Source organism: Lissotriton helveticus, chromosome 5_1 (genome assembly GCF_964261635.1).
Source record: "Lissotriton helveticus chromosome 5_1, aLisHel1.1, whole genome shotgun sequence".
Lineage (NCBI taxonomy): Eukaryota > Metazoa > Chordata > Amphibia > Caudata > Salamandridae > Lissotriton > Lissotriton helveticus.
In genome coordinates this window covers 472491576-472563664 of record NC_136065.1, presented here as the reverse complement: position 1 = coordinate 472563664, position 72089 = coordinate 472491576, and the positions used below count along the sequence as shown (strand labels likewise).

The 72089-nt window shown below is 42.6% G+C and overlaps 1 long non-coding RNA gene across 1 annotated transcript; it reads left to right on the top strand.

Annotated features, from left to right (window-relative positions):
• Nucleotides 1-27426: 27426 nt before the first annotated feature.
• Nucleotides 27427-42848, top strand: LOC144753229 (uncharacterized). The gene is made up of 5 exons (XR_013594252.1): nt 27427-27477; nt 40889-40950; nt 41041-41072; nt 41161-41219; nt 41312-42848. It is a non-coding gene; the product is annotated as an uncharacterized LOC144753229 (long non-coding RNA).
• Nucleotides 42849-72089: the final 29241 nt, after the last annotated feature.

Genomic DNA, 72089 nt, shown 5'->3' with positions numbered 1-72089 from the left:
ATACTAAAACCTCTTTAACAGTTTGGCATATACAAAACCATCTTCCTTTGGGCCAGCAGGGACAGGATGGGGCGTTATGGCCAGGGCTGGCCACTTTGGAACTGGTGAACCTGGGTTCAAGTCTCGACGTAGGATCAACATCCTGTGATTCTGAGCAATTCACTTAATATCTCCATGCCTAAAAACACAAAAGACTTATTTAGTCCTTGTGTAATGTAGCTGGTGCTAATGTAAAGAGCTTCAACACCTTCGGGTCGAATTTGTGCTACATAAAAACTGCCAACAGAAAAGTGTCTCCCACTGTATGGAGATCCGTCCATTCTTCAGTCTTGGAGCTAAAGAAGATGTGGGAAGGAGAATTTAGGTTACTTGTTATTGCCTAGCAAAGTGTGACAGCTGCATTGTGGGAGCATGATTTGCTTTATTCTGTTGATGGAGGCGTTTGCAGGGCTCTCTTCCTGGTTCATCTGCGGTTCACCCACAAATGAATGAAAAGCAAATCTGATGGTGGCCTGGCCATGTAATTTAGTTCTTCCTATTTTCCTTGAATGTATTAGTCCTCTGCAGTCTCAAGGCAAATATAATCCAATTATAATCATTTTGTCTCGAGTTTGTCTCATTTTGTTCATCAACATATATTGGATTGTTGCAAATTAAAAAATAAAAACGTACCCACTGTGGCAGATAAATACTGTCATCGGAAGTACTGGGTGCCCACTAAACATACTGTTCCTGAAAATAGCCCTTTGGAATACAGTGCTTCATTAACTGTACCACCCAACTGCTGATTCTCAGAAGATGGGCCAAGACCAAACACACGAAATATTGTGTCAGAGATTGATTCTAATTTATCAAGGTTTGTAGTGCATCCAATCTTTTGCTTTCTATCTAGGGTTGCCACATTCTGCATTGCTGACAGAACATTGTTGCCAATTGTGTACATGTTTGTGTCTGTTTTTACACTAATCCATATTATTGATTGGTAATTTGGCACTTATGTTTTCGATTTTCTATTGCTGCATTTCTTTCATTCGGGTAGCACATATTTTTTTGCTCATGTGCTTATTATATAATATATTATAGTGCTGCTTAGCAATTATGTTATTACAATGCAGATGGCAAGTGCACACACTTCAGGCGCCTCTGAGCCTTGCACAGCTATTAATGTATTTGACTGCACAAAAATATCGTTCAAGCACATTTTAACACAGATTAGCACTGGTGAACTTCTCTGTAGGATTGTGTACTAGGCTGTATGTAGCACATGACGTAAATTGAATGTTCGCTTATGTAGTGTTGCGCTCTAGTCTCCGACGCCCGACGTGATGACGCGGTGCGCCGGAGACTGGGCGGAAGACTAGCGCATGCGCAGCGAGAGTAGGGAAAGAGCGCGAAGCGAGCGAGAAGGAAGAAGCGACCGGAGACGGTGTTTGCTACACGCTCGGCGCTCTGTTATAGCGCGACCTGTAAAGCCTAATAAATACTGTTTGCTCACATCTTGCATCTGTCATCTGTGGAAAGGGGGAAGAAAAGGACAGCATTACATTGGCGACGAGGACTGGGATCACCCCACCCCCACACAGCACCACGAAAGAGCTGCTTCAGGACAGCAAGGAGCTACAGGTCAAGGAGATACAGGTCAGAGAGTTAGAACAGAACTATAAGCCTGAGAGCAGGCCCAGAAACCAGCGCTATTCACTACAGAGCGTGGCAGCAGCACTATACGCAAGCACCCAGCATAGCAAATTACCCAACCCTCCCTGAGCAGAACAAAGCCAGCGCAGTGCAGCATATCACACAGCTGGGACCCTGGCAGAAAAAAGTGACAGCGATAAAGAGGAAGGAGAAGTGCGCATCTCCAGCACCCCACAAGACAACCCAATAGACGCACCAGGCAGTCCCAACAGCCAAGGGAGCAACGCAGATAGGGGAAGCAATCCCAACGCTCCTGGCAGCCCAGGCAACAGGGACGGAGAGCCGGATACAGCGTCCAGAATGAGCAACCAAATGTCATCCCTCACAGCCCCGTCCCTTTCCTACCCAGACCAGGGGAACCCTTGATGAAATAAGAGGACTGGAGGGAGTATTTCAAGAACTACGTGGAGGCCTTAGAGGATGAAAATGGTGAACCGTTCTCCAATGCTAGGAAGAAAAGACTACTGCTGCACAACCTGGGCCCAGAAGGGGTGCGAGTATACACGAACATAGTGCCAGCAGAGAGGCCAGCAGCGGCAGATGATGACTTCAAGAATGCCTTAGAAGACCTAGACAACCATTTTCGCCCGGCAGTCTGCGTGTCGGTCGACCGATACAATTTCCAACAAAGGAAACAAGAGCAAGGGGAATCAATAGACGATTACGTGGCTGCTTTGAGACGACTAGCCATCACATGCAAATATGGGCAGCTGCAGGATGAATATATCAAGGACCAAATCGTCATGCATACCACGAACAGGTCGGTTCAGGACAAGTTGTGGGCACAAGGAGAGACATCGCTCAAGGAAGTCATCGCTATGGTGAAGAAGGCTGAACTTTCAAAGAGATGTGCAGACTCCGCAAAAAAGGACTGCATGCAGAGACAGATGGTGAACAAGATAGACGACGCGGCCTCATCCACGAGGTACAAGGGAGCGACAGGAGAAAGAAGGCAAGAGCCCAGATGGGCAGGAAAGCAAGCGGCACCGGGTAGACAACACACGGACAACAAATTTTCGTGCTACAGGTGTGGAAGTGCAGATCATTCAGCACAAGACAAAAGGTGTCCTGCGTTTCGTGCCAGGTGCTCGTTCTGTGGCATTGTTGGACATTTTGAGAAAGTGTGCCGCAAGAAAGGGAAAAGAAATGTGGTGAAATACATTGGGCAGTCCTCGTTGGAGGCCCCGGCTGACGACGACCTGGTGGAAGACGACATGGTCTTGTGCATTGAGGATCACGTGTTGGATGTAGCTGGCGGGCGCTCAGACAAGCCTCGCACAGACATGCTGATAGGGGGAGTGAAGGTTCACATCGCAATCGACTCAGGATCCCCGTACTCTATCGTCCAACGGTCAGTATGGGAAGAAGACTTCGTGCCCGACTACATCCCCCAGACATACGTCCTATTTCGTTCACCGAAAATGCGATCCCCATGGTTGGCTTCCGCACCTTGAAGTTCGAATTCAGAGGCAGATCGGCGAACTGCAAGCTGTACGTGGCAGAGAGGGGCCCCTCAGTACTCGGATGGAGAGACCAAGGCGACTTGGGCATCAAGCTAGATCCGGGAGGCAAAGAGCAAATCCTGCTAACAGAGGACTACCCATGGCCGTTGCAAGAGAAACTAAAGCAGGCTTTTCCCAAAGTATTTGGAGGGACGGTGGGCAAGCTGGACAAGTTTGTGCACAAAATACTCCTCAAGGAAGGTGCCCGTCCTGTGTCCCACAAAGTCAGGAACATTCCCATTGCCGTGAAGGAGGCAGTCCGGCTGGAACTCCAAAGGTTGGAAGAACAAGGGATAATAGAACCTATAGACAGCTCGGAATGGCTGGCCCCCCTAGTGGTGGCCAGGAAACCCAATGGCAAGGTACGCTTATGTGTGGACCTCCGCGAGCTCAACAAATGCTTGATTGTGGAAAAGTTTCCCCTGCCAAGGATTGAGGAGATGCTAGCCAGAACGAAAGGGGTGTCTTGGTTCTCCACAATAGACCTCATGTCGGCATATCATCAGATCGACTTGCACCCATCCAGCAGGAAACTAACCTCGTTCATCACACCTTTTGGGTGTTACCAATTTCGCCGCATGCCGTTTGGGCTGGCCTCGGCAGCGGCGGTGTTCCAAAAATTGATGCACCGTCTGTTTAAGGACTCACCAGGCGTCCAGTACTTTCAGGATGACATCCTGATCATGGGAACCAGTCAAGAAGATCATGATGAGAAACTAACGAAAGTACTCACGGTACTCCAGGAAAAAGGACTCACAGCTGAATGGAGTAAGTGCAAGCTGGGCATGTCATCAGTCACGTACTTCGGGCATGAAATTGGAAACGACGGAATTTATCCCAAACGACAAAATGTGAAAGCCATTTGTGATGCGAGAGCCCCGGCCAACAAGGAAGAAGTGAGGTCATTCCTTGGGATGGCGGAGTACTATAGTAAATTTGTGAGACACTTTGCCACCAAGACACACAAACTCCGCCAGCTCATCAGAGACAAGTCACAATTTGCATGGGATGAAGAAGCTCAAAGTGAATTTGAAAAGTTGAAACTTGACATCAGTGGCGCAGTACCTCTTCATGGCTTTGACCCCAAGAGCTATACCATCCTCACAACGGGTGCCAGTGAAAAAGGCTTGGGAGCAGTGTTAGCACAAGAAAGAACAGATGGCACTGTTGAGACACTCAGTTTTGCATCCAGAGCGTTGTCACCCACGGAGCAGAAATACAGCGTCATCGAGAAGGAGATGCTGGCGGTCTCATGGGCCATGGCAAAATTTAGACAATTTGTCTGGGGCACCCGCTTCAAACTGCAAACGGACCACAAACCCCTAGTCAAGGTGTTAACCTCAAGTGGACACGACACGGCCACCCCTCGCATCGTGAAGATGACACTCAAGCTTCTGGACTATACCTATGATGTGGAGTACCTGCCAGGGACGCGCAACAAGGTTGCGGATTACCTCAGCCGCGCCTCGGCCATGGAGGATGCACCGGCTGTCCCGCCGGACTATGACGAGATGGTGGCAGCAATGGAGGACGCGGAGAAGGCCATTAGCAGCCAGGAGTGGGCCCAGGCATATGAGGAAGATAGTGAGATGGAGGAGGTAAAGCTATACCTGATCTCAGGGTGGCCAGAGAAAAGACGCCTTAAAGAAGGCCTGAGGAAGTACTATGAAATACGGGAAGAATTGTCAATGAGTGACTCAGGCATCTTCATGTACACGGGGGACAAGGTAATTCCTCCAATGACTTTAATTCCCCTACTCCTGGAGCAACTCCACGAGGGACACCTTGGCATAGTCAAAACAAAGTTGAGAGCAAAACAAATGTATTGGTGGCCGGGGATGGACAGCCATATCGAAAGACATGTGAGGGAATGTAACCAGTGCCAGGGAGCTGACAAAATCCTAAGACCCCTGAGGCCAGCATTGGGTAAATTCGAACAACCCCAGAATCCATGGGAGGACTTAGCTATAGACATTTTAGGACCCATACTTGACAACAAGGGCATAGCCAAGTACGTTTGTGTAGTCATAGACAAGTACTCGAAATGGCCAGAGACTGAGATACAGGAAACCATGGACACGGACACGGTGCTGAGATTCCTCACCTCACTGTTCTTGAGAGAAGGGATACCGAGAACAATATTAAGTGACAATGGGCCGCAGTTTACTTCGGACAAATGGAACAAGTATATGGAAAGGAATGGAATACAGTCAAAGCACACAGCAGTGTATCACCCAGCTTGCAACGGTCAGGTGGAACGGTTTAACCGCGTACTGATGGGCTCCATACAGGCAGCCATAATGCAAGGGAAAGACTGGGAATTGGAAGTGCACAGCATGTTATGGGCTTACAGAATCACCCCCACGACCGTAGGGTACAGCCCCTTCCAAATCCTTAGAGGCAGGCTCCCCTTCACAAGAGACAATGTGGCATGGAGAGAAAAGACTGTGACGAGCAAATGGTCACCGGCGGTAGTCCAGCACAACATGGAAAGAGCTCAAAAAGTGTATGCAGCGCATTACGACAAAAGGCACAACACGAAAGACACAGCTCTGGAAAAAGGGGAGTGGGTTAGAGTCAAGCTGGCGACCCTCCAAAGAAAAGGCAAAAGTAAGTACAGCAAACCTCTACAAGTACAAGAGGTACACGGAAGAGCTGCCCTACTCAGTGATGGGAGAGTGTGGTCCCAAGACCGCATGGCAAAAGTCAACAGGATCATGCAGTGGCCTGCTGCCAAGGAAGAAGAGGAAGAAGGCCAGGAGTCAGCCTACTACGATGAAGAGAATGCGATAGGGAGTGAGGACTCGAAGGAGAGACCCATTCTAGGAAGCAGGGAGGAGAAGGAACAAGCACGGTCAGAAGAAACCAAGGTGAGCATGATCCCTGCTGGAGAGAAGGAAATGGACACATCCAAGAAAGAGAAGAGTCTTTCCTGTGACGTCAACAGAGAAGAGCTCGCACCGGTAAGACGAACCCGAGTAGGAAGGGTGGTCACCTTGCCCTCTCGGTTCAAAGACTATGAGATAAGTGACTATTGATGGTCGGACTTTGTTCGGTTCTGTTATTGGAAAAGAAGGAGATATGTAGTGTTGCGCTCTAGTCTCCGACGCCCGACGTGATGACGCGGTGCGCCGGAGACTGGGCGGAAGACTAGCGCATGCGCAGCGAGAGTAGGGAAAGAGCGCGAAGCGAGCGAGAAGGAAGAAGCGACCGGAGACGGTGTTTGCTACACGCTCGGCGCTCTGTTATAGCGCGACCTGTAAAGCCTAATAAATACTGTTTGCTCACATCTTGCATCTGTCATCTGTGGAAAGGGGGAAGAAAAGGACAACATTACAGCTTATGTTGGCAATGTGGTTTTGGTGGAGTCACACAAACTCGGATCAAGTACAGTTATTTCACTTCTGTAATTATGGTTTTATAATGTGTCCTGGTACACTCTCCATTTATGATTTTGCTCTTCCCAGTGTTAGTTTTGCACTTGTGCAGTTTCATTAACTTACTATCCCCACGCACACAGTATCTACATCTTTACTTGCAATTGGGGGCTGTTTATTAGTTGATATAGGGTCAGAAAGAGTTATTACTCAACCAAGTAACATACATCTTTGAAATAAATGTTGTAACTGTAAGTGTGTCCAGTTTGCCAATAGATATAGTAAGCTAATGAATTTGCACATGAGGAAAACAACTGTCCTGGGCACAGCATATTTTCATTAATAATTGCAAAAGTACAAACAGTGCACTTAAAGTGCTATCATCCTGCTGTCACAAATTTTGACTGTATAAGTTTATAGCGCTTTCCACGTGCACTGGCATGGAACCAGGGGGCATATTACCAACAACTAGCGATAATTATCGCTATGTTGGCTTAGCAGCAATATTTTTATCGCCGAGCTGCGGCGATTTTTATCACTTAGGAACCTTGCTATTATCAAGGTTTATCTCCTAAGCGATAAAAATCGTCCGAAATGCATGAATATCGCTGAAAAATCAGCAATATTCATGCATTACCGAGCTAATGCTCTTAGCCATGTTATCCACCTACCATTGGCTAGCATGGCTAAGAACTGCTCAGGGGCAGGTGTTAGCTTTTGGAGATATTCACGCTTAGCGCGAATATCTCCATAAGTTGGTAATAGGAGATAGCGATGTTAGCGACTGTTTCCAGTTGCTAACATCTTGGCACGCCCACTTTGCATGTCATTGGTGATAAATTTCACTGACATGCAAAGCGGGGCCCAAGATGGTCGTTATCTCCTACTAGCTGTCGCTAACTGGTGTTAGCGACAGCTAGGTACTAGGGAGATAATTTTATCTGCGCTTTCTTGGCTTTTAAAGCCAAAAAAGCAGAGATAAACCCCCTTGATAATATGCCCCCCTATTTTATGTGGATTAGAACTCCCCAACATAGATTTGATCTCTCATGTTTCTGCATGAATATGATTCATTATTTAGGGGCGTTCCTGACCGCAGGTTCACGATGCACGTCCTTGCCACCTTGTCATTGTGACCGGATTTCCTGGCCATCTACCAAGCACTTTATATTATTCTGCCCACTATAGGCAGTCTATAGCTCCCGATTATTACGGCCAATTTTTAAAGCGAGGTGTTTTAACAGGCATTTTGAAGGTTTGATTTTCTTACAGCACTTAGAGTCCCCATTGATCTGTATCACTGTTTTAAACTTTATTATTCAGGACTTGAGCCCGAGGAAAAGATACCCTTCATGAAGCTTAAGTGGAGAAGCAAGTTCACATGACTTGCTTTGTCCTGATATTTAATTACACTTTTTATGTACTTTTATTATATATTGCTGACTCAGAGTAATATGTATTATGAATTTAATCTGGCGATGTGAGATTTTATGATTTTATGCAATACATAATAGTACGTCTTATGGTTTTATAATCTGTTGTTTATAAATGGCCTTTTCTATGAGCTTTTATGGCCATATATCTGATCGAATAAAGTCTTATTAATCGTAATCGAGTGAATGCACAGTTTCAAAGAAACACAGGTTTCTGCACAAAGACAGCATTCACAAATTAAAAGTAAACCAGCGTTAAAGCACGTGATGCTTAGACATACTAATAATTGAAACAGAGGGAAAGGCAAATGGATCAAAAAATAATATAGCATAGAATACACTGAAACTTTGGAAGGTCTGAGATCACAAAAGTAAATTGCACATCAATGATTATTTAAAATATTAATGTTTGGTTCGGTAAATATTGTGAAAAACAGCCATCTCCCTGACGCCAGACGGATATTTGGAAAATAACTAGCACTACAAATGAGCCATGGTCTCCTTACCTATTGACTGCTGGCAGAGTCCTCTAAATTAACGCCTATATCGAAGAAGGAAAATAAATGGCATTATATGCAAATTATACATTGGATTTGTCTAATACATCACAAACTACAGTGATTTTTGGGTTTGCAATTTTATCGACTTAAAAAAAGTTGACAGATTTGAAAAGTACTGATGAAACAACAATTTAAATTTAAACTTGTATGCATCAAATGAAACCTAAGTTTTCTTGATTTGCCTGGACCCTATTAAAATATTTATTCTCTTCACACTTCATTCACAAAGTAAGACAAATCTGCCTCATTCGCGTTTCCCGTGCAACTTCTGCATCTGAATACTTGTAACGTTGATACTGAAAGGTAAGCACATGTTTTAACATACATGTACGTCAGCCTTTCACATCTAGGTGCTGCCACCTTTCACACTCGCGAATTACAAAGCAGGAGAGTCACTGAGATCAGATTCACAATTAAGTCAGAAAAGGGAAAGGAAACAGAAATCAGAGCTTAAGAAACGTTAGACACAATTCTGACATTTGACAGTCTGAGCCAGCAGCAAGTGCTCAGATGGATAAAACACATCAGAGAACATTTTATTGCCTATTTTTTATTTGATTGTAGACTACTTTCAAATTAAACTCCTTGAAAGTTAGCTGTGGGAGCTGAAGCCCCTCCCACACTCCACTTTCCAACGCAACTGCTCTAGGTTAAAAATTATTAGAAAAATAAGTGAGAACCAGTACCTGCCACCTGCAAACACCGGCACCAATTAAACACAATTCTGACAATAAAGCTAAGGAAACCAACAGGGAAGGAAGCTACACAGGATGGGATGCAGAGTGTCTACAACTGGAAAGGACGGCAGTTAGAGAGTTATATGGTGACCCAGTGGCAGCTGTGAAAAAAGGAAAAAATAAAATGATAAAAACGTACTGTTACTAACATTTCTAAGGGCCCAATTCCCATCTCATTCGGAAAACAAACTGAATGACTCTTGTCCGGAATGCTTTCCATATGACTCGTGGCAGGGGAGTCCAACCGAACAAGTACGATGCATTTGAATGCATCCGGATAGGATTCGGTTGAAATCCCATTGACTTCAATGGGAGCCTCTGTACCAAACATGTACACAGGATCACATTGACAAAAGGGGTAGTTGGGGATCATCGTGCACCCTGTGGCGGGCACCCCTTGGTGCCTGCCCCACTGTGCATGGGCTGAAAGGGGAGGCCAATGGGCGCACCCACAGGCACGATTCGGAGAGCCCTGGGTAAAGGGGGGTCTGCTACAGGCCCCGAATTACCAATTCCGGTAGCCTTTTTGATCCAGGCAAAAAAAATTGTAAAGGCTGTTTGAAGTGTTCATCGTACTTGCTCGCTTGGAAAACCTACTCCATAGAGCTGTACGATTCGGCTCTGGAGGGCTCTATCTCTCTGTATGCCTTCTGGAACCAATTCGGTCAGTGCTAAGGGTTTCCAGGCATAGTATTTGGTTGTTCAGAATTGGAAATGAGTCGGTCGGAAACAAGGGCTCCGGATAGGTTTAGGTAAAACCAAATCCGAATTTGAGACCTTCTGACAGAGATCGGAATCTGGCCCTAATAGCGCAATAACTGTTTGGTTGGCCCTCTCGGGCCGCCAAAACCAGCCATGCGCACTTTCCCCATTCTCATGGAGAACATACCCAGGCCTTTAGTTCCTGGCCGAGTGCCGAACTACGGCGCTCAGACGGCATTGCAGCGTTGTGATTGGTCGTGGAATCTGGCTGAGTTTCCTTGAGTCCGGAGAAGAGCAGGAGCGAATACTTGGGACTCGGTGTCACGAAAGTGAATTTGTTTTTTAAAATTAAATATTGTGCCCAGCGCCCTGTCTGCTATTCCCCCGCCTGACTACCTGTGAACCATGCCAGCCGCCACTACAAGTGCTTGGAGCTGAACAGAGATCAATCCTGGGCAGTCCACAATTTTGGAGCTGAACTAAGACAAAACAAGCACTGGCAAAAGGTCTGGGGTATGCCACAAGCAGGTTATTTTAAAATGTTATTGTTCGGGTAGAACCAGGTCCCCATCAATCTAAAAAAATGGCTAAAAGACAACTATTTATGGACTCAAAAAGCACATAACGCCATAGTAGTCCTAGGCACCGAAAGGGGGTAATTTGTTTGTGCATGTACTCCTTGTAAAAGGCCAGAATGGCATCACAGTAAAGTTAGCCAGTGACTGAATTTAGCTGCTCCACTGCCCCATACTGTATGCTCTGGTGAGCAGAAGAAAAATGTCAATGACATAATAGACCAATTAATGAAGAGGGCTAGCTGAAAGCCCTTTTAAGTTAGAATATTATACATATACATTTTGTAAAATCAAAGGGTCTAGGATTACGCCAGATATAGAAAGGTCACAGATGGTCTGGTTCAGACTTTGCATACATCTGCGGTGCTCACAAACTAGTCATGCAGCTTAGCTATATACAAGTATGTACTAAAACTAGTTTTGAGTTGAGGGCACGAATATCACATGTATCTCTTGCTTTGCTATCCGGTGGGCAGGGACAGAAGTGTCGTGGAACTATCTGGGCACATCTAGATGATTTAGTGCAGTGCTTGAGAGGCAATGCCCAGTGTATTGGCAAAGAATACAGATGCAAGTTGATGGCAGTGAAAGTGTAGTTTGAAAACATACATTGGCGTCAAATCTATTTTTGAAAAAAGGGGTTTGTTGCCCTTGAGGCGTTGGCACAGGCTGTGCAAAAAATGTGATGTGTGGTCACTGCAGCTGTCACCTCCATAGAAAACACACTTTGGCATAGAAATTGGCAACCATGCATTTTTTATTTATTAATTTCTTTAGCAAACATATGCAATATGCAAAAAAGCAAAGAAGCCAGAAAAACATTGAAATAAAGGAATTGCTAATGAGTACAAGAACTGAAGAGCACTCTTTTTCAGGCATTTGTGATCAAGTGAAACGCCATCACTCGCAGTACAAGACACCAATGGACGAAGTCCATTGACCCATGCTGTATGGTTTGTTGGGTGATGCAAAACATGAATGCACTTCAACAGGCCAAGGAAGAAGAGGGCCCACCGAAAGCCCAAGTATCTATATACATCTGTATGCATATTTATTATGAATTTTTGCAAAACATGAGCTTGTTGAGCACTTAAAACTGCCCCTAAGCTACACCTAGAAACAAACACACATTCAGCATTGCTTTGGAAGAATGTGGGCACACATGCAAAGCTACAAAATTGGGCACAGGCCCAGACCAGACGTACTGGGCATTAGCTGTTTTTCCAGTGGAATGGGATAGTGAGGGTTGGTTAGGCTGCTGGTAGATGGCATTTTTGTTGCTGGTGCTGGGCCGACCTCATTTCCTGCCTGCAGCTCTTCAAAGCTTTAGAGACAATGAACAAGCATTTGCAATGCGATAGCTGTTGCCTTTGGGACCTTATAAGTTTTTAGCTATGCAGCACATTATCCTGGATGCTATAACATCTAGAGGTCGATTACGATGTAGTACGGAAAGCCTCCGACCGACGGTCGGGTTCTGCTAGACCGTGTCGGAACCCATCAGCCCAACTCGGTCCAAAACAATTCCAACCGACCGATTACGATGCTCTTGGTCGGAAGGTAAACCGTTCGGTCATTTCGAATTGGTTCCGACCAGAAATCAGAGAATCCAAATCAGTCGGAGCGGATTCGTACAGCTCTATGGACAGCGTTTTCGACCAAACGATTATGATGTCGGATTCTGACAGTCTTTCCGAGTTGGTCTGTCCAACACAAAAAGGCTGGTGAAAACTGGCTTTCGGGCCCCTAACAGGCCCCCCCTTCATTCCTGAGGCCTCCGGTTGGGGGCCGAGGGGATTCCCAAGGGAACCCCCTGTAAAACGATGCACCGTGTGGCATGCAGCATGGGGTGCTCACGACAGGGTGCAAGGTTTTCCACAGACACCCCTTTTTAGGTCTCGCCTACGCATCGTGCATGCGCTGCTAAGGAAACCTTTAGCTGTCATGCAGCTCTTTTTCAAAGCACATACTCGTGCTTGTGGCGGCATACGATTTGCGGGAGTGTGCAGCGGTGCGCCACAAGCACAAGTATGTGCTTTGGAAAAGAGCAGACTGCTCTCCCCAGTGCGCGTGCACCACTCGCGGGTGCACCCCTCCGCCTCTCTCTCCCGCTGAAGCCTGAATACCTTTTTTTCAATTTTTTTAAGCTTGTTCTCTTTGGCTGGACTTCCTTTTTGATATCTTGATTTATGTAGGACCCTCCACTTTCTGAGGTGCGATTGATCGAGCCCTGACTTCTTTTCATGCACTCTGTTCTTCTTGAAAGCTTAAAATTGCTTTATCAGAAATAATTAGTTGGCTATATAACACAACCAAAGCGTGAGTTTCATCTTCTCATACTCACCTTGATGTACAAAATCCAAGACTTCTGCGTAAGGAGGTTGCTAAATATGAAACTATTTTTAAACATTTTACTCAGTAACAGTACTTTTAAGAATTGTATATTTTGGAACTTTGTGAATACCAGAGTACTAACTGTTGGGGCTGATGGCCTAGTTTGGCAGCTATTCATTTTGCTGTCTTAATAGAAGGATGTGATAGGGAGGGGGTGGTTACAAATCCAGAGATTTTGTTTTATTTTGCAGATTTCAACTTGCTGTCATTTGGTGCACAGCATACAATAAAAGATACAAGGTATGAAATAAATATGCTTAAAAGTTTGCAAATAGATGAATAATTGACATTTGGTGTATAACAATGGAGGAAAAATATTCAGAAGCTCATGGTAAGGGGATGGTGCTCAGGTATGGCGTCAAAACACTCGTTATTTTTAAGTTTCACTGATAAGCTTTTGATTGCTCACTCTTGGTTTGAAGATGAGTTAAGAATTATGTTAGGACTAGTGAGAGGGTACTCATTCTTCAGAGATTTGGGAAGCTGTCTCTTTCTACAGACAATATTTATTCCTTTGTGCGCTGGCTCCGGTTCTGTGTTCCAGATTATTTTTAGAACTTCTGATCATGGGAGTAGTGTTTCCTTGGCTCCATATTTTTCTTAAACCAACCAAGAATATTTACCCCACTTTCCAATTCTGTCTGCTAATTTTTTTGTTGTGGCCTTCGGACAAGGCGTTGTGCTCATGCCAGTAGCTTATGTGGTGCTGCTATGTGTCACATGGTTCCCACATTTGTAATGTGGGAACCCAGTGAAGATATTTTCTCTCACAGGGAGTACTATAGTGACCTGGACAACCTTATATACAGTATGTTTCCATTTTGTGTGTGGAATTTCTGCCCTGTCATGATACATTTCAGGTTTTGCAAACTCATAAGTACAGTGGTGGGATCACACAACAAACATTATTCCAATGTTGGCAGTGCTCTGAACGAGGAATTGATGGAACTGTGATAGCACTGTAGGAAGTTTACCTTTTTTGGATGTTAACTGCAAGATTAAAAGTATGATTTATAATGGCTTGCTTTGGCTTAGATGTGATGCTCAAGTGACATGAAGTACTTTTTTCTGCTTAACCCCTACAGTCTTACAAATGTCTGCCTTTGGGATTCTATTAGTGGGTGGCATCTCCTAACCCACTGTGTTAAGTTCAGTGTTGGTTGTCCACCTCTTTCTCGCTGTCTGTTGCTCTGTTTGTGCCTCCACCAGCCAATCCAAGGCGTCATGCCGTACTTGCTTCTGTGGTCAACAGGGCATAGTCAGCAGCTCAGTATTCCAGGGGAATGGTTAAAAGTATAGCTATATCTGCCTGTCTCTTTCAAAGTTTTGGTGTCACAAATTTTCTTCTGCTTTTTCATCCTTAGTTTGATTTCTTTCATTCGTCTTCCCTTTCCTTGGAAGAAAAAAATCCTCATCGGTCTCCTTGGAATTTCCCCCTTCTATTATTATTCACTATTTTAACCGTCTTACCACTTCACCTTGCCAAACTGTTAGGTTTATTAATTAAGGCTGGATTGACTACTACCTTCAGGGCTATATGAGGACCACAAAAGGCATCCATGTGGCTACGAAAGCTCTTGAGAGAGAACGAAAGAAAGTGATTCTTGTCATCAAGTCAATTTTCTTCCAAGAACAACCATCTATGTCCCCCAACCCCAGTTGGAAAATATTGAACTACATGCACACAAAGTATACCTCTATGAAAATCTGTAGGCATCCCGTTTTCTGCTAAATAAATTGAATTCCTGTCCCACTTAACGGATGAAGATAAAGGCATCATGGAAAATATCATACCCAATTTAATTAACAATAATATACCCCATAACTAGAATACCTAGGATTCCTTCTTCCTAATCACCAACACCAACACTGCAAGGTGCCAAATTCACCACTTGCTACCCATAAATCTTATCATCATGGCCACTGAAATTATGTGATTTTGTGGCTGCAGCGTTTACTGCATAATTATGGATTTCTGTATTTGACACTTAATCCATCATCTGCTGCATAATATGCAGATTTTAACATAAAAAATGTTTCTAGCTCAAATGGATCAAAAGTACTTAAAACATAGTGACACGTGTTTCTGTGCAGTGGAAGTCCATTCCCAAAGTGTGACTGGTCACCTTTGTGTTACTTATTACTGTATTTGGGTCTTAAACTGGTACTACTGAGGAGAAAAATTTGCCCAGACAGTGTTACCATGTTTAAAAACAAGCATTGGCATAGCCAAAACGTCTCGCCTTTGGGACCTTATAAGTGTTTAGCCATGCAACAGTTGATGCTGTTGTACCAATGATATTGTGCTGCTTAACTAAATACTTATAAGGTCCCAAAGGTGAGACCTATTGCCTATGACAATGCTTGTTCCCATAGGAGCCTGTGCTGTCGGCCGTAACACAGACTCCCATTGAAGTCAATAGGAGTCTTTACAAATGGTGTTCAGAAGCATTGTAATCGGCCGTGCGGAACTGCCCCCTAGTGTTCTTTAACTTGGAAGTTTTTTTTTTGCAGTTGCATATAGCACAAAGTAAAATTCAAGGTTTTGTAGCACTCAACATGTGCCCCAGTTACATTACACAAGGACACATAAGTATATTATCAGACTGCATTGAGAAGTGCTTATTTAAAGTGTCATTTTTGTGTAACTGGCTGGTAAGAGCACATTCCACTGATCCGAGGGTAGGTACAAGGAAAAGGCACTTCCTTTCAAAACATATATGGCATCTTATGAACAACGTACGTACCTTTAGAATATGTAGTGAATTGCTGTTGCATTGCGCAACTAAAATAAGCCTGAATACCTTCGGGTGACTATGTCCCGGAGATGTAGAATTAATCCAAGCTGCTTTAAATTAAATGTGTGCCTACCAATATCTCTTGTTATATAGTCAAGAAAGGGGGAGAAAGGCTGAGGTGATACAGATGGCATTCGAAGCCCTAGCATGCAAATTACACATTTTAGCAGCAGGATTAAGGGCCATCTGTAGGTCGCCAAATACCGGTCGGTAACGGCCGAAATTCGGTAATTTCGGCCGTTACCGACCGGTATTTGGAATTTGAGATGTAGGTGCCAAAAATTTCCCGAATCGGTAAATAAGAGTCAGTATCATTCCGAATCGGTATTTTCCGATTCCACATCTACCGAGTTCTTACTTACTGAATCGGTAAATAAGAAATGGTAAAAATGGCCCATCCAGATGTGGGAAAGTAAAAAAATACAGAATTTCTCGAAATTCGGTATTTAAGAGTCGGTATTTACCATGGATTGAAAGCAGGTGGCAACCAGGTGCAGGCTATAAAAAAGGCCCCAAAATGCCACCGTTTTGCAAGAATGGCGGCATTCTATGTGATTGCGAGGCGGCTACGGCTACAGGCAGCAGGATAGAGGGTTTGGAGAAGGGAGGAGCAGGTATACAGGCAGAGGATCACCCTATTCCAACAGACTGAGCCAGAGATACTTCAGAGGTACAGGCTACACCCCAGAACCATCCTGGACTTGATTAGAGACCTCCAACCATACCTGGAACACCCAACCCTCAGGGCCCACGCCATCCCACCCCATGTGCAGGTGCTGTGTAGCCTACACCTGCTTGCCTCTGGGAGCTACCAGAGTGTGATTGCTGCAGTTGGTGGTGTGTCCCAGAGCTGCCTGTTACGTTTTTTCCACAAGTTCCTGGAGGCCCTGATGCAGAGAATGGAGCATTACATCTGGTTCCCTGACACACCTGCGGAACTTGCAAAAACAAAAACTGATTTCTATCAACTGGCACACTTCCCTCACGTGATAGGATGCATAGATGGCACCCACATTCCACTCTGTCCACCTGAAGCCACTGAACACATCTACAGAAACCGTAAGTCAACGCACTCCATCAATGTGCAGGTGATATGCAATGCTGCCAACATCATCACCGACATTGTGGCCAAATATCCTGGTCGCACCCACGACTCCTACATTTTCCAGAACAGTGGAATATACACACGGCTTGTTGCAGGAGAGTTTGGGGATGGATATCTGCTAGGTAAACAACTGTGATACACCCTGATACTTATGGCAGATGTATGTGTCATGCGTATGTAACTAATGAACCTCTCTTTACCATATAGGTGATAGTGCATATGCCCTGCGTCCCTTTGTGCTCACACCCTACCTCAATCCAACTACCAGGAGTGAGAGGCGTTATAATGTGGCTCACAGGTCGACTTGCAACGTTGTGGAGCGAACATTTAGACTCCTCAAGAGCAGATTCCGTTTCCTCCACAAGAGTGGAGGTGCCCGGCAGTACACCCCCATCCTGTGTTGTAAGATAATAGCTACCTGTGCCATGTTGCACAATCTTGCCACCAAAGATGGCACCTAGGTGGAGGTAACACATCACGAGGACATTGATGATGATCAAGAACAGGCAGAGCCCCAAGCAACAGGAGCAGCAGCAACAGATGGTAGATTGAGACGGGCAGAGATCACACGTCACTATTACTAGGTAATGAATGAGACACAGACAGGTGTAGTATGTGAAGTATGTAGTTTAATTTTCACTACATCATGCAAGTGTTCAAGTGCCATTGTCCAACAATGTCTGTGTCCATGACTGCGTGCTCACAGTTACCCTCACTGACACCAGTCTTGTGGGCAATCCTTAACGTTTTCGGGCACGCACTACAGTGCGGGATGCACGAGGCTGGGTATCCACACTTTGGGTGGTGGCTGGGTCAGATATGTTGCGCCTGACGCTCCTACGCTTCTCAGGTACAGGTGTGCTGGAGCCACTCCTGCTGGTGGACCCTTCTGTGTCTTCCACACCTTTGTCACCAGCAGTGCCTGTTTGGTTGATGAGCATCTGCTCCATTGCAGAGGTGACTCTCCCCATGCCCCTTGATAAGTCTGTGCAGCAGTGCACTAATGCCTCCTGCATTGCAATTGAACACCTGCACAGCAGTGACGTTGCTGTGGCAAAGCGGTCCAGGGCCTTAGACCGCTGCTGCATACACTGGCGCTCTCTACGATGCTCAAAGTGGTCTCTGTCCAACTTGTCAGACAGAACACCCATGTACTGTGAGATGTCTGACTTCCCCTTAGCAATTGCCTCCATGCTCCAAGCAATGTTGCCTATTCCATGGTCATGACAGTTTGTAATTCATGCTGCGCACCTGCCTGTGCACTGCAAACATTACCTTCGCCTGCATGCGCTGCACCTTAACCATGGCGGCCTCCAGGCCACAGAAGACCCCCTCTCCTTCCTGCCCTGCACCACTCTCCCGTGCCCTTCTGCCAAAGACACTGGCCCGCACAGCGTCTGGAGTACTCTGCTGCCTGGCCTTGTCAGCCACAGTTGGATTTATCTGCATTTCACCCTCCTCATCCTCCTCATTTGATGTTTGCAGTATCCTCAGAGGGGGCACATCAGCCCTCCTTGCCCTTCCCTACATGGATGACTGTGTGGTTGGTGTTGGCGAATGAGCTGCTGGTTCCAACTCAGGTGTTCCAAACAATAGAGGCGAATGCGGCTGAGGTGTTGTGGCTCGCTCAGGTGTTGTGGCTTCCTGGGGTGTGGATTTCTCTTTTCCAACAGCGCTGTGACCTGCACTTTGTCTGTCATTTTCCCTTCTTTTAGGTACTGGTGCCCTCTCCTCCCTTGCTGGTGCTGTACTGCGTGAGGATTCTCCTGTGAAAAAATATGGACATAGGATCAGTGGGGTAGTTCACCTGTGTTTCTTCATTAAATACATTTATATAACACATTTGCCTAGTCCACACCAGCTGCTCGAAGTTGTGTGTGGCATGCCTTGCTGGATTCTATGGTGTATGCATTGCATGTATGTACCTATGACTACATCTCCCATGATGCATTGCTGGCCATCAGTAAAAGCTGTTCTGGAGTGTTATGCTAACACACAGTGGGAATGAGGGACAGGGTAATGGGTGGGGATTACTGTCCATGCATCTTACCTTGTTTCTTTGATGCTCTGTCAGATCTATCCATGTCCCCAATTCCATGAATGCTTTCTGGCTCCAGGGTGGATTCTACTAGCTTCTCCAGCTCTGTAAGTTTGGGAGTTTGGTTTTTTCCCCCACCTGCGACACCTGCTTCCTTTCTTTGGGCAGCAATTTTCTTCTTGGTTACGATGCGCAAGTCGTACCATCTTTTCTTTAGGTCGTCAATCTCCCTGCGCGTCATCCCAATGGCATTCACCTTAGTCTGGATGTCAAGCCATATGCTTCTTTTTACAGACTCTGCAACATGCAGAGACTGTTTCCCAAATATTTTATTGTAGTGCTTTACCACTTCTTCCACAAGCACCTGGAGTTCAGCAGGACTAAATTTGACTTTCCTTCTGCGGTCTCCTGCATCCTTCTGCCCTTCCTGAGACTCCATTCAATAAAGGCCACACGTTGGATCAGATTTTTTCTACCCTTTCTATTGGTGTAGATCCTCCTAGGCCAGTTTTGTGGTCTGACCACTTTCTTATTTCTTTTTCCCTTCCTGTTATTGCTTTAACACGGTCCAAACCGGCTGGGTCGTTAAAGCATCTCTCTAAATCTTTCCATCTTCTTACTAGAGAGATGCTATTGAACGCTCTAACTAATTTTCCCTGCCCTACCTCTGACAACTTAGAGGATTACATTGCTCTTTTTCACAACTGGTTTACAGACTGTTTAGAGAGCCTGGTTCCAGTCAAGAAACAAAATTCTGCCGATAAGAGGACATCTGCCCCATGGTTTACTCCTCAGTTAAAAAAAGCACGACAAGATCTTAAGAAAGCTGAAAGAGCATGGAGGCGATCTTATGATCATTCTGAGAGGCAGAATTTTAAGGCATTGACTCGAGCCTACCATAAATCAATTTGGGCAGACAAAAAATCTTATTTGGAACTCAGAATAAATGAGGCGGAGCATTCTTGCAAAGAAATCTTCAGGGTGGTAAAAGATTTTACCTCTCCATCTGCTTACACCCCTATCCATGCTCACTCTGAATCCTGGTTGAGGGAATTGGCTGTCTACTTTGTACAGAAAATTACTACCATTCAAGACTCTCTCCTGTCTACTTTTCAGCAGTACACTGTGAGCTTGGGGGGTCCCTTGATAGACCACGGTCCTTTCCTGTGCGACTTCCCTCCACTTGATCATGAGAGTTCTCTTAACATCTTGGCAAATCTCAAATCCGGATCCCCTCAGGATCCTTGTCCTGCCAAGTGTTTAGCAAATATGGCACCAGTCCTAAATAGCTTGGTTAATTCCATCATAAATCTGTCACTCTCATCCAGGGTTGTTCCTAAGGCTTGGAAGAGCGCCTTGATCCTGACACTCCTGAAAAAAACAGCACTCGACCCTTTGGTCCATGCCAATTACAGACCCATTTCCCTACTCCCTGCTCTGGCGAAAGTGACTGAGAGGTTTGTTCACAGATCTATCTCCAATTTCATCGAGGAAAATGGTCTGTTGCACAGTACTCAATCTGGTTTCCGTGCGAACTTTAGCACGGAAACTGCGCTCCTCGAAGTCACAGACGCCATCAGGGAGGAGCTGGATGTTGGCAGAAAAGTTGTATTGGTTATGCTTGACTTGTCGGCGGCTTTCGACACCGTTCCCCACGCGCTTCTCCTTTCTAGACTCTGGGACTTTGGGCTGCGGGGAACGGTGTGGAGTTGGCTCAAATCCTTCTTAGCCGACCGCCGACAGACAATCTGGGCGCCTCCCTACTCCGCCGAGATGTCACCGCTAGAAGTGGGGGTTCCCCAAGGTTCCATCTTGAGCCCCCTCCTCTTTAACATCTTTATGGCTCCTCTGGCGGTGGTGGCGGAGTCTTTCGGCGCCCGGATTGTCACTTACGCTGACGACACCCAGCTCCTGTTTGTAAGCAATAGGGATGGTCTGTTTGACGATGTTCAGGTTAAGGGTTGTCTGAGCGCGGTTTTCGAGTGGTTTGGTCGTCATGGATTGAAGTGCAACTCCGACAAGTCTGAGCTGCTCTTCTTTGGTTGCACTTCCGAGCCTGATTGGAAACCCTGGTGGCCGCAGGATATGTTTCCTCCCGCTAGTTCATCCCTGAAGGCCAAAAATCTGGGAGTTACCATCGACAGTGACCTATCTTTTGGACCACATATTTCCTCTCTAACAGGGAAATGTTTTGGCATCCTCCGGATGCTTCGTAAATTTCTCCCTTTGGTGTCCATCCAGCACAGGAAAATCATTGTCCAGGCACTGGTCGGCTCTAGGCTGGACTATGCGAACATTCTGTTCCTGGGTCTTCCTAAATATCTGGTTAGGCGTTTACAAATCGCCCAGAATTCTGCGGCCCGAGCCATTTTTGGCCTTCCAAGAAGAGCCAGAGCCACTGATCTTCTGTCAACCTTACATTGGCTACCTATTGCCAAAAGGATTCTTTTTAAAACGCTGACCACGACCTTTAAGGCCTTACATGGTATAGGCCCTAAATATATTTCTAAACGACTGTCCTGGTATCAGCCCTCTAGATCTCTTAGATCTTCGTCCCTTTCCAAAATGAATGTCCCCATCATTAAGCGCGCGAGAGCAGGAGGACGGTCTTTTCGCTATTTAACTCCCCATGCTTGGAATGACCTCCCAATCTCTCTAAGACAGGCTTCCAGCCTTCTGTCCTTCCGAAAGGCCCTTAAAACATGGCTTTTTCCTTAAATTGATGTTGCGCTCCTGCTTTTTGCGTGTCCCTTCAGTGTTATGTTCCCCCTTCTTTTGATGGGCACCTTCGATAAAGCGCCGGGATACTCCGTGGAGTGGCCGTGCGCTATAGAAGCACAAAAATAACATAACATAACATTCTGATGGACAGGCAAGCTCTGCAAAGTCAGCTGCTCTCTGTTTCCTCCTGCTCTGCTAACTATTCAGTTGCTATGCACCTGCATGGGTGTGCCAACTCCCAGGTACTGGGGAGGGGTGCTTGATTCTGATTGGTTGGTTCCTCTGTGCCTTTGTTGTGGGGTGTGGTGGGTGTTCCTGATTGGTTTACAGGGTCACATGTACTTTTTGATTTCTACCGATTCGGAATTTACCGAATCGGTATTTACTGAATTGGTAAATTCAGAATCGGTATATTCCATTCATTCCTATGGGCCAGAAGGACCATAGAAATGAATGGGTACTTACCGATTCGGTATTTACCAAATCGGTATTTACCGACTCGGTAAATTCCGAATTGAAATTCCGAATGATACCGATTCGGTATCTTTTACCGATTTTTTATCTACATCCCGTATTCCAATTCTTAATTACCGATTCGGTATGAGTCAGTATTTAGGAGTCAGATTTTTTTTTTTACCTACATCTGACCCTAACTCACCAATTTATCTAAGCAGTTAGTGGGAATATTACTAATGATGCACAGCAGCATACTCAACTGCGTTTCACACGGTCTAGGTTACAAAATATAAAGGAAAAAAAAGATAGAGCTCAAACAGCAGCCACATTTTTCCAGCCAGTAAATGTTTAAAACAGCTCAAGAATCTTGTTCAGCATCTGTGGAGACAGAGGGAGCGGTGCTTTGCTTCAGTGATTCGGAACAGCCAGGCCAAAACAGTGAGGAAGAGAAGTCGCTCCTGCCAAAACAGCAACAGCAGATGGGTGGAGAAGATGGGGAGTATTGAGCAAATGCACAGGCCCTTGTGAGTGGGAAGAAGATATTACCAGAATGGGCGGAAGCCTTTCAACAATGAGGGGATTTCAGTAACTGGGTTGGAAAATGCATTATTAGTGCTAAAAAAAACTGCCCTCCGAAGATCAAACTCTCTGAAGGTGAAAAAATCAGTTGCTGCTGGTGCAGGTAGGAGCGGCTGGTGCGGGCTGGGGGTGGGGGGGGAGTAGACAGACGATGAGGGAAAATAAAATGTAAAAAAAGAAAACCACTTACATTGTGCTCGCTGCATCGCCGAGTCGGCGATCCTAGGCAAGCGCAAGGCAAGTGTTTTCTTTTTAAATTTATTTTCACTTGTCATCTGTTGACTTCCCCCTGCTGCACCGCTCTTACCTGCACTGGCTGCCACTGGAAAAAATGCCAAGGAAACCTTGTTGAATAGGGTAATTTGGTGGAATCCTGAGTAAACATGGCATGAAACACAACCGTATAAATGCAGATTTCTGTGACTAACAAGCATTAATTGATTAAGGAGGTAAAAACATCATAAACTCATGTAGGCACAGCATCTACCATGACTGTGCAATGATGGGTCGGTGGGTTTCGTAAAGAGGAAAGCACTAAATGAATGTAGGGTCATAAAGGACATAAAGGTGCCTATTTTGATCCCAGGTGGATCGCCACCGCCGGCCCGGCGGTGGCGATTTGCCCGCCAAATGCCTCTGTGACACCCCCATCATATTAGTATGGCGAGGAGCACCGCGGCAGACGGAAAGACCGTCCGCTGCTTTTCCGCCGGTCAGATTGCTGGCTGAGCGGAAAAGGCAGAGCATATGGTGGTGGTGCCTTGCAGGTACCACCATCCATATTATCATGTGCAATTGAAAAGGCCTTTCCAAGGCAGCGATGCCGCCATGGAAAGGCCAGAGGAAAATGCTTTGGGGGCCCGTTACGGGTCCACGGGGGGGGTGGGGGTTCTGCACTTGGGGGGGGTACCTACCGTACCCTCCTTCATTGGCATACACAAGGTGGCAGGCACTGCGCGGTGCCTGTCACGTTGTGCATGCCAATGCACAACATGCATGTTTTACATTGCGACGGGTGCTGCTTACAGCACCGCCCGCCACAATGCAAAATATGTGGTATGCGACCGCCAAGGTGGCAGTCTCATTCTAATGGGCCTGGCGGGACCACCACACCTCTGGCGGTCAGTCCCGTTTACTTTTACAGTGTCCGCCCGCCATCGTAATGGGGCCCAAAGAGCCTTTGAGGCCACAACTAATCCCAATTGGTACACAGGCCACATAAACAGTTAAGCAAAGCCGAGGGCAGGGGAAGAGACCATTAATGGCGTAGTGAGTCTGCAGTCCTGCGGTCTGAGCTTTGGCAAATAAAGTGGGAGTGCAGGGCACGAAGGCAGATGAGCAAAAACCGGGAGGTCAGAGGAAGGTAGTGGATTGCAAAAATCATAGGCACTATGGAGGCCTGGTAGGAAAAATGAACTGAGGCCTGCGCATAATAGAACAAGCATTTACAATGCAATAGGTCTCGCATTATTAAAGTTTGAGCTATTGGCATTGTAAATGACAATGCCTTTTATTCATTTGCATCGGTGCGTAAACAAGCACTTTGTACTTATAGTCCATGCTTATGAGAAGAAAGGCTGGCAGTCTCTTTTACTGCCAGCCTTGCTCATCGTATGCAAGGACTATGGGTCAGATGTAGGTAATTCTATTTTACTGACTCATAAATACCGAATTTTACCGATTCGGTATTTATGAATCGGTAAAATAGAAGTACCGAGATGTAGGTAAATCCAGATGTGGATTTACCGAATCTGTAAAAGTCGGTATCTACCGATTCGGTAAATACCGACCGGTAATGCCCATTCATTCCTATGGGCTTTGAAGCCCATAGGAATGAATGGGCATTACCGATTCGGTATTTACCGAATCGGTAAATACCGATTTTCACAAGGGTGCAGGGGGTGTCACTTTGACACCCTCTAGCACCCCCAAAACAGGTTCGGGTGCCATGTGGCAGGCATACCTGCCCTAAGGGCAGGTCTGCCTGTGATATGGCACAGGTGTGCATGCACACATGTGCATGCACACCGTAATCGGTATTTTACCATCAAATTGAATTTGATGGTAAAATACCGATTCTGTAATGCTTGTGGGACTCAGAAGAGTCCCACCTACATATCAATTTTACCGAATCGGTAAAAATACTGATTCGGTATTTTACAGAATCGGTAAATTTACCGATCGGTAAATTTACCGATTCTGTAAATATATGCCCCCTACATCTCAAATTCCATTTACCGGTCGGTAACGGCCGAATTCGGCCGTTACCGACCGGTAAATGCCTACCTACATCTGGCCCTATATGTTCAAAGTGTGTGTTTATGCACCGATTGCAGGTTTTAAAAACAAATTAATAAAAGGCATTGTCATTTACAATGCCAATAGCTCAAACTTTAATAATGCAAGACCTATTGCATTGTAAATGCTTGTTTAAATATGGGGATTGGTGTTTACAAACTCCTCTCACTGTGCAGCCAGAAAAAGTAAAGTAAAGTGAATTATGTGACGGTCTAGCAGGGGTACAGAGACTGTGAAAGGCTGTAGGCTGCTATTTTTTGTAACACACCACAAAATGTAAATACCTGTAAATGAACTCTACACATTCAGCAGTTATGACAGCAACTATGAAGCACATGTTTTGTAAATCTGAAGTGTGATTAAAACAAAGATTTTAATAGGATCAAACCAAACAAATCAAGACAACTTTTTTGAAGATGTTCAATAATAATTATTTATTGACACTCAATAGCCACATATTACCATTTGTGTGCAATATAGTTTTATCAGTAAAACTGTATATATGTAGATGACAGGGCGTTACCACACAATGCATTAATGAAGTTACAAATTGCCTTCCTCATGTCCATCAAAGCTTGGTAGGTCGTGAAAGTTTATCATGAAAAAAATTTGTCGTAGTTCTAAAAAGTTTGGGAAGCACTAGCCTTGGGTATTACTATGAATGGACAGGGCTTTCCGGTACTCCACACCGGCAGTTCTAAAAAGCAGGTGCTGAGACGGGTCCCTATCGGGCTCTCCATTTATGCCTTCACCCTCAGGGTGAAAAAAAATCTGAACTTTGGAGCAGTGCCTGCCACCCTGCACTGCCTGTGATGTGACTTCGAAGAGACTTGTTATAGTACTGTCAGTCTCATCATTTCAGAACTGAAGCATTTTCGATATTATATACAATGAAGACATAGTTTTTGCTTTTTTATCTTATGCAACTAACAACATTTGACAAAGCCAATAGTTCTGGCTGTTAGGTATAATATTACTTGATGTATTATAGATCTGGGTGCAATGAGACAAACAGCAAAATAACAGTTGGGCAGCACACTATGCTAAGGATGGGTTTTAGCTTCGGTGTTTTAAGCCAGGCCCCTTAATTATACAGGCCACGCCCTATTGAGAGACACCCCTCCCCCCAGGTTTTTCCTCCCTCTTGAAGCCCTGTGAATGGAGTAAATTATAGTGCTTTGTTTTTGTGCAGCACACACCTCGAGCTGATGTATTAAAAGGTGCTAGCACGTAATGATGAAAGGAAAGAAGCACTGTGGAAAAAAAGTAGTTGCCTGGGATCACACAGTGTGGTCAGGTGAAAGTTAGGATTGATGCAACGTTTCCTGGTTTCACTTTGTCCAGTTTTGCTACTACATTGTTATCTCTATCTCTTGCCCATTTTAGATGAAAGCTTAAAACTTTGTGTTTAATCATTTGAGATGGTAAATCACGTTTCACAAGGATTGGTGGTAGTACTGTTTTGGGAGGGTGATGTTTTAATGCACAAGTTAAAATGAAAACCACAGCACCCACCCTTGGTCAGTTAATTGAGACCATTTGCTCCACATAGATCATTCACCCATCTAACTCTTTATTCATTAATTCATTCATTGAGCCATGCCCATCCGTCCATTCAATGATTAGGCAAGCTTCAATATTTTAAAAATGTGTGGTAAAACGCACCATATTTTGGATTTGCTTCGGATCGGAAATTCTTTGGAGGAAGAACCTCCCCAAGCCAGGGACATCTTAAGGATTTTGGGGGCCATGGTCGAACACATTTTGTGGGCCCCTGTTCGGAACTGCTTTACATTTATGATCCAGTTTCAGCTCTTTCATGCCCTCTTTCGCCAGGTCACAGACAGTGCACAAGCGCACTAGTTCGAATTCTAAATGTTTTTATATCTATTATTCAGGGATAGTGATGTGTGTTTTAAATATTGTAACGCAGAAGCATCTCACTATTATTACTGGAAATCATTTCTGTGACACCCTCCCATTTCTCATATATGAGGTCCTGTTTTTTTTTTCTCTAAAAGAAACTGTTTTATGGCGTTGCACGAAATATAAACACTACAATTGTCTGCAAAATGTCTGCAATAGACAGACTTTCATGCATCACCCACTTAAAAGTAAATTAAAGGAAAACGCTATTTAAGAAAATCTGTTTAAGAATTAAATGAGGCATCAGGGCAAGAGTCTCTCCGGGAAAGAGCTGACTCTATCGGTGGGGAGAAATGGGGGGGGGGGGGGCGCTAAAAGGCACAGCCCAGTTTGCTCTGCCCCTAATCCCTTTTGCAATGGCCGGGCAGGCTGTGCTCTCGCGCTACGCGCAGTACAGGCCCTGGTACGCAATGTTGCCAGTCCGGCCCATCCCACCCTGGACATGTGAAAAATACAAACCGAAAGTAAAACTGGGCGCTGCTTATAAATACTCGGGCTGTGTCAGAGAGAGGAGTTTCATTTCACCCTTCGGAGACCGTTTCTTCACAGTATCTGCGATGTCCCGGTATTTCAGTACCCAGGTAAGAGGAGCGGCCGGGTGGGTGCCTTACATTTCTGGGCTCTGGCGCCACTGCACCTGCTGCACTTTTGATGGTGCACCACCTGTTGTTATACGGAATGGGCTAGTAAGTATGTTAAAAACAGACTGAACTCGAAATATAAAGATTTGTTTACAGTGAGAAGCTGTTCTTCTGAGTGATATTTACCAGGGCTTTAAATGGAAAAAGAGATTTCTCGGCAGTACCTACCAAATTGATTAGAGTGGGGGTCTGGTAGGGGCGTATCTGGGAACAGGGCTGCGAGACAATTTATTTAACTATATCGGCATTTTCTTCTTCCACATAAAGCGCCCTAGTGCGCTGCCTTCAGCCACGTTCGGCTCATATGAGCAAGGCATAGCCAGTGCTCATTTTTGCAGCTTAAGATAGCGCGAACTTGGCCGGAGGACATAAAGCACTTTACACGAGGTGCAATGTTTTACATGAAAGCATAATTTCTGTTACGGTGTGGGGAGACTAAGCGAAGGACTTTGAGCAGACGCTGGGAATCTAAGCACCCTGTGCCATAAAAAAAAAAAAAATGATGCTTTCACGTAGAACTTTTGGTGCTCATGAAAAGCGTTTTAATGACCTCATGGTAAGTTCGCGCTTTATAAAAATTGATTAGAGTGGGTCGTGGGGGTTAGGTAGGGGCGTGTCTGGGAATCTGGTGGCTGGGCAGGTATTTAACGATATCGGCATTTTCTTCTTCCATGTAAAGCGGCAGTGCGCTGCCTTTAGCCAAGTTCGGCACATATGTGCAAGGCATATCCGGAACTTTTTTGCAGATTTATATAGCGCGAACTTGGCTGGAGTACAGTAAATCCAGCGTTAGAAGTGGGCGGGGACGGAAGGGCACGGCGTGCCCCTACTTCTTAAAATTATGTTAGCCCGTTCCCCTACTTCTTACTTTTGAAAGAGCGTACCGGGGACTGTAAAATTGCCATACTTTAAAAGTACACCTTTTTTTTTTCCACATGAGTGGTGCAACGTGAATATTCAGAAGGCCTCTGCAGTGCGCCCGACCTCCTCCCCTTCCCCGCTGTGTCTAATGGGCCTGCAAAGTGAGACTGAGAGGGCCATCAGGGTAGCATGGTGCGAAAACGGCTTCTCTGATGGCCCTGCGATTCACACCTCACAATCCTTCACTATCCTCGGTTGTCCACCAGTCCTGACCTCTCTCCTTCCCTCCATGTTACTGCTCTTCCTCCGTGTTGCCTCTGAGCATCCCTCTGTATTGCTTCGTTGGTGCAAACAAAAAAGCGTTATGATACACAGCCAGCGCTGGGAGCGTCATAGCCCTTTTTAAAAAAAATTCCTCCCCCGCCTGTGTCTTTGTCCAAACACACTGCTTTACAACATAGGTGCAAAACATTGACAAAGCTGCTAGATGTCATAGGTGATGCCTATTGGCTTTGCCAATCATTGAATGCTTGCATTAATTTTGCATTTTTCCTTTTTGAAGGGCCTGCGTGCATCTGTGGTCATTTTTTTTATGGCGCTCGCAGCATTGGCAAATAATATTTTTTCCATTTGCCAATGCTGAACAGCATCAGCAAAAAGCGTGTCAAAAAGCATAATCATAGTTCAAGTACTCCCTTAACAGTATAGTTAAAACAAATAGTGTACATTTAGCAAGGTAGAGGTTTCTTCAATGTAGCGCACTAGAATTATGCAGTAATCCAGTTCCAAATTATGTGGCAGCATTGAGTAAGCTATCCACGAAGGAAAGGCATATTACGCAGCATTCTTTGGCGCCATCTGTTGCAGTATTTTTCACAGTGTCTTGTCTTTTCAGCACTCACATATGCCATTTTTCAGTAGTATTGGTGTAGCACCTGAACACTGTTGCAAAGGGTCTGCCTTTGAACCGCACGATGCCTGGTGCTATTCGGTTTTTAAGTAACCTTTGATCATTTGAGCAAGATGCATCTCTCTGGCTGTTGGAATCAGCACATTATGCAGCAGATGATGGATTATGCTGCACATGTTTTGTTTATACCTGCTTATGTAGAGAATTACGTGGCTTCAGAACCCCATTTATTCCAGAGTCTCTTGCTATTCCCAATCAGCAGGTGTGTATTGATTGTTATTTCTCTCCTGAACCAAAAATAGTTTGCATCATGTACACAAGGAAAAGCTTAAAAGGGGATTCCCCACAGTGAAAGGGAAAATGGATTGTATGTTGAATAAAACAAAGTAAGGCCTTTGAAATTCCACAAGTACCTCGCTGAGGTAAATTGTGGCATAAGATTTGCTTACGATTGTAGTAAGCGATACAAAAGGGGATGATGGACGGAGCGTTTGAGCAAATCAAACACTCACCCCCAGTCAACTGATCTGAACGATTGTAGTAAGTCTTTGAATATTTTGTTATTTCTTCCAGATGGTGAAAGTTTGTCAAAAGACGTGAGAGTGATGCTTGTTATATATGTTAGCTTCTTTATGTTATTCTATATTAGCGGAGTTGTCTACAGCAGCCCACCGTTGAATGTAGAAAGGATGTTATGTTGTGTGCAGGGCCACTATAATTATGCGGCAAGAGAGGACCAACTGATGCAGCAGAGTTTACTAAATTATGCGAAAAGTAAAGCAAAATATAGCACCATAATGTGCCACTTTTTTGTGATAGTATTACTTCAATGTTTTGTCATTTTCACATGTTAACACTGGTCAAAGGTTTCACCTCACTAGTACCAGTTTAACATCCAAATTCAGCAATTGACTCCAGAGCGGTGACCAGCGAACCTTTGCACAGGGTCTCGCACTGTACAGCAACATCTTTTGCAGCATTTTTAGTATCATTTCTTCCGTTTGAGTTGGAATTTTTTGTTGTTGATAGAATCAGCAGATGATGGATTATGTAGCAAATGCAGTAAATACATAGTTATGCAGAAAATGCAGCAGCCACAAAATCTCATAATTCCAGTAGTCCTGGTTTTCTGGCTTTTATAAAACGCCACACTGGCCGTTAACCAAGCCTCTACCTTGACCAAACAGCTGTCTGTCTCATATCAGGTATAGCCTTCTGATGCATTGGCAGTTTCCAATATGGTCGGAACTTCTTGGAGTTTGGATTGCTTCAAACGCACGTTATATGGAATCCCCTCTCCTCTGCACTCTTATACGTGAATTGAGATTATTTGGTGTACACAATTTGTAAGCAGTTCCCGTCCAATCTCAAGTGGGTGTGGCTATGACAGCCACCAAGCAATGGCTGACCGGCCTCATTTCTTTAAGGCGGCGCAATAAGCAGTGCCACTGGAATTATGCAGCAAGGGAGCGTCAAATTATGCAGCAGGTTTGAGTAAATTATGCGGCAAGAAAAGGAAAATTACGCAGCTTTACGTGGCCCGTTTTGTGATGACATTACTTCATTGTTTTGTCCTGTTTAAGCTTTTTAACACTGTCTGGGCATTAGTTGTACCCCATTAGTAACAGTTTGAAACCCAAATGTAGCATTATACGTTCTTTTATTTAGTAACGTCACTTCCATCCCGTATGAGACCTAGAGAGTTCACTCCAACTCTCCTGATGCATGCACATTCATATTTCTCATTCTCATTTTACTTCAATACAGGGATCTTGACTCCATAATAGTGCCGCTAACAGCCATAACCAAAAACATCACTTAGTCATGATTTAATTAGCACTATCTCCAAGTAATGTCCAGCGTAGCTCTAGTCACAAATTATCAATAAGTGGATGCTTTCCTTGCATAATTGCTGATTGTAGTTATATGGAGGGCTGCTTACTTTTGAAAATAAAACAAAGCAGGAGGCAAATTCAAGCCCCATTCTGTCATCAGGCCTCCCATTTCCGGTGCTTAATTTGACAAGGTGGTTGCAGGTGGTGGCCACCAGCACTCGTTTTGGGGGACTAAAACAGTACAACAGAGAAAGGCAGAATATGTGTAAAGAAAGAGGACTGGAAAATAGAGACAAGAGCAGAAAGCAGGGAGGAAAAAGATCCTGCAAAAGTAAAATAAAGGCACATGGAGTGTTTGGTGGTAGCGGACACAACTATCAACCCTGCATTCGGCAGCACTGTTAACGAGCTTTTGAGAAAAACTTTGAGCCCCGGCACATATTATTTGACAAATTAAGCACTGATTTCAGCTGCCTGTGGCCTCTGCTTTCAACAGAAGTCAATGGGGGAAATTCAGTCTTCCGGTTATTTTAAACAAATCTCCCTCTTTACTCTTCTAAAATGTTGGCATTTTGCTCCACCGAAGGGCATCTATCCCGATCTGCCACTGCTCTCTGTGCTGCTGGTAGGGGCTCGACAATGCTGTCCCTGCCTATCTCAATCCAGACATGCAGCTTAACCTACAATTACAGTGCAGAGGCTCTACTGATGCCCCTCAAGCCTTTTTTATGCCCGCTCGCCATATGTGCCCCCTGGGCAGTTTGCAGTCTGCTCTGCCTGCCCGTGTGAATTGCGGCAAGTCTCCAGAAGTGTAGAGATGGCGGGGCCGGGTATACCAGAAGAAGCAAGGTGGGCGAGGGGAGGGCTGGATTCAGGAGTAATGCTTGATAGGAGTAAGTAAAGGTGTCGAGGGAGGGATGGGTCAGTCTTTACTAGAAGCAGGGTAATGAATGATATGCCAGGAAGTGAGGGTGGTGAGGGAGGGCTGGATCTGGGTATACTAGAAGCAGGGTAATGAGAAATACCAGGAAGTGAGGGGAAGCGAGGGGAGGCCAGGATGTGGGTATGCTAGAAACAGGGTAATGAGCGTTGCCAGGAAGTGAGGGTGGCGAGGGCGGGCTGGGTCCGGGTATGCAGCGGCGTGATATGACCATATATGAGGCCGATCGCTCAATACAGATGCAGATTTTAGTGTATGAATCAATGGCTGATGCACCTGGGCCCTTTGCTACAACTGCATTAAACGCTGCTGAGCGGATGCAGTTTGATGGTGTAGGACTGCAACAGAACAAAGGCTGTGCTAGCATCAATAGGGCACAGTGCTTTCGGAGCTTAGCAAATAACCTGCGAAAAAGGATGACAATGTCTAATGCATCAAATGTTTCGAGATGCACAACCACAAACAATGACCAAATCGAATACAAAGAGTTAGTACACAGAATGAAACTCCTACAACCAGCTTATTGGCCAGATCCAGTAGACATCTTATACGGTGAGGGAGAGTTACAAAACCTTTGTAGCAGGTTGCATGTATTTGATACTAGGCAGTACATCCTTGGTTTCAGAGAGCACAAACCAAATAAAAATTTCCTTCCTTGAAAGCCTGAAACCATTAGTGCACATGATAAACACCTTTTGTACCTCAACTGCTGAATGTGAACGGGGCTTTAGTGTAATGAATGATGTGCTCAAACCACTGCAGAACGGAATATCAATAAATTGTTTGTCTTCTATAATGTTCATAAACATCGTGGGGCCTCATGTCATAGAATTTAAACATGAATTTTATGTTCAGAAATGGTTAGAAAAAGGGAGAAGTGCCAATGAAAGAAACTGCATGGCTCGGAGACAAATGGCTTATGATTCCACTTATAAGCGTATTTGGAATATTCTGTGATTGGAAACATGTCCCATATTGTAAATGAATTAATTATAAACAACTTCTATATTAAACCTCAAATAAACATGTGTATCGATTGTTTGAATTAAATAACGTTATAAGCTGTAACTGGTCAGTGAAATGTCAAATGCACTAAAAATTGGTATGTTTTGCTATTTTTAGCCACACCTCCGACTCCGCCCACTAATCCAATCCTCTGCTTATTCCCGCCCCCTGAGTCTCCGCCCACAGTTCCCCTACTTTTTTGTCCCCACTTCGACCACTGAGTAAATCGCTTTAGATGACATGAGATGCAAATGTTTAACATGAAAGGATAATTTCTATGTTTAGGGCTTGGGGAGATTAGGTTAAGGACGCTGAGCCAACGCTGGGATGTGAGCACCCCATGCCATAAAAACAAACAAGCCGCGCTCTGATGCAACGTGACTGCACGCGTCAGGGCACAATGGCAGCAGGAAGGCCCGGAGCCGAGACGGTGACCTTGGCACTCACCCCGTGTGGTTCATTCCCAGCGCTCTGTAGCGCCTGCTTGTCTTTCCGCACGTTTCTGCCAGTATTTTAACAAGCCTGTCAGAGGTCCGTGAACTATGCTGCTTCCGTCTTTCAGCCTTGCAATACCGGCGTGGTCTGCGGCTCGCGAAAGTGTAAGCATGCTCGTCATCGCAGAAGAAACGTAAAAATCACGTGAACTGTTCACGAGGCGCGTGTCGTGATCTGATTCTGCCACTACGGTAGAAGCTCACGCGCGCGACCTCTCCCAGCGGAGAAGCAGGAGTAGTTTGGAAGTGTTGCAGTCCGCGCGCATGCGCCTGAGGTGCTCAGATTGCAGCCGTTGCTGAAAGGCTGCGCACCATGGCACCTTTGCCGAAGCTCGACTCCCTGGTCCTCCTCGGTTTATGGTGTTTGCGCAGCAGGGTGTCCCAGGCGGCGGCTGCGAGCCCCCGCAAGGGCGCAGTGGAGCAGTGCGGGCCGAAGGTAAGCCGGGCACGCTGGCACCTAATGGCATGTCTGTCCTGCACCAGCTGGGGAAGTCCGCTTGCCCGGGCATGCCTTCCTTGGATCACCTGGGGAAGTCCACAGGTCGCGGCTGTGCATAGCGCTTTGTTAGAAGGGGGGTTTGGGAGCTAAGTACCCCGGCTGTGCAGAGAACACCCGGACTGTGGGACACGCAGAAAGAGCCCGGTAAGTGGAGGGGGGGTGTATGTGCGTGTGTCTGTGTGTGTCCGAGTGTGTCTGTGTGTGTGTCTGTCTGTGTGCGCATGGCTCTGTTTAAGGGGGGGCGCGTGTGTATGCAGTGTGTGTGTGCCTGTGTATGCGTGTGTATGTGCGCATGCGTGAGTGTGCCTGTGTGAGTGTGTTTGCGCATGGGAATGAGGCACGAGAGGGGGCACGGCGCCGTGCGCACCCACGAGGTGATATCTGCGCTCTGCGCTCGTGCACCCTCTCGTGTCTACATTCCCAAATACGGCTGACAATAGGTCTTTCGCTGACGCTCGACCTAAAAAGCACTCAATTTCGGGAATATACTGACCTGACACCGAAATGGCGTTTCTGAGTGACTCAAGAAGAGGCACCTGCAACCAAGAAGGCTGGCCTTATATGGGTAACGTGTTGGAACAAGCCAGAGGCAAACCCCAAAGAAAAATTTGTGCGCACAAAGGAACGTAAATTAAAAACAGTGTAAGACTACATGTAGCAGGGACAGTCTGCCGGGAAGGTCCAAAACACCAAACAACGGGGTTAATTAAGCATGTTGCGCAAACAAAAGCATGCATTTATAAAGGGCACAAACAAGAAAGAATGTAAAAGATGGGAGGTGCTTCAAGACACAGTCTGGATTACAGCATGCCTCACAGAGAAGGGAATGCGCAGACGAGGCTCGACCTAAAAACAAATGGTTTTAAAGCATGCTCATCAGACCACACTCACTTCAAAACCATTTATTTTTCAATTTAGCTAGGTTCAGTCTCCTACAGTTGCCAGGAGCAGCGTCGATCTTCAGTGCATTAGGGGAGTGGGTGAGGGACCAGCAGTTGAGTTCAGTACACATATATGATACCATTTTAAAACAACATATTTCTTTATTGAGTGACCTCTGCAACATGCTTTAGTTTAGTATATTTAATTATACCATTGTGTTGAGTGTCAATTGTTAGAGGTAGGTGATGCTAATCATTACTTAGAAACATTCATGCCTCTCTTCCATTGCCCTGATGATGATGCTATAAGTTAACCAAGAGGGATGCCAGTTGTCTTTTGTCCCCTACACATGGCCTGAGGTATTACTATAGCTGGTATTACATTATAATCTTTTGTGTTTGTGCAGCACACACCCTGGACCGATGAAGGAAAAGGAGTTAATGTGAAAAAGTGATTGCCTAGGATCACACACTGTAGTCAAGTGGAAGCTGGATTGAATCAAGGTTTCCTGGTTTCATGTTGTGCAATTCTTCATTAATACACCCACCCACTCCTCACCAATCCAACCATTCATTGATTTTTGAGCCATGTACCCACATCTCCAGTTTCCATCCACCCATTCAATGGCTGGACAAGGTTCTATAATGAACAAGCATTTGCAGTGCAATCGGTCTCGCCTTTGGGACCTTATGTGTATTTAGCTATGAAGCAAATTAGCCTGGGTGCTGAAACATCTACTGTTCATTAACATGGAGGGGAAGTAAGCACTGAACTGCGGGACATGCCAGTTATGGGTACACATGGAGAGAAATATTGCCTTTCAGCTGGAAATGGTATAGTCGAAAGGGATCACCAACAGAATATCGACGTACAGAATATCCAGCTACAGGAATATCGAGGCTACAATGTCGATGGACAGAATATTGACAGCCTATCTCTACAATGGTAAGTACAAAAATATCGAAACCAAAATATCGTTCTTTAAAATATCGTTCTTTAAAATATCGATTTTTAAAAAATAATATAACAATAATTAAATAAGAATGTAATTAATTAAAACATAGTTATAATTATTTAAAAATGTAAAAAACTGATCAATGTAATATAAAAAAATTAAACATACATATTTAAAAAAAATATATATTGACTTAATAATATTAATAAATACTTTTATATTTAATTATAAAATGTTAGAAACATAAGAAAAAGTATAAATACACATATATATATATATATATATATCACAAACACAACAGGGTCCTGCTGAGATCCTCTCTCCCAAGCCAGGTGGCGCAAAAAATATCGGCGGACCACACAAAGCCGATTCAATATTCCATTTAAAGTCTGCTTCACAGCAAAAAGGTTGCGCACTCAGGATTCCGTATTACCAGATGATTTATTGTTTACAGGTTTACACGCTACGCGTTTCGACACTAAGAGTGTCTTTATCACACATGAGTTGTCCCGGCATTATGGCACATATAAGCATACAACAAGTGAAATAAACATAGAGAAGGTGACAAGTAAATTCACTTAATTAGAGCGTACACATGGGGGCCATTTTGTAGTGGTGTATTAGTCAGATAGGAAATCAATTATATTTCCTCCACAGCCAATTACTTCAAAGGCCATGGGAAATTATCACGAGTTCTACTACATGATTTTAAATATATTCATCTTCCTAAGTAGGAAACGAATTATGTAAGAATTTGTATATACATAGTAAGCATAGGTGCCTTTTGTAGATATACCTAAATTTCATACCTTCAGTATGTGGTGGAATCCCTTCCATTCGGTCTAGTGCCCAAATTAAACCACACACCTGTAACCACTGGCCCTCAGAGATTTCATTCTTCTCTTCGTATTCTAACCGTATGCTGATAGCCAGCCATTCTGTCCCAGGATTAGAGTGCACATCTATTAATTCAAATCTTGCATACAAGTGAAGGTGTCTTTCATTCCAGTGAAGAAAAATTGAGGATAAAGGACCGTGAAGTGAAGGTGACGGGACCAGTTTCTTGCCTCAATTCTATCCTACAAAAACAAATAAACATACAATTAAAATCTCTTCATAAAAACTTACTTATAAAAGAGGTTACAATGTAAAGTTTCATAACACATAGGAGCAATATTCTATACTGGGTCAGACTTAGTCATAATCATCAACTTTTTAGTCCTCATATAAGTGTGTACTAAGTTCCTCATCGAGGTTGTGTCCCCCGGGGAACTTTGTCTCGAGTTCCATGATCCATTTTGACTCTTTCTTTCTCAGGGCCAGCTCTCGATTCCCACCCCTTCTTCCTACGTTGACTTGTTCCACCGCAAAGTAACGCAACAAGGAATTATTGGATTTATGGAACTTTTGAAAGTGTCGTGCAATGGGGTATTTAGCATCTTCATGGGTGATAGCTCTGAGATGTTCCAGCACTCGTTTCTTTGCCATACAGGTGGTGCTCCCTACATACCGAAGTTTGCATGGACACTCGAGAACGTACACTACAAAATTGGTGTTACAGGTCAGGAACTGTTTGATAACTCTAGGTTCCTTTCTCCCCGGTACATCAATGGTCTTGACCATAGTGCTAGCCCTACAGGCTTTGCAATGGCCACATGGGTAAAAGCCCTTGAGGCCTTCTACCTGGGTTCTCTTTTCTGTGATGTCCGCTTTGACCAGAATATCTCGTAGATTTCTCCCTCTTCTATATGTAATTTGAGGTCTATCATCTAGAAGAGGACCAACAATATTGTCTACTTTCAAAATATTCCAGTTATCGACCAGTATTTTCTGTACCTTTTTGGATTTACTGTTAAAGGTAGTTATGACTCGAGTCTTATTATTGGTGTCATCACTCTTCTCTCTGGGTGTTAGAGTTTCAGTTCTATTGATAAGGGCGATTTTTTGAACAGCTTTTTCCAGGACTTCCTCTGGATAGCCTCTATTTCTGAATCTATCCAGCATAGTCTCTTGTTCCTTAGCAAAGCCCTCATCACTGCTACAGTTTCTCCTCGCCCTTAGAAGCTCACCATAAGGAATATTCCATTTGAGGGGATATGGGTGAGCACTAAGGGCGTGAAGTAAACTGTTGCCAGCTGTATCTTTCCTGTGGAGTCTGGAGATCAGTTTACCTTCGGTTACATTGATTTCTGTATCGAGAAATTCAACAGTCTTAGAACTGATGTTATATGTCAACTTGATATTATATTCGTTGATATTTAGTTTCTCTATAAATCGGACTGCCTCTTCCTCCTACTTAGGAAGATGAATATATTTAAAATCATGTAGTAGAACTCGTGATAATTTCCCATGGCCTTTGAAGTAATTGGCTGTGGAGGAAATATAATTGATTTCCTATCTGACTAATACACCACTACAAAATGGCCCCCATGTGTACGCTCTAATTAAGTGAATTTACTTGTCACCTTCTCTATGTTTATTTCACTTGTTGTATGCTTATATGTGCCATAATGCCGGGACAACTCACGTGTGATCAAGACACTCTTAGTGTCGAAACGCGTAGCGTGTAAACCTGTAAACAATAAATCATCTGGTAATACGGAATCCTGAGTGCGCAACCTTTTTGCTGTGAAGCAGACTTTAAATGGAATATATATATATATATATATATATATATAATATATATATATATATATATATATATATATACATAAACCTGTAATATAAATATACAAATAAAATATATATAATAAATAAAAATATCAAAATTAATATTTATTTAAAAAATATATTTTACACTACATTAACTATAAAAGTAGGTAAATATTGGATAGCGTAGGGGATAAAATTACTATTTCCACTCCAGAAAGTGCAACAGTAGGGATAGTGTTGGATAGCAGAGGGGAATAATTTGCTATTCCCACTCCAGTGAGTGCAACAGTAGGGAAAGTGTTGGATAGCGGGTATGTAAAAATTACTATTCCCACTCCAGTTAGTGCAGCATTAGGGAAAGTGTTGGATAGCGGGTGGGTAAAAATTACTATTCCCAATCCAGCGAGTGCAACAGTAGGGAAAATGTTGGCTAGCGGGTGGGTAAAAATTACTATTCCCACTCCAGCGAGTGCAACAGTAGGGAAAGTGTTATATATCGGAGGGCAATCCTGCAAAATAATTAACATTAAATAACAAATAATTAATTTTTCAAAATATTCCCCTATAAACATCACCACCAATATTGTAAACTATTACACAATAAGCATCCTTATTTAACAATTAATTAATTAATGAAAATCACACAATTAACACTATAAAGTAACTTTAAATAAATATTCTATATAAAAAAGAATAACATTTTTATTAAAATTAAATTACTTCCCATCCTACTCCCCTATCAATCCAAAACCAACTCCTAAAAAAATTACACAATCAACATATTTACCAAATATGTCATAATAATTAATATCCAATCCATAACCATTTATTAACATTTTAACACAATTAATAATATAAATATTAGTTACATACATATTAATTAATAAGATTACTAATAATCGATATTAATTAATTTACTTGGCACCCCTATAAACCCACAACCAACTCATAAAAAATGACACAGTTAACATATTTAGCAATTACTTATTAATAATTAATATCCAATTAATAAAATGTTTGACACAATTAACAATACAAAATATTAATTACACAAATATTAATTAATACAATTATTAATTAATTACTTATAATTAAATTACTTCCCACCCTATTCCCTTATAAACCCACAACCCACTACGGCACTAAAACACAATATATATGTTTTAAAAAAAGAATTATAACTTCTCAGAAATTATTCATAAATATACTGTAATTAAATTACTTCCCACCCTATTCTCCAATAAACCCTCATCCCACTACGGAACTAAAATATGCAAAAATTAATTACCATAAAATGAATTACTTGTAAAAAATCAAACATACATTACTAAATAAACTATACATTTAACACATATGCTAACATACAAAACACTAAAAAAAATCGATAATATTAACAACGATATTTTTACTAACGATATTACTAGCATCGATATTATTTAAAACGATATTTCTTACCTGCATGTCGATATTCTGGTCGACGATATTCTTGATGGTCGATATTCTGTCATATCGATATTTAAACATGCTTAAATGGTATATCGGTATTTAGACATCGATATTATGTCTGCAAACCAGTCAAAAGCTCTGTTTTAATATAAAATCAGGGACTTCGGGGGTCAAATCACTGATTGAAAAAAATATTATTGTCTACGGGTGCTCGTGGAAGACAATTTCTATGGACTGGAATCTAGAGAATGCTAAAGTGATTCTGGTATTTTACTGACGTCTGCTGGTCATTTTCTATCAAGAAAGTTAAATAGAGGCAGTTGCCAGAAAATTTTTAAAAAAGAAATCCCTCAGCAGAAAGCAATTCTGGTATTTTACTGGCCTTTACTGGTCATTTTCTATAAAGACAGTTGAGCAAGCAGAAAGCAATTCTGGTATTTTGCTGACCTCTCCTAGTTGTATTCTATCAAGACAGTTAAATAGAGGCAGTTGAACAGAAAAAAAAGTCCATAAGCAGAAGCAGACAAGTCCTAGGCTGATTTCCAGAGCCCACAAAGTACAGACACATATAAGTATATATTAAAATATATACAAGAGGTCTCGAATGCTGAACCTAAAAATGCGATCTAAACGCATCATGGAGCGCATGTACAAGAAATTGATTCTCTGCGGCACCCCAAACAAGCTTGCACTACAACGCAGCACTGCACCAAAAGGAAAGTGCAGGGATGCGTCTTATTCACAGCAATAGGATGCATCCCTGCCCTTTCCGTTTCGCCGTTTAGGCAGTCTTGCACTAATACAGACACATTTTCAGAAATTATTAAAGAAATCCGTAACGCGGCTGATACATATCTCGTTTCTAATTACAGGGGCACCATACTTAAAAAACATCTCCTCCTACCCACACCTACCAAGCAAAACAGAGCTTTAGGTAAGAGCGGTATACACACCATTGATAATGCAAAAAATAATTGACAACATCATGAGTCCCCCTAATCACATGCCTCACATGTCTTCACAGGGTAGAGTGTGCACGACTTCCACGAATCAAAAGTGAGTAGTGTATTGTGTTTATGAATACTGTTGTGAATGTAGAAATATTGGTACAGCTCGGCTGAGCTCTGCATTTTGTGTCATTTAGGTGGTCCTGCATCGTGTTTTCTGAGGAATATTACAATTTGCTTGATTTCAAATTTGGAGGTAAGATGCATGAGGGCTGTCGAGCCAACTAGTAGTTTTTGATTCCGGTCCAGAGTACACGTCTAACTCAGGTCTCCCCTCTCCATTCACAGTGTGTGGTCCTGATGAGAACTCAACAATAAGAAGAGTTCAAAACGCGTAGACCGTGTGTTTTCAAAGCCATAAGACAACAACTAGAAACGAAATTTTATGAATTATAGATTTATGTTTACAATATATCTATGGCTATATGTTAAAGAAATTTTGTGTTTTCTGAAAAAATAATTGACTCATGATTGTAAATAATGTTTGGGATGATTGAAAGTATGTTTGAGAGTGTTTTGACAGTGATCTGTAAATGAGAGTGAGTGTGAATGACAGGAGGGGTTGTTGTTTATTGTATAGAATGTTTTGTATATAATGTGTGTAAAAAGCTTTTCCGAAATGCACAAATTTGATAAAAAATGATCAAAAAAGTTCTAATGGAGTAAAATAAAATAAAACAAAGGATTGATTCAAGAAACTAGGGTCCCCTCACTTTATGTTTGACTCAAAGGTGGGATGAAAAAAAGATACAGTAAATCAAGATAGGCAGCATTGGCGATTTTTTGGTATATATACCTTTAGAAAGTGGGCATTTTCTTGCTTTATCATCATGTGCCTCTGCCTGCCTGTGTAATCCACGTCTGAGGGAGGATGACAGTTAGGTTATTTGTGCATTCACTCTAGACAATCACACAAATGGAGCCTCTGTGTGCCTTGCATATCCTGATGGCTCATCACCAGGTCTTCCTGAGCTAGAGTGGTGGGAGGAGTTGCCACTGACACTTGAATAGGGCTGTGCCTGTCCTCAACAAAGCTGTCACCAACCCCTTGCAGTGTGTCTGGAGCCAGGTCAGGGAAAGGCAGGGTCTTGCGTACTACAAAGACTTTCCTTTGAAGTTTGCCTACTTCAAAGGCAGAAACTGGTACAAATACTGGGACTGTGACACAATAACATCAGAACACTTCTGGATTAAAAGGAGATTCTGCCAAGAAGAAGATCTGCAGAAGCTGTAGGAGGGGAACTGCCACTCTGCTTATTGCTCTATTGTGCTGGCCTACTGCTTGCTGCTTCTATCTTGGGCAGTGAAAGGAATGGGCTTTACTTTCTAAATTCTGCTTGCCAAGCCCCTCTAAGGGTGTGTGTGTACTTGCTTTCACTAATGAAGTCCCAGGGCCATCAAAGGCTTCACCTGCAGCCCCTGAACTCCTCTGCTGGGACTTCTGACCTGCCAAGTTGTGCCTATTTTTGTTCTGGGCCCTAGGCAGTGGTTTTGCTGCCACGAAGCCTGAAAGTCCACGCATCAACCTTCAGTGCCTGTTTTTACTGATGCAGTCTTGCTATGTGGAATTGACAAAGCGCTTGCCGATTGGCTAAAAAGATCGCCGCAGCCCAAGTCCTGAGCACCATTTTTCTGAAGTCTGAGGCACCCTGCTCCGACTTCGATGCAGGTCCTGCTGTGCAGCTGAACGAATCAACTCATTACCTGCCACAAGGCTGAAAATTCGGCACAGGGCCTAATCAAGATAGACAGTTGTGGTTCAGGAGCCATTTTAGTTATTTTGCGCATGATGATCATTTGCAAGTTGCAATGGTAAAGTTGGTGGGAGCGGAACGCTGGAGGTAGCTATTCAGTTATTACAGTCTTTTGAGTCCTTTCTTTACTAATTTCCTGGAATGTTGCAATGAGACAACACCACTGTCTGAATTGCATTTGCATTTGACCATCCTTTAGTGTGCCAAACCCATGAAAGAAAGCATCACACCTCCTGAAGGAGACATAGCTTAACCACAGACTGAGACTTCGGTTATACCCATGTAGATGGCTTATGAAATGTAGTATTTTCTGAACCAGTAATTTATTTGTAGAGCTATCATGTTTCTCATTACTCTGGTGTCTTTTGCCACTCTTTAATCCACAGCAGGTCATGGTGGATCACCTCTTGTGGTGTGATAAAGTGGTTAAGGCCTGGCCTGAGCAATATTACAAATTGGGCGCAATTTCTCTGTTAGTTCCACTGCACACCTATGAGCAGGTGATCCTGGCTCAAACAGGGAAAGTGCACTATATTATGATGAATGAGCTGAAAACTCGTTTCAAAGCCGCTCTGTGTTTCTCTCTGCAGGCGACAATCTGCCTGCACTTTGAAGATGGGTGAGGGATCCACTTGCAGGCAGGTGCAGTGAGCGAATGCACCTAACTTTAGGGGGATATCCACGGGGGTCAATGGGATCTCTTCTTTAACCCTTCAAGAGGGCTGCCCTTAAGACGCGCAGTGACAGGGCACCACCTTTTTGTGGCACACTTTCAGCGCGCCTCCTAAGTTCCTGTTTGACTCTGCGCTTATGTACAAGCTACAGCACGGGTGCAGAGGCAAAGTGAATCCATCATTTGCATGTGGCCACACCGCCATGCAAATGAAAGACTGCCCTCTGAAGATAGCGCCAGTGCTAAATCTGCACCGGCGTTATCACTAGTATAGAAGGAATCACACAAGCGCTTGCGTCCCCTTCTGTAATACCAAAGTACCCCCGGAGCGCACAAAGCGGGCACATATGCCCGTTGGTCCCCCTGTGGAATTTCTGTAACACAGCCCCGGGGTAGGGATTGTTTTATCAAGAACCCTCCGCCTCACCGTGTGGTATGTTGAAACTTTTAGACTTTGAGATCCCTGGTGGTTGGAGGAAGGACATGAATACAAAGAAATACAACAGGCCTGTGCAATCTAATGACAAGTGAAACAAATCAACTTGTAATCTTTGCCCCTGAAGATCTCATCATGGTAGCAGGATAGCACAAGCCACAGGGATCAGGTAACAGATACTGGCTTCCACTTTTTCGTTAAAGAGTACAATGAAAGAGTAAAATCTTGATTGTGGTTAAATATGAAGCAGACTGGTGGAGGCAGATGTTAACGAGGACCTGATGTTACTTTCACCCACAATGGTTCAGGCCGAGTTCAAAGTGGGTGTTGCACAAGAGGGATCCAGTGGAGGGGATGCGTAGACTTCATGGTAATTACACTGTGGTATTAACATGAGCAACCACAACAGTGATACTCTAGCAGCCATTTGCATGTCTGTGATTTATGATGAAGAGACAGGAAGCTTTCTAAGCCATGAGACCTGGGGAAAAGGCTCTGCTGGGTCCAGCAGTGTAGTATGGGGTTGGGGTTGTGTGTGTGAAGGGGGGGGGAGGAGTCTGAGCTTGAGATTTCCAGACAATCACCGTGGTGTACCTACTAAAAACATGATGCAGAGGGCTTAAAGAGTATTGAAAAGTTAAAGGGTCAGGTATCTTAGGGTGAAATTAGGAGAAAACTATACTCAATAGACAGTGGTAAATATCACAAAACTCGCTTAGCGCTTTTTTATTTATCGCCGTCTATTGCTGAAATGTATCGCCTGGTTAGCACGTTCTTAACAACGCGTATCACCGAGGCGATAAAAATTCCAGCGATAGAGGCTTTATTGAGGGGATATCACTGGAAATCCAGTGAAATTACTACATAGATGGCGAAAACATTGTTAATAGTCCAAGATGCACTTAGCCTTATGATCCACCTGCCATAGGATAACTAGGGTAAGTCAGACTTTTATCAGATGTTGCTGTGGGCCGCCTTGTAAATATTGTGATGTGCACTTAGCGATATTTTACATGTCTTTGTGTGTGAGGTACGCCCAGTGACGCCCACTTTGCATCGCATTAGAGATGGAAAGTAAGGCGTCGGGAAAACAGCTGCTAACATGCGCAAATGCATGTTAGCATCGCCTTGTAAACAGGGCGAAAAGATTATCTCCGCTTTTTTGGCTTTTAAAGCCAAAAAAGCAGAGATAAGGCCCTTGATAATATGCCACTTGGAAAGTAAACAACTTTCTTGATACCCCTCAAATCTACCCAAGCTTAGAGGTCTCTGTGTATTGCACCAAAATAGTTTGAGAAAATAGCTGCCTCTGAAAATTTGACCCCCAATTTTAATGAAGCGGTAGGAGAGAGCCTTTTTCTGTTCTGGTATAACAATCTGCCACCAAGCCATCTATAAGAAGGTAGTGAAGATTGCTGTGATTGCCGTGAGTGCACTTATCAGGTGGCAGCAAACCTGCCCCTGCCACTTCCACCGGCATGGTACCCTGGAGTGCCAGACACTTGGGGAAATTCCAGAATTACCCTTGCAAAGCTATACATGACTGGCACCTGTGAGCTAATGTTGAGGGTCTCTGCCAGGTGCAATAGGTGTGTTTGTGTTGGCCTTTTTCTGTAATCTGAAGATTATTTTCATTTTATGTTAGGTATTTGACACTGTGTAAACCTAACATTGAGGTGCTGTGAGCCATATATAGAGGGCATTACTGTCAGTGGGAGCATTGTATATCTATGGGAGCCACAATACAAGCAAACAGAATGTGCTCTGGAGGTGAAACGGAGCATCATGCTGGGACATTACCAAGCAATCAGGTCTCAATGTGCCTTGTTTGATTTCCCCTACCCATTGTGTTGGGAGTAGTGTGTGTCTCTGTCTGTGTGTCTCTGTTTGTATGTGTGTCTCTGTCTGTCTGTGTGTCTTTGTCTGTTTGTCTCTGTCTGTGTATCTCTGTGTGTCTCTGTCTGTCTGTGTGTCTCTGTGTCTGTCTATGTCTGTGTATCTCTGTGTCTGTCTCTGTCTGTGTGTCTCTGTGCCTATCTCTTCTGTGTGTCTCTGTGTGTCTCTCTGTGTGTCTCTGTGTGTCTCTCTCTGTGTCTCTGTGTCTCTGTCTGTGTGTCTGTGTGTCTCTGTGTGCCTCTGTCTGTCTCTTTCTGTCTCTGTTTGTGTGTCTCTGGCCAGGGCCGGACTGGGAACAGAAACCGTCCCTGGCACACTGCTCGGCTGCCCCCCCCTCCTGGGGTGAGAGGGAGTGCAGCTGAGCAGTTTGCAACGGCCGGTTTCGGCCGATTTTGTTACCGGGGGACGATATTACAGACCCCCGGTAACAAAAACGACCCCCAGGGGCCCAAAACCGGCCCCCACCCTAGCGGCCTACCGGGGAAACGCCCAGTGCTCGCTATGGCCAGTCCGGCCCTGTCTCTGGCTGTCTCTCTGTTTCTGTCTGTCTGTCTGTGTCTGTGTGTCCCTGCCTGTGTGTCTCTGTCTGTGTGTCTCTGTCTGTCTGTCTGTGTGTCTCTGTCTGTGTGTCTCTGTGTCCAAACCCGAAGCTTCCCAAAAGGCTTTAAAAGTCAGCTGTGAAAGCTCTTACAGCTAGGGCCTTTTGGGAAGCTTTCTGACAGTGCCATGACATCACAGAGGCCGGCAGTAAACACAGAAGATGGCCACAGGAGCATACGCAATGAATACCTATTTAATACGTATTTACAACGTATGCTCCAGCGGTCATCTTCTGTGTTTACTGCCAGCCTTACTTGAAACTTAAAAACTGCAAGGCAAGGTCCGCGGGTCGCCAATGAAGGGTTGCCCGGCTTCTGGTGGCTGGCAGGCCGTACTATGAGTACCACGGGTCTATATGAACACCTTAGTGAGTCAGAAGAGCACCCGATTGGGTCTCCAGTTTTGCCAATCCCTATAAAACTTGACAATGACAATTCCTGACCCTACTTGCAGTCTCAAGATTCAACTAACTTCTTAAGAATGCATTTAGTTTGGGAGTGCAGTGTTCCAAACACCCCTGTAGCTACAACCTCATATTTAAAAAGCATTTATTAGGGGGAGTACCACACCTAACTCTCCTGAAGATACAACCTTGCAGGGCTCAGGATGCTCTGAGCCAAAGGCCACTCTTGACTCTCAGAGAGAGCTAATTACTAATGCTTATCCGAGGGAATAAAGTAGAACCCAAAAACTATTGGTGGACCCAGGCAGCCCTATGCCCAGTTAGCACGTTTTGACCAAGATATAGGAACAGTACTTATCCCATGGAAACAGTTATGAGCAACTTAGCAATGCTAGTGCAGGTGTTGTTGAGCCGAGAAAGACCCACTGGACTGGGAAACATGCTAACGCAGGAAGCACCCTGTTTGTCATTAGGAGAACTGGTAAGCACAAGTTCTGCTGGGTTGACGCAACACTGCAGAGCAGTGCCACAACCAAGAAATAATGGTCCTCTGGGATCAACCCCAAACCATCCTATTCTGGGATCTGCAAGACAGTGGTCTTCTTTTGCAATCCTTAGATGTGAACTGGTCCATGTCACAAGGGTCACCTTAGGCACCACCTAGAGTATTTCCACAGCAGGTGGGTGAAAAAAATAGATGCAATATTGTCACAAACAAATTGAGAAATTAAAGAAAAATGTGTTTCAGGTCTTGAGATCAAGTCTGTACTGGATTGTTTCAGACTGGGAGTTTTAAACCAGTGTATGCACTGAGAAGGCTCCAGCTCTAAACTGTCTGTTACAGTGATGTGCCAGAAAGGATGTTGAAGTTATAAATGGTGTCAGTGTGGGAGCTGTGTGCCTGCTTTGGAGATCTACTGTGCATAAGGCCCTGAAAGGGAGCTGAAACTGGACCCATGTTGGTAGTGATGGAGCAGGTTAATGAACAATATTTTGATCAGGCTTGTGAAGTCAGACTTCCATAATGTTTAATAAAACTAATATGTTTGCTGCATGTTATTAAACCAACCTAGAATAAAATTGCATTCACAAACATGTGGGTTTAACATTATGTGCTCTATGTTGCAGCAAGTACGTTTTAAAAATAATTAACTAACCTTGTTTTGTTTGTCTATTGTCTTGTCAATATTAATTGCTGCTGTTTAATTAATGGCATGTGCCTATATTATATATGCTTTTGTCTATGTGGTGTCTTTTTATTTTATACAGGTATGTGGAGAATCCTGCTGGACTAAATGAAGAATGGTAGATACAAATGCTGCTTTATTTGTTTGCTTCTGCTAGGTAATATAGACTAATGGGTTAATTAATTAGTAAAGGTGGGTGGGAAACAGAACAAATGTCTATTCCTTAATTAATTCCTGTTTTATGTTTGTTTATATAATAGTTTTACAAATGAAGCTTAGAGTTGGCTGCAGAGAAAAATATAACACTTTTAAAAAGTGACGCAAGAAAAAGGTGGCGCAGAAAATTGACGCTTTCTGAAAAGAGGCCTATTGATGAAAATGCCACAAGAGAAAATTTATTCTGAGAAAGATGAGAAGCCTATGAACTCTTATTTTGAAAGGTTTTGAAAAGAACTGCCAAAAGTGACTCTGTGGAGAGGTTTGCTAATGTGCCACGGGAAGCTCAGAATGTGACAAGCTCAAGGTTGAAAGGAAGAGACGTGACAAAATTTGTATTGCTTGAACATCTTTGCTACAAAATGTAACAGCCTAAGGAAGTGTCGCCAAGATTTTGTGCATGAACAATAAGCTAGTGAATAAGCCCGGACATGAAGTAGAAGATGTCACAATTTACTGTGGCATGAGGTGGCTCAGCCAATGGAGAGCTAGAATTCAACTGTTGGAATGTGACAAATAGATAGTTTAGCTTAGTTTAGGGTATAAAAATTAGCTCAAACAGCAGACATTTGGCTTGCGCTTCTTGATTCCAGAGGGACGTGTTCTGCTGATGGAGGAATACATGTAAGGAAAAGGGAATTTTAAAGACTTTAATTTTAGGTGATGAGGGTAGAGACAGGGAGAAAGTTAGGGTTTGGAAATGCTTATTTTCACTTATTTCTGCTAATGAATAATAATTTTTGAATTGAGCTCTCTTTATAAATGCTAATAAACCTCTTTTTATGACATTTTCTAATGCTTGTTTAATAAAATTCCAAAACCTTAGTTTTTCTGATTATGTTTAAATAAACTTTCTAAATGACAAGCTGGTCTTGTTTATTGTGGATAGTTTAAACAACATATATAGATCTATTCACCTCATGATTCAGTCGCACTGTTGTTGATATGGGCCTAGTATTGTATGATAAGTTTGGTGGTAGTAGGTAGAGTCATATTATGCAAAATTTTGGTAAGAGCGCTGGATCAATTCCCTGGTAGCATTCAGACGGTTTATATGTTGTTTTTGACATACATGTTACATGCATGATACATATATGTTGGTATATTCATAGGATCAATGTTTAACATATGTTGAGTTATTGATTTTGTCAAATTGTTTAATGTAGTTGAAAGGGTTTTTTCCAGCAGTGTGAAAACTCCCAGATTAGCCATGGCAAAGAGTAGTGTAATGCTGTGATCAGGACGCTGTTATCAGGTTACACAGGTTCATTTGTTCTGCTTCAAAAGGTGATATCGCCGCATATCATCGTGTTGTGGACGTACAACACAAGTTTAGGGTTCTAGGTGTGTTGAGTAAATTGTATGTATGATAGTGAGGATTGTCTAAGAAATTTGAGCATTGAGTATAGGGACTTGGGGCCTGTTTTAAAACTCTCTGTAAAAAGAGTAATAGAATATATCTAAACTTGTGTTAAGGGTAAGCGATATTTTATCTTCCAAGGTTAGGGTCCTAAAGAGGAAATATAAGCATCGTTGTCTTACTGGCAAAAGAGGTTTTCTTTTAAGGTTAGAGTCCTAAGAAAGAAAATAAGTGTGCATGAGTAGGGATTTCCTTTGTATGAATGTATATGTAAATGTGGTAGAAAATATTCTGGAAAAGTAGCGTCGTCTATTTCAAGTGAATGAGTGAAAATCTGCGTGTCTGAGAAGCTACTGTCCTTTTTAGGGAAGCAGGAAATGGTTTGTTTTGTGTAGTCACTAAAATGTCCCAAAAGTAATTGTAAAGCGCTTTGGAGCCTTCGGGTAAAGTCAGCGCTATTTAGATGTATTTAAAAGTGTTCCGCGCTATTTTATAAGCATTTTTAAGTGTCCCGATCGAAAATTGTAAGGGAGGGGCTTTTTTGTGAGTGAGAGCGTGTGGGGAGAGCTTGAAACTGCAGCGGCTGTGTACGTCAGAGCCACCGCGCTCTGATTGGTTGAGGTGTTCGGAGCGTCACGGCAAAGCTGCGCTCTGATTGGCTGAGGCGTCGTGCAAAACAAAGATGTGATTCGCTGACCGCATGACAGGGTTTTAGAGTGGTCGCGCAGTAACTGCCTATGGAGTTGTTTACACTTTTAAGTGACCCCGCTTTGGTTCCCTTCCTCGTCGCGCTATTATTTTAAAGAAGAAGTTTGTCACAGCTGATGTTTGCGCGAGGGGAGAAAGAGAGACTGCAGCAGCAGTATACGTCGCGGGGCAAAGACGTACTGTGATTGGCCGAGGCATCGCAGCAAATGGTTGATGCATGTTGTTTACCACTGTCTGCCCAGTTGCAAATGTCCCCGTTTTGATTTCTGTCCTCGCTACAGCCGCGCTGTTATATAAAAGGAAGTGTGTGGCGAGCATTGCGCGCATTTTTGCAAAGGAGACGGCTGAGCGCGAGGGGAGAAAGACTGTAGCAGCAGAAGTATACGTCACAGCAACAGTCGCGCTGTGATTGGCTGAGCGTCACAAAAGCCGTGCTGTAATTGGCCAAGGCATTTGTAGCGCGGTGATTGGTTGATGCACGTTGCTAATGCCTGCCAAGTTTGTTTACATTTGTCCCCGGTTTCCTTCCTCGCTATAACCGCTCATGTAACAGCTGATACGCGGTAGAGCCTGCAGCCTAATTTGAAAGCGAACTTGTACAGCCAAGCGTGAAGGGAAATTTATTGCCTCGTCTGATTAATTATCCCCTTTGGCCTGCTTGATTGAGCATAAAGGGAGAGACATTGTTTCTGTATTTCTGTCAACTTACAGAGTTCTCTGACGGCTGCGAGTCTGTGGCTTTCTGTGTTCGCATTTAACATGAGCACTCTGCGTAAAGGTGCTCGAGAAGTGCTCAAGGGATTAAAGAAGTAATATTGTCTGTGTTGTTTCCACACTCAATTGACTGTGCAGGTGCCTGTGTTTTATTTCAAAATTAACACGCGCTGTTGCTCGCGTTTCACTGAATATTCTTTTCAAACTCCTCTTTAGTCCTGTCTGACTACTGGTTATGATTCATCTTACAAAAAACACAGTTGATGGACAGAATGTAGAACAATGTCATACATTCACCCCAGTACAAGGATCTGGGCCTAAATCCATCGTTTTTTTGCACTCCACAACACCCTGGGTTAGACACTGGCTATATGCAAATCAGCTCTGACCCTTTGCCTCATGGGAAAAGTCCAGTCCGAACTACCAAGCCATGTCTTTCCCAGAACGGAATCAAGCATCCAAGGACCGGTTTCTGGCTATCAGCCTTCATTCAGCCTGGATAGCTTGACTCCAGTGGTGTGGAGAGCCTGGGACTCACGTCTGAGCATACCCAGCCCACTCGGGGTGAAAATTACAAAAAACACAGTTGATGGACAGAATGTAGAACAATGTCATACATTCACCCCAGTACAAGGATCTGGGCCTAAATCCATCGTTTTTTTGCACTCCACAACACCCTGGGTTAGACACTGGCTATATGCAAATCAGCTCTGACCCTTTGCCTCATGGGAAAAGTCCAGTCCGAACTACCAAGCCATGTCTTTCCCAGAACGGAATCAAGCATCCAAGGACCGGTTTCTGGCTATCAGCCTTCATTCAGCCTGGATAGCTTGACTCCAGTGGTGTGGAGAGCCTGAGACTCACGTCTGAGCATACACAGCCCACTCGGGGTGAAAATTACAAAAAACACAGTTGATGGACATGGCTTGGTAGTTCGGACTGGACTGTTCCCACGAGGCACAGGGTCAGAGCTGATTTGCATGAGTGGTGAATGTATGACATTGTTCTACATTCTGTCCATCAACTGTGTTTTTTGCAATTTTCACCTCGAGTGGGCTGGGGATGCTCAGACGTGAGTCCCAGGCTCTCCACATCACTGGAGTCAAGCTATCCAGGCTGAATGAAGGCTGATAGCCAGAAACCGGTCCTTGGATGCTTGATTCCGGTCTGGGAAAGACATGGCTTGGTAGTTCGGACTGGACTGTTCCCACGAGGCACAGGGTCAGAGCTGATTTGCACATAGCCAGTGTCTAACCCAGGGTGATGTGGAGTGCAAAAAAACGATGGATTTAGGCCCAGATCCTTGTACTGGGGTGAATGTATGACATTGTTCTACATTCTGTCCATCAACTGTGTTTTTTGCAATTTTCACCCCGAGTGGGCTGGGGATGCTCAGACGTGAGTCCCAGGCTCTCCACATCACTGGAGTCAAGCTATCCAGGCTGAATGAAGGCTGATAGCCAGAAACCGGTCCTTGGATGCTTGATTCCGGTCTGGGAAAGACATGGCTTGGTAGTTCGGACTGGACTGTTCCCACGAGGCACAGGGTCAGAGCTGATTTGCATATAGCCAGTGTCTAACCCAGGGTGATGTGGAGTGCAAAAAAACTATGAATTTAGGCCCAGATCCTTGTACTGGGGTGAATGTATGACATTGTTCTACATTCTGTCCATCAACTGTGTGTTTTTTGCAATTTTCACCCCGAGTGGGCTGGGGATGCTCAGACGTGAGTCCCAGGCTCTCCACATCACTGGAGTCAAGCTATCCAGGCTGAATGAAGGCTGATAGCCAGAAACCGGTCCTTGGATGCTTGATGCCGGTCTGGGAAAGACATGGCTTGGTAGTTCGGACTGGACTGTTCCCACGAGGCACAGGGTCAGAGCTGATTTGCATATAGCCAGTGTCTAACCCAGGGTGATGTGGAGTGCAAAAAAACGATGGATTTAGGCCCAGATCCTTGTACTGGGGTGAATGTATGACATTGTTCTACATTCTGTCCATCAACTGTGTTTTTTGCTACGATTCATCTTAGACAACAATTTTAAACATTGCTACATACCTTAAATAGGATCTATCTCTTCACAACTGTCCAATCTATTGTGTGCAACCAAGTATTAATGACTGAAAGTAAACACGGCTTCCAGTAACGCTAAAGTCTGGCCACAGCCTGTGCATTTAACAGTGAAAGGAAACTTTCAGTTCCTCAAAACATTAATATTTACAATCCAGTGTGGTGATTCTCAGCGCGCTTTCACCAAGAAAAAGTTATTGATTTAGCACTATATTTACCTTACCATTATCGTCTGGTTTGAACACATCTCCACAACTCCAGTTTGTTCAAAGTTAAATTAAGTTCAAGGGAGACTGGTTTAAAGCTGGTTGATAGAGGGGAAGAACGGAGGGTTATGCAGCAAAATTAAATAAATAAACATTACTGAGCTTTTTACTAGCTGCTGTATTAATAACTGATGTAATTATAGTGTCCCATAAAGCTGCATGTGATTTATTGTCAGCAGCGTAACAGCAATCCAGTACTGAGATAAAACAAAGTGCATTAGAGAAATTGTGCTGTATTTAAAATAGTAGCACACGCAGAGGTATAATTTTAAAATACACAGTTCTGTCCCTATTTTTGATTTATTAGTTGGATTTACTTCTATTGTTGTTTTTTAATTGGTTTTAAATGTTATTACCCAAATTAAAGTGAGAACATAGAAAAAAAGAGAAAGTAGAGTCTAACAATCGCTTGACTTTGTGGACTACTTAGTGAATTTTGTGTGTTAATCAATAAAGTAAATAATTTTATTTGTTGTAGTCAATATTTTTTTTTTTTGTGTTGAAATTTTTTATTGGAAATTTTCAGATAAAAGTACAGATAAAAAAGTTAAAGCAGGATAATATCTTTAACAAGTAAAATAATACAAATGAGGAAAGGTATTACACGAAGTATGATAAATATAAGGACATAAAAATATAGTATATTTCATAATCTTAAATACAATAATAATGAGAAAATAGTAAAATAAGTACATTATAGAAGAAGAATAAAGAAAAGGAAACAGGAGGAAAAGGAAGAAAATGAATAAAAGGAAAAGGAAGAGAAAAAGAAAAGGAAAAGAATAAGCAAGAATCCCAGAGCAACATGAGTAAGCACAAGAGGTAAAGGAGAAAAAATGTAAAGCTGAGCAGTACGAAAAAAGAGAACCTAAAAGAAGAGAATTAAGAAGGTGGAACAGTCAAAGGAGAAGGAGGAGTGGAAACAGAGTCACTATGCACAGTGGCTTCCAAAAAAGGAGACCACACCTGGAGAAAAATGGAAGTTTGATCCTGCAAATTATAAATTGTACGTTCATGTAGAGCTGTTTGCATCATTGCCACCAACCACTCTTCCTGCGAAGGAGGTAGAGGCGATTTCCAGTGCCGCAGTATACAAATTTTTGCCGTGGCCAAAGCTGTGTGGAGAAGACGAGTTTGCGGCCTAGAAAACTTCGGAAGGCTACGAAAATCATGCAAAATAATATTCAGAGGAGTAAGGGGCAGAGGGAGTGACATGGTATTGTCCAATGTCTCCCGTACAAAACGCCAAAAAGGTGTCGTATGAGGACATTCACAAACAATATGCGTAATATCACAACCAGAAGCTGAACACCTCCAACACAAAGTATGTGATAACAATTTAGCATGATGCAATTTGACTGGAGACCAATGCCATTCATGTATAATTTTGAAAATGCAAAATTTAAGATGGGCTTCACGGACTCCCTTATGCAACCCTACCAAGATTTGGTCCCATTGAATATTGGAATATGCAACCGATAGGCGAGATTGCCATTTTAACTGGAGAGCTTGCGAGAGAGGCTGTGAAAATAAAGGATGCAAAAAAGTTTTATAAAGACCAGAAGTCACACCTTTAAGATTCCCCCAAGACTGTAGGTAAGACAAAATAGGAGATATAGATATTAAGTCAGGCGGAGTATCTAAATGTTTTGTGAGAACTTGTTGAAGCTGAGTGTATTTGCAGGATTGTGTGGATGGCAGATGAAATTCCTCACAGAGTTGAGAAAAAGATTTAAAAGAGTTATTATGAAATAATTGATCTATAGTCTGAATACCAGCGTCCTGCCATACAGACCAGGACAGAATGCGACCCCCAATACGAACGGAAGAGTTAGTCCATAAAGGGGCTTTAAAATGGATACGTGAATTAGATTTAAGTATACGATGACTTCTCTGCCAGGATTTGTGCATTGCAGATAAGATAGGGTTTTTAGGATCAGAAGAACTGACCCCTTTACCATATAAAAGGGACAAACCAAGACCAGAAGTTAATAAGTGACGTTCAAGGGGGACCCATTGAGGTATGTCTTTAGATTTGGGTAGAAAAAAAACAAGTTGTGAAAGATGAAGAGCGAGCGAGTAATGCTCGATAGAAGGAAGACCCAAACCCCCTTGTAACTGATGAGATTTTAGTTTTGCAAAGGAAAGACGCGGTTTAGCAGTGCCCCAGACAAAAAGTTTAATTTTGGAGTCAATGGATCTCAGAGTTGTCAAGGGGATGTGAAGAGGAAGCATACCCAAGACATAAAGAAATCGAGGAAGAGTAACCATCTTGACCGCCTGAACCCGCCCCCATAAGGATAAACCCAAAGCCTTCCATTTATCAAAGTCTCTTTGCATTTGTATGATTAAAGGAGTCAAATTGTCCGTGACCATATTATCCAACCCTCTATTAATTAAGATTCCTAAACATTTAAGTCGGGATGGTTGCCAATGGAAAGGGAAATCAGAAATCACATCTTTCGTTGTACCAATGGTCATGGGTAATGCTTCACTCTTATCCCAATTTATCTTGTAGCCAGAAAAGGAAGAGAAATCATTGATGATGCGGAGGAGAGCAGGAAGGGAGCGGGGAAGATCAGTGAGTGTAAGGAGAATATCATCTGCATATAAATAAATTTTAGAGTGACCAATTGGAAGGGGGACACCTACCACATTAGTAGATTGACGTATCGCAGCAGCTAAAGGCTCCATTGCGAGAAGAAAGAGAAGAGGGGAGAGTGGACATCCCTGACGAGTACCTCGTCTAATTGGAAATGGGGTAGAAAGAAAACCGCCGCAATTGACCTGAGCCGATGGATCATCATAAAGCAGGCGCACTTTATCTATAAACTGGTCGCCTAACCCAAACCTTTGCATGATAGAAAAAAGGTATTCCCACTCAATGCGATCAAACGCTTTCGCAGCATCCAGAGAGAGAAGTAATGCATCATCAGTGAGATGTTTAGCTGACCATAAAGTGTGAGATAAGGTGCGTAAATGGTTGCGAGATGACCTACCTGGGACAAAACCTACCTGCGAGTTGTGGATTAAAGAAGGTAAAACTTTACGAAGACGTGATGCAAGGATGCTAGCAAGTATCTTAACATCTGAATTTAAAAGAGATATGGGCCTATAACTACTGCATAACAAAGGATCCTTGCCAGGTTTCGGCAAGACAGCTATAACGGCCTTGTTGGACAGAGGACCAAGAGAAGACTCCTTCACCGCCTCCCCAAATGCAGCATGTAAAGTGTCAATCATATTCTGACCGGTCCATTTAAAAAATTCAGGAGGAAAACCATCATCCCCCGGAGCTTTATGATATGGCAAGGCAGCTATTGCTGAAGAAATTTCATCCTTCGTAATAACACCATCCAGTAGGGTTCTACCCTCATCCGAGAGTTTAGGAATATGAACTGCATCTAAAAATGTGTTCATCGCAAGTGTATCTGTATGAGTGCTTGGAGAATAAAGAGATCTATAAAATGAAGCGAATTCCTCAACAACTTCCTGTGGTCGAGTAAGTACGTCACCACCACTTGATTTGATAGCTGGAATTGCCATAGCGGCCTCCCTCTGTCTCAATTGCGCAGCCAATAACCGACCAGCCTTTTCCCCCTGCTCGTAATGACGTCCTTTCATCTTTTGCAAAGCGTATTCGGCTTTAGAAGTAAAGAGACTATTAAGAGACATTCTCGCTTTCTCCAGTGATTTACGAGCCTGAAGAGTTGGTTTTGAGATATACGATTGAGAGAGTCGGCGAATGTCGTCCTCCAAAGCAGTCTGTTTGACTGCATTTTCCTTATTGCGTAAGGCAGCGTCCCGCATGAGTTTACCCCTAATTGTTGCCTTGGCCGCAGCCCAAACTATTCTCTTAGAAGAGACTGATGTATCATTGAGAGTAAGGTAATCCTGGAGATGTGATTGCAAAAGAAGTTTACCTGCTGGAGCTCTATACCTGGCTATATTCAAGCGCCATGGTTTACGTCCTGGTTTGGAGAGACCCAAATCAAGAGATAAAAGAACAGGGGAATGGTCGGATATGGCTGCTTCCAAGATCTGGGACTGTGTAACCAATTGGACTGCCTGTTGCGAAAGAAGGAAATAATCAAGACGCGAAAATGTACCATGTGTAGATGAGAAAAACGTATATTCTTTGTCCTGAGGATGACTCAGTCTCCAATGATCAACTAGACCAGTATCAGCAAGAATGTCCCTAAGAATGGCTCTATCTGGAGCGTTAACGGTGTCAAAGCAACCTGTTCTATCCAAAGTAGGATCTGGTGCCAGATTCCAGTCCCCTCCAATGAGAAACTGGGAGGCATCGATTTCCGTGAAAAGGCGGTTCAGACGGAGAAAAAACAGTTTTTTGGAGCCTAAAGGGGCATAAATAGAACCAAGGCAAATGAAAGAGTTCCCAATTTTCAACTTGACAAACACATATCGACCTTCCGGGTCAGACCATGTTTTGAGAATTGTGAAGGGGAGTGACTTTCGAAAAAGTATAGCAACCCCACACTTGCGAACAGGATTAGGGTTGGTAGGATCAAGCTTGGAGACGCTACTGTGAATCACTTTACCAACCCAGTCTCTACTGAGTTTACTAGATTCAATATCATCTAAGTGCGTTTCCTGCAATAAAGCAACGTCCACATGTTTAAAGCGCAGGTATGTGAGTACCTTTTTACGCTTGATATAATGAGTGAGGCCATGAACATTCCAGGAAATCACTGACAGCGAATTAGGAGAGGATATGATAGGAGAATTCAAGAGGTAAAGAGAAAGAAAAGAAGGCAATTGGACAGAAAATGGAGAAGAAAAATGTTGCTCTGGGAAGCAAGAGACAAAATGTGTCGAAGAAGAGGAAAACTAATAAAATGGAGAAAAAGAAAAGAAGAAAGGAAGAGAGAAGGAAAAGGAAATACAGAAGTAATTTAGAAAAACAAAGTGAATATCTAAAAGAGACAAAGCAGGTAGAAACTAAAGTAAAACAAATACGAAGATAGAAAAAGAGAAGAGAACCTAAACTGTTATCTACGGGTCTGGGCACACTAAAAGCAGCGCCAAGGGGTAACCGGACCCCGTCCGAGGAAAGAAGAGTGGGAATCTAAAGAACAAAGGATAATATGGAATATACGAGACACAATAGAGCAGGGTAACATAATCAAAAGTCGTGGAAAAACATGAGATACTATCATAAAGCACAGTCAATGAATAAAGAGAATGATTAAATGCGTGGTACAATTACCATACAGTAAATAATAGCTTGATAAGGAAAGAAAAATAAAGACTAAAGGAGAAGAAGTAAATGAAGGAACCCCCATAGCATACAATAAAAGAAACAGATAAGATAATAAAGAAGCATGTGAAATAATACATAGAAAGGAACAGAATCGATAATGTCAAATAGAGAGAAAGAGAAAGAAGTAAGAAACAAAAGAAGAAAAGCCCCATAGGAAAACATGAGAATATGAATAGAGATAGCATATATATAAATGAGTGGAGTAATAAAATAAAATTACATTATGTCAAAAACAAAGTATCATGTGAAGTAAATGAACAGTGTGATTTCTAAACCACAGTAACAACAACATGAAGAAGGGAATGAATAAGAAGCAAGTCCCGCATGTAATAGGTAATAGATATGCAGCATATGATAAACGAGACCTAAAATGCGTAAATGCTCCTAAAAAGCCTATGATAAAACGCAAAATTTGTTGAGAACTCACAGGATAACAATAAGACATAGAGCACCAAATAAAGCAGTGCCACAATATGCATATTTTATAATACTAGAGACCAATAGGCAGTTAAGTGAACAGTTAAAGCTTCAGATAATAGGAATTATCCTAAACCATAAAATAGCAAAAATACCATGAAGCCGAAAAATCAGTCAGCGTCTCAAGGCTGCTTAAGAGGAGACCTGGACTTGTTCCTTTGTGGCATGTTAGTTAGGGAGGAAACTGAATGCAGTGCCGAGGCCTTATCATCCTGAGAACGAGGCAGACGGGTAATATCCCTGCCCCGTTGTCGAGGGTCACTAGAGGAACTCAAAGAGGACGCTGTGAGACCTGCAGATGACACCTTGGACTGAGAGGTCTGAGCACATGAGGAAGATTGAGTGTCCATATCGACCGTCGTGATAGTATCCAAAAATTGCTGAAGAAGAGCAGGATCGTAAAAATCCTTGGAGTCTCCATTCCTGGTTATTCGAAAGCGTGCGGGTTCGAATAATCCATACTTGATGTCCAGTCTGCGCAGCTGAGGCCGTAGAGAAAGGAACGCCTTCCGCCTTTCATTTGTCTCTTTGGAGAAGTCCGCCGCCATGTGAATAGTATGGCCTTGAAATAAGAAGGAGCCACGGGAACGAGCCATTGACAAGATCTGTCGAGTATGCTCATGTCGAAGGAAGCAAGCAATAATTGGTCGAGGTCAAGCAGAGGCACCAGAACGTGGAGGCCCTAGTCTATGAGCACATTGTATTTCGAGAGGAAGAGTAAAAGAAATACCAGTCAACATGGGAAGAGTCTCACATAGAAAAAGCTTCATGTCTTGCTTTTCAACATTTTCCGGAAATCCAAAAAATCGAATATTGTCTCTACGACTACGATCTTCCAAATCAATAATTTTACTATGTAAAAATAATAAATCTTGATCTGAGCCATGGACAATATCCAGTCGAGTTTCCATATCCGATATCTTAGAGTCAATAGCATCAATTCGTGTATGGAAGGTAGTAAGTTCAGCACGAATAGACTTAGTCTCAGTAGCCAAGGATGTCATTGTGATGTCCAGCCCCTCCAGTCTGCGGTTGACACCAGAAAGCTCGAGCAGGATACGTTGCATAGTATCGGACAAAGATTTGTCACTCTGAGAGGATGTAGCTGTCGATGAGGGGGACGATGCGGAGCCATTTCCTTTCACCAGTGGATTGGAACTTTGTTTCACTACTTCAGTAAAAGTGGCGGTTTGGGGCCACGACCCCCATTTCTGTTAGTGGACATTGCAGCGCACCGTTGTAGAGGTGGTCTACAAAAACGGATTGATAAGATATTGGAGTGTGAAGCAATGATGAAAGCAAGAGTATGACAGATAATCAAAGGTAGAGAAGTATATGCAAGAAAGCAGTGACCATCATATGCAACATAACAAAAATGCAACAAGTTAAAGAATCATTAGCACACTTCCACAAAATAGTAAGCAGTACAATATGAAACAGGTTCAAGATAAGAGCAATATATAACTCTTAAGGCGGCAGAATAACAGTACCAAAGCCAGGTGGTGAGAGTCAAGGAGGTAGACGAAACAGTACGTCTGCAAGTAAATCTGCCCGTACCGTTAATATTGACTTTTCAAGGGACATTCATATCCTGTTTCTGCATGTAATGGCAATTATTATGAAATAATTAGTTATGCAACTTTAGCCCTGCAAATATTGCTATTTCAACTGAGCACTGGCACACATTTGACTAGAAAAAGCGCACTTCATGAGAATGACGGGCGAACAATCCTACAGATGACCTTTCATTAATGAAGTATTAGGCATATAGGAAAGCAATACATGTGAAAACATAATCCACTCATAGCTACATTAAACAAAACCAGCATGAGCACATAACATAGATGCAGAAAGTGGTACTTGTGGCTGAAATTCCAACACTGGTAGGCATAACTGGCAGAAAAGTCATGTAGATGAATGAGATGGATAATATAATAGTGTCAATTGGCTCTGCCCCTAATGTCACATAAAAGGGGGGGAAACGGAGCAGTGCTTATAATCCTACAGTTTAATCATTAAGCACTGTTAAGGCAGCAATAATGTGCTTGAAGAAATTCCCTCGAAGAATATTACCAGGAATACTGAGGAAGACCTTTTCCCAAATGATCCTGGAGAGGGCAGCGTACACCACAAATGCAGCACTATGGCAGGCAAAATGTATTTTCAGCCGATAGAAAGCACACTCCTACCGTCGAAGGAGGCGCGGCTCAAAGTCCAAAGAGGCGCGGCCTAGATACCAGAGAGGCGCGGCCCTGTAGTAGCAAGGGCGCCGCCTACGCTGTGGAGAGGCGCGGCTTCAAAAGCGCGCGAGTGTCGAGGCGGGCGTCTGAAGAGCCAGCTTGTCACACCGTCATGCCGGGAGACGGGAGTAGGAGCCACCAGCCGCCAGGAGAGACCATCACTGCGACCCCCATGATGTCAGGAAACCTCCAGGCACAAAAGGGAATCCCCACTCGAGCTGGTAAGCCTCAGGAGCTCGTCAGGGGTCCGTCCCTCGGCGGAGCTCCTCTAGCAGGCGGCCATCTTCCTGCGTGGCCAGACCACGCCCCCCTAGAATAGCGTTGTAGTCAATATTAATAAGGTAAGTATTTATAAAACATGGATAATTATTATCTAAAGAAAGAAAAAATGTTTTCCTGGTACCAGAAAATGAAAAAAGTTGTTACATGTGAAAACAAATTAATGAATACACCACCTCTCCCAAAAGAAATAAAATTTAAAGAAAATTTGGTTTCTAAATTTATAAATGAAAATTATAAACATGAGAGAGTAGAATTTATTGATCAGTGTAGAAATGATGTTGTAAATACAGAACAGGACAGAAATTTAAGCAAAACCCCAGAACAGATTAAATTAACGCCAAAAGTCAAAGTTCAGATTAATAGAGTCCCAGCCCAAACCTCTTCTCAACGTGTCGCAACAGAAAAGTATGATGAAATGCCTAGTACTTCAGGAATTAATATTCCTGATCATGTGAATTCTACAAATGATTTAAAACAGTCAAAGAAATATATGAAAGCAGCGACAGTCCCTATGCTTAGAAAAGATGAAATTAGTTCCACAGTTTTAACGGTCCCATTAAATTCTGGAATTCAAAATTTTGCTGAAAAACTTTATTCTAATGTACCTGAAAGTCAGTCGGTAATGATTTCAACTCAGCAAGAAAGAGTAATGACTCCAGCTCTAGCTAATGAGGACTCTGATATTGATTTGATTGATTTGACACAGCCTGATGAGTCAAAATTAAAAATTGATTTAGAAGAATTAATAAATGGTACAATGAGTACAGACAGATTAAAATTATATGAGGATGATGAATTGATGTTTCTTTGCAAAAGCATTACTTGGAAAACAAAAAATAAGCATGATGCTGTTGAAGAAATGGCGTTTGATTTAAAAATTGATTTGAGTAAACAAAAACTGTTTCAGAAAAGTTACAGAAAGAATTTCACTAAAAGGAACATTGAAAGCTTGAACAATTCAGGTAGAATTGCCCATATAAATAATTGAATTTGGACTTTTGAGAAGATGGGGTAATCTGAATAAATGGAAAACAAAATGGACGAAGAAAAAGGAGAAAGAAAAGGCAAAATTAGCTTTTGTAAGAGAGTGTAAAAATTCGCCCAGAAATATAATTAAGAATGAATCATGGTCTGATACAGTTACTCTTTTGAATCAATTGACAGATGAGGGACATAAAGTGTCACCTGCAAAATTTCAGTTTTGCAAGCAAGAAGTAAATTACCTTGATCACAGAATTACAAAGGAAATGAGACAAGTGACAATTGAGAGAATCAAAATGATTCAGGGAATGCAACCTGCAAAAACACAGAGACAAGTCAGAATGTTTCTAGGAATGGTTGGTTATTGTTGTCAATGGATTAGTGGATTTTCAGTAATTGCGAAACTACTCCAGAGGCTAACAAAATCAGATATAAAAGATCCAGTTGTCCTTACAGAAATTGAGATGGAAGCTTTTGAAAAGCTAAAAAGGAGCTTGTGTGAGGCACTAGCCTTAGGCATATCAGATTATGAAAAGGATCTTGAGTTGTACTACAGTGAAAGAGAAGGATGTACATTGTCTGTGTTAATTCAGAGACACAGTAAACTGAGAAAACCAATTGCATACTTTTCAGCAGTGTTTGACTCAGTTGCAAAAGCATTACCAGACCGCTTAAAAGCAGTTACAGCAACAAGTGTGAGCCTTGAGCAAAGTGAAGGAATAATAATGGGGTTTCCTGTGAAAGTCTATGTTCCCCATTCAGTTGAAATTCTCCTTATCAGAAGCAAAACACAATACTTAACAAGTGACAGGATGACCAAATTTGGAAAGACAATTCTGGGATCAGATAATGTCTCAATAGCAAAATGTGTGAATTTATATACTTCCACATTGTTGCCTGATGGTATTGTTACAGAAATCAGAAATAAAGATGATGTTGATCATGAGTGCTTGGATGTTTTGAAATATTGCACCAAGCCAAGGCAGGACATTAAAAATGTTCCTCTGCCAGAGTTAGATTATGTTTACTTCACTGATGGCTCTTGTCTAAGAACAGAGGAAAGCTTTTTGAGGGCAGCATATTCTGTCTGCACAGTTACTGATGTTGTTGAAGCATCAGGTCTTGAAGGAATTCGTTCAGCTCAAATAGCTGAATTGATTGCTTTAATTCATGCATGTGAAAGAGCAATAAATTTGAAGAACAATATAATAAATGACAGCGAATACGATTATGGAGTTGTACATGATTATGAACAGGTCTGGTCCCAAAGAAATTATTTGACCTCTGCAGATTCACCTATCAAAAATCTAAAATTAAATAAAAGACTAATCGATGGCATTCAATTACCTGAAAAGATTGCTGTCGTGAAATGTTCAGCTCATAAAAGAGGTGAGAATTTCATTACCAAAGGAAATGCATACGCAGATGAGATTATAAAATATTATGCTAGAAACAATCTTGCAATTAATTGGGAAAAGAATGATGAACATGCTTTGAGTTCACTAATACTAACATCTGTAGTTGAAACATGGCAGGGAGTCAAAGATTTACAAGATGAAGTAACTCATGAGGAGAAAAGCACATGGTTGAGAGCAGAATGTAGGCAGCAAGATGAGGATGAAATTTGGATACATAAAGATGGCAGAGTAGTTTTACCAAACTGCATGATGGCTGACATGGCTAGAATGTACCATAGTTTGGGACATATTGGAAGAGATTCAATGGTTAGGTTTTTCAGAGAAACTTGGTTCCATATAAAATTCAAAATAATTTTCTTTGCCAAAGGTGTCTGACTTGCCAGCAAATGAACCCAAATAAGAAAACAGTTGTGGGAGTGGGAACAGAAGGACAGGAGAGTGGTCTATACACCGGATTACAAATGGATTTCATTAAGATGTCACAGTATAACAAACTGTGTTACGTTCTCATGATTGTCTGTTTGTTTACAAGATGGGTTGAAGCATTTCCGTCGCGACATAATGATACAATTACTGTTGCAAAGTTACCAGATGGTGGGAGACATTTTGAAAACAGATTGATACAATTGATTTGTGAAGTTTTAAACATTAAGCAAAAGCTCCATTGTACATATAGACCAGAAACTTCAGGTGTTGTGGAGCAAGAGAATGGTACTATAAAGAACAGAAATATAAAAATGTGCCTAGCTACAGATATAAAGTGGACAGATGCTCTTCCAATTGTTTTGATGACTCTAAGAAGTACACCTTATAAAAAGACAGGTTTAAGCCCACGTGATATTTTGATGGGTAGAGTCATGAGACACGCATTCATACCAACAGGGAAATTGATGACTATTAATGATAGCGTCATTTTGGAGTACTGCAGAAATGTATCAGATGACGTGACTTCTGTGTCTAACCAGATGGGAACTGAAGTACAGTCAAGAGACAAAGAGCAAGCACATGATCTGTCACACGGTGACTGGGTGAGAACAAAAGTTCACCGAAGAAGAAACTGTGTGGTACCCAGGTGGCAGAAAACAAGACAGATTGTCACTACAAAAATAGTGAAGTACAAAGGCCTGAAGAGGTGGATTGACATTAGCCATGCCATTTGTGTGCCTACACCTGAAAATTCAGATGAAGAAAGTGATACCAATGCTGATTCAGATTCAGAGGAAGAACGTGAAGAAAATCCAGATTTTAAAGATCGACAAGCAGGTCGACATCTAGAAAATTCATCTGTGAATGAAAGCCTGAATGAAAAGGATTTGAAAATCATAGTTGTAGATTCTGAAAATGATGAAGATCTGCTAGACAGAGAAGCAGAAGAAGAGTCTAATCAAGTTGTGATTCAAGACCAGGAGAGTATTGAAAAGCAGAAAGGAAGCTCTGAATGCAGGAACAAGAAATCTGAAACTGGGAAGTTGAAGGTAATTGAAGAAGAAGAAGAAGAAGATGAATTATCGAGTACCAGCTATAAGGATGATGTTCCTAACGGAGTGAAGCTGCCGAGTAAAGAAGTACCTGAGTCCGGTATTGAAATTTCTGGCACTGATACTGATGAGAGTGATGAAGATTCTCAAATAAGAAAATTCAGAAAAAGAGCTTGGAGAACAGAATATATTGTGACCAAGTCAAAGAAAAAATTACCAAGAAAAAGTGATAACTGGCGAGAAGAAAATGAAGGCCTAAAATTCAAATTGGTACACAGATCAAAGGAACAGATTGATGAAATGTTAAGTCAAAAAGATCCTGAAAAGAAAAGTGAGGCAGGAAAGTAATTAGAAGTGATACCTATAGTGGAGGTAAATAGTAGCAGTCACGAAGAGATTGAAGACAATAGTGACAATGATTGAAGTACATACCTGTTAAAAATGTTGGTTTCCTGTTTTTGGCATTAGGCTGAAGAAATTGTGTTAGGTGACTCAAGGTCGAAGAAATTGTGTTAGCTGGAAAACAACTTGTGACGCAAGGTCGAAGAAAAACTGTTAGAAGGTTTAAGGGTCTTAAAAAAAAATTTTGAAAAAGGGGGGTGTTCGAAATTTTTTGAAAATATAGACAAGGTGTTAGAAATTTTTAGAAAATTTAGACAACATTTTTAAAATTTTTGTTTTATTTTTCCTTGCAAGCTTAGTGAAAATACTTTATGTTTTTGTAAATAACAGTTCAAGATGCTCAATCTTAAAGAGATGTTGTAAGATGTCTCTGATATGTGTGCTCCTAATAATTCTGCTTTAGTTAGTTTTAGTTGTCATTTTCCCTTTAGAAATTGACAAGGAGAAATTTAAGGTCAATATGACAAGCAAAGCTTCAGCTAGTCAAGACAAACATAGCGTAATCACTAAACTGCAATAAGAAATTGTTCCCTTAGAAGAGAATGATTTTTCTGAACGTCTGTCTAAAAGATTTCAGGCAATCAAAACCTGGTTTCAAGGGATTGGTGGTTCAATTCTTGGCAAGATACTGACACTTTATTAGTTATAGTTTTTGCGATACTTTTGTTGAAAGATCAGTTGCATATTACACAAGAGAAAGAAATACCTGAGGGAAAGAAGAGAATTTACAAGATCAGAAAGACACAAGAGAGAGAGATAGAACTGGAGGAGTTTCGTAAAACTCAATATGAGAGTTACAGACAAACTGATGAGATAAGTCATTAGAAATACTAACATAGCGAAATCGAATCATGTTCATCTATAAGATAAAATTTGCTAAAATTGTGGTGTGGTGTGGTGATTTTGAAATCACCAGATGAGGGAGTTGATAGAGCAGGTTAATGAACAATATTTTGTTCAGGCTTGTGAAGTCAGACTTCCATAATGTTTAATAAAACTAATATGTTTGCTGCATGTTATTAAACCAACCTAGAATAAAATTGCATTCAAAAACATGTGGGTTTAACATTATGTGCTCTATGTTGCAGCAAGTACGTTTTAAAAATAATTAACTAACCTTGTTTTGTTTGTCTATTGTCTTGTCAATATTAATTGTGGCTGTTTAATTAATGGCATGTGCCTATATTATATATGCTTTTGTCTATGTGGTGTCTTTTTATTTTATACAGGTATGTGGAGAATCCTGCTGGACTAAATGAAGAATGGTAGATACAAAGGCTGCTTTATTTGTTTGCTTCTGCTAGGTAATATAGACTAATGGGTTAATTAATTAGTAAAGGTGGGTGGGAAACAGAACAAATGTTTATTCCTTAATTAATTTCTGTTTTATGTTTGTTTATATAATAGTTTTACAAATGAAGCTTAGAGTTGGCTGCAGAGAAAAATATAACACTTTTAAAAAGTGACGCAAGAAAAAGGTGGCGCAGAAAATTGACCTTTCTGAAAAGAGGCCTATTGATGAAAATGCCACAAGAGAACATGTATTCTGAAAAAGATGAGAAGCCTATGAACTCTTATTTTGAAAGGTTTTGAAAAGAACTGCCAAAAGTGACTCTGTGGAGAGGTTTGCTAATGTGCCACGGGAAGCTCAGAATGTGACAAGCTCAAGGTTGAAAGGAAGAGACGTGACAAAATTTGTATTGCTTGAACATCTTTGCTACAAAATGTAACAGCCTAAGGAAGTGTCGCCAAGATTTTGTGCTTGAACAATAAGCTAGTGAATAAGCCCGGACATGAAGTAGAAGATGTCACAATTTACTGTGGCATGAGGTGGCTCAGCCAATGGAGAGCTAGAATTCAACTGTTGGAATATGAAAAATAGATAGTTTAGCTTAGTTTAGGGTATAAAAATTAGCTCAAACAGCAGACATTTGGCTTGCGCTTCTTGATTCCAGAGGAACGTGTTCTGCTGATGGAGGAATACACGTAAGGAAAAGGGAATTTTAAAGACTTTAATTTTAGGTGATGAGGGTAGAGACAGGGAGAAAGGTAGGGTTTGGAAATGCTTATTTTCACTTATTTCTGCTAATGAATAATAATTTTTGAATTGAGCTCTCTTTATAAATGCTAATAAACTTCTTTTTATGACATTTTCTAATGCTTGTTTAATAAAATTCCAAAACCTAAGTTTTTCTGATTATGTTTAAATAAACTTTCTAAATGACAAGCTGGTCTTGTTTATTGTGGATAGTTTAAACAACATATATAGATCTATTCACCTCATGATTCAGTCGCTCTGTTGTTGATATGGGCCTAGTATTGTATGATAAGTTTGGTGGTAGTAGGTAGAGTCATATTATGCAAAATTTTGGTAAGAGCGCTGGATCAGTAGCTCATGGTAAGTCACAAAAATTTTGTGAAATGTTGTGTGCCTGCATGCAGGTAAGATTGCACAAGTGTAAAGGGGTGTATGTGAGCATGTGTGAGCACAGGTATATAACAGTGAGTGTGTGGGTCTATCTGCTCTGCACAGATCTTTCTGAAGGAGTTTGTGTGTGTTTGTGTGGGTATATGTGAGCAAGTATGCTGACTTGTGAGTGACAGTGATTCTTAAAATGTTGGGTCACCCAAGGCATAATGATGACACTTCCTGGTATTCTGGGGACATTTACGGTAGGATTACTCGCACAGAACAAAATGGCGACTCTGCCATTTTGTCAATAATTCTTAATAATTTAATCCCCCGTGTGGTATATTGGAGACAATTCGCTGTATTCAGGAGTAGTACATGGCAAGACGGTGCACTCCCTGGGTGAAATACTGACCTTGCCATCTTTTTAGTAATTTATATCATTTTAGTCCCACCTGTGGTATAATGGTGACAATTCCAGACATTTTGGGGCCTTCAATAGTGGGATGGTGCACTCACAAGACAAAATGCTGCCTCTGGAATATTTGCATTAAGTCTTGGCAATTTGGACTCACCTGTAGCTTATTAGTCACAACTCTTGGCATTTAGGGGCCCATCCATGGAATGATAGTGCCCTCAAACTACAAAATGGTGGCATACCAGTGCAAACTTTAAGCAATTAGGACCTACGTGTAGCTTATTCATGAAGATTTTGTCACACTGAGCCCATTCATGGCAGGATGGTGACCCCCACTATACAAAGTACAGTCCCTGGCATATTGGTGGAAATTCTTAGCATTTTAGTGCCACCCAAGACAAACTGGTAGCACTTTTTGGTGTGGTATGTTGGTGCCATTGATCACAGTATAATGCACATTGTGTGCAAAATAGCCCCTTGCATATTGGTGGTTATTTCTGGCATGTGGTCCATTTATGAAATGATGGTTCCCAGTTCCAACTTGTTTTTCTGCTTGAAAAATCATAATAGTTGTAATTCCTGGATTTCATCCATGTGTGTCAGTACCTTAGGTGGGTTCTTTATGTAAGTGAAAAATGTATCTTTGTGCACTGAACGCATTTACTAAAAATGGGAAGATGGTATTTAAGGACAAAAGTTTGTTTGAAAGAATCATGTTTAGGTGAATAAGGGCAACGATTTAATTTCATAGCAAAATGTGTACATTTTCATAATCCAACAAGCTAATCTTTGCTGAAGATATATTCCATTTCTAAAATATATATCTTTAGTAGATAATTGAATGATAATTAATAATGTTGCCTGAAACCCTAATCTGTGAGGTTAGTCTTTCTGACGCATTAGTGATAGTGGTGCTGCATGGCGCCTGTGACATCTGTCTAGCTCTGGTACTCTTTACACAGCCTGAGATTGTTAATCGGTATTTCGTATGTTTTCACCCTGCCCCATTCAAGAGATTCTCACTTAAAGGATGTAATGGAGAATATATCTGGAATGGGCAGAATGGAAAAACGATAGGAAATGAAAAGCAGAATTGAAGCTTGATGGTGTGCTAAATGATAAGCCATGTACAATTTAATTTCCTGATCTACTCATTTCACTTATGGCTTCTTAGACATTTGTAAGGAACTCCAAAAGGAAAATGAACTGTTTTGCCACTATTTAAAAAAAATATCTGAGGGCAGGTGATACTGTAATACCTACAGGGGTGAGGTTGAACTGGCATCCCTTGGAGTACATAGCAGTGCTGACATTGAGCGACGGCTCCTGCAGCAATTGGACACCATTTTAGTCACTCTACAGTGCATTTTAGATTTTTGGTGCACTTTACAGAACTTTGGGTGCTCTTAGCAGCAATAATTAATTGAATAATTCTGCTCCTGTAGACTTTGCAGTGCTTTGTGTGTACATTACACATGTTAGTTGTAAGTCACTGATGCAGTCTTGCAATTGATAAGTCATTAAATCAAAAAAATAGCTTGCAAATAAGCTATTTTTTTGATTTAATGACTTATCAATTGCAAGACTGCATCAGTGACTTACAACTCGCCATTACGGGCGTTCGTCGATGCCACACTCTTTTTTAGCTATTTTTAGTTCGAAGTTTGTGTGTCCATGATTAACGTACCTAAATACATCTATGTGGTCCTATTAATATATCACGGACAATGCGATATTTTCAATGCGCTTTACTGGTCCTTTTGTACCCACCTTGAGTGATTCCTTTTCCTGTACAAAGGCGTAATCTTGGTAGTGCCGGGATCTATGTTCATGCTTTTTTTGTAAACATCAAACCTAATATCTATCTACCATACATAAGCATGTTTCCCAGGCTTATTCAGCAGCCGCTTAGCACCGCACAGACTGCTGTTCTCTTATGTATCCCCAGCCAAATAGCTGGCTACTAATTAATTATGCTGAACATGCCACATTTAGGCATCTCATAATTTGTGCAATCCCAGCTGGTCATATAATCTTTCCCTGTAGATCGTGATAATCTATCATCCCAGGCATATTCAGTAGCCGCTTAGCATTACAGAGGCTGCTGTTTTTTATGTATCCCCAGCCAATTAATTATGCTGTAAATGCCACAATTAGGCATCTCAGAATTTGTGCAATCCCAGCTGGTCATATAATCTTGACAAATATGATCTGTTTTCCTGTAGATCGTGATAATCTATCATCCTCTTCTGAAGCTATATCAACAGCTAACAATTGGACTGTTTCTGCTGTGCTTCAAAAGCATTTACACAAGGTAATTTTCGTTATCAACGTGGCTTCTAGTCCCATAATAGTTTTTTAGTCTACAAGTCAGTGAACCTGACAATCTTGTTTTTTCTCAGTGCCTTTGTTGCCTTGAAGCTTCGGATTTAATATTCTGCAGCATCCTGTCGATTGATTTCAACCAGTATCACTGACCCCCTTGGGAAGTGTTATCTGCTGAACCTGAATGTAGGCTAATTCTTCCAATATTTAGTATCATTATCTTGCAAACAACAGCGAATCACTAGTAATTGTTGTCCTAAATGTAGTCGCCACACCGACTACAATAAACCTTCAGAACATTTTTGTTATGTATTTTCAATATATCCACTAAAAATATGTGTGTATTTTGTTCTTTTTTAAATTCGAGCATATGCATAAACCTATGTTATGTTATACAACCAGGTTGTAAATTGTTGATGTAATATTATGTTTATTTTGTCCCAGCTCTTCTTAGGGTCATTAATTACAATGCCCTAAACTCAAGTCCTGATGATGGTCTTATGAAACAATCTTCGAAAGACCGAAACGTCGACTACGAAGTCTAATTCTGCCTGATATTTATCTATCGATTCAGAAAAGGGGGTGGTGATGAACAGAGTGTCTGAATTAAGCAGACCACTTTTACCCAGTCCAAAGATCAGGGCTTGATCCATCACCGTTATTTAGCTCACTGCCCCATCCCAGCTCAGAACCTGGCTATATGCAAATTAGTCTAACCCTGGCCCAGTGCATCATGGGAACAGGGCAGACCAAACTACCAAGCCAATTCTTCACCAGAAAGGAGACAAGCTTCCGGGGACCGGTTTCTGGCATTTCAGCCGTCGTCGGCCCGGCTTGCTTGAATCCTGATGGAGCAGCGAGCAAGGGACTCATGTCTGAGTATACCCTGCCACACCTATAGTGGCCAAAAACGATTCAGAAAAGGGGGTGGTGATGAACAGAGTGTCTGAATTAAGCAGACCACTTTTACCCAGTCCAAAGATCAGGGCTTGATCCATCACCGTTATTTAGCTCACTGCCCCATCCCAGCTCAGAACCTGGCTATATGCAAATTAGTCTGTCCCTGG